This window comes from Mytilus californianus, unplaced genomic scaffold, assembly GCF_021869535.1.
Source record: "Mytilus californianus isolate M0D057914Y unplaced genomic scaffold, xbMytCali1.0.p SCAF_4, whole genome shotgun sequence".
Classification (NCBI taxonomy): domain Eukaryota; kingdom Metazoa; phylum Mollusca; class Bivalvia; order Mytilida; family Mytilidae; genus Mytilus; species Mytilus californianus.
This window is the reverse complement of record NW_026262690.1, coordinates 60,215,559-60,287,647: the sequence shown is the minus strand read 5'-3', so window position 1 is coordinate 60,287,647 and position 72,089 is coordinate 60,215,559. Positions and strand designations below refer to the sequence as shown.

The following is a 72,089-nucleotide window of genomic DNA, read 5'->3' as shown; positions in this document are numbered from 1 at the left end:
ATGAGATTCAATATTTTAGATTAAATCAATAGTCCAAAATTTACCTGTCATACCTCAGGCTATTTTACATTAACAACTAGTATTGTTAAATTTATTGACACTAATGATGGCTATTTGTTCAGCCGAAATATTTGTCAACACGATTTTATAACATCATCTTCATATATTACCATCTTTTATATTAGTATCGTTGCGCAAACCTTTAGACTTTTATATATAACTTAGAACTGGTACCGGTACTGACCAGGAAAATTCTGCTGCCTTGTTAAAACAATGCATTGTGATTGCCTTCACAAAGTTGTATAGCAATGAAATGACGGTCCAATGCTCTGTAGAGTAAAGTGAACAAACTCAATCCAGTGCGAGACAAGTACATCGTAATATAAATTTGCGTATTTGCACTTGCAAAATTCATATCGTTTCCACAAACGGAATTCGGACTCAAGCTGTTTTGACATCAATGGCAACGCCACCTGTATTTATTTACTCATACACATGGCCTTCTTTTCACTCGGGCAATTATGTATATTACTGATGACACAAGCATGAAAGTATGTCACTAGATTTTTGCATGCATATTTAAAAAATAATACGCCATGAAAGTACAAAGACATATCCTGTTTTTATTTGTATGGCCTGTTTAATGTTTGATGTTCATCACTTTTCAGCCATGTACCTTGCTTTCATATTGTTACTTGCTACCATTGCTGTGTGTTTAACTACATTTGTGATAAATCTACACATGCGCACAGACGACGAAAGAATCCCCGACTGGGTGAAGAAATTTACATCAACATACTTAATAAAATTTGCTTGTTGGAAACAAAATTGGGCTTGTAAGAGGAACAAAGTTAATCATAATGGATCGGACTTAAATGTAACCAGGACAGATGACATACCTCTTACAGATAAGGCAAATCACTCTGATATCGAGACAGAAAATGAAGAAGAATCCCGAAACCTTACATGGAAGGAACTATCAGAAATAATGGACAAAGTATTTTACAATATTTATATGATCCTCATCGTGATATCTACACTCGCATTATTTTTGATAATAATAATTGGGTATAATACTGCAGACAGTTAGTAGTGTGAGAATTTTAATTATAATGGAGTGGCAAAAGAACAATTTAAAACCCTCGGTACTTCAATCATGTTAACGTTATGTCTTTAAAACCGACGTCCTGAACTGCTCTGATATCTTTTTCAATGGATTGTTAACAAATATAAATGCTTTTTATTATTTTTTGGTGAAATATTAAATTAAAAATATATTTGACAAACACTTGAATATTGATCTTTGGATAGGACAGCTTATCACAAAGATTTCGGATCGCTCCTTCTTTATGCAAACAAATTAGAAGGTTATTCATTCATTAATTTTTTTTTAATCAGGAAATTTTCAAACGGTTAAAGTATGAATGAAACCTTATACCTTATAAATTTATAAATGATTGAGAAACTAAGGTTTCATCTCACTTAGGCAAAGTTGGCCATAGATGGATTTGGCTTTTATTTTTTGTTTGTTCATATAGCTATTCAACAGTTTGCTGTTCCTGTTCTTATATATCCTTGTCATTCAAATTTTAGTGTTCCCCAAGAAGGTAAATCCAGAAAAGCTGCGGTTTACATGTTGTCATGTACTATTATATTATTTATTTATGTATTTATCTGTCCTGAGTGTTCTTGCGTTTATTTGACCTGTATTCCTGTCACGTAGTGTTGTCATTTTAGCGGTATTTTTAACATTGTCATATAAGCAGGAGGTTTGGCTAGCCATAAAACCAAGTTCAACCCAAGAAAATTTGTTTTCTTAAAATGTCCTGTACTAAGTCCGGAATATGGCAGTTGTTATCAAATAGTCCGTTTCTATGTATGTTGGCGTTTGTTTTTGTTGCAGTTCAGTGATTCTGTTGTTCCGTTGTTTTCCTCTTATAGTTGATGTGTTTCCCTCTGTTTAGTTTGTAACCCGGATTTGTTTTTCGCTTAATCGATTTATGACTATTGAACAGCTACTACTGTTGCCTTTATTAAGGACGTATAACATTTACAAAGTGTTGTTCAAATTTTTTAGAAAATGTCGTATTGCAGTATGTATGTTTTTGCATAAAACTTAAATTTACGTCTTCAAAATATCAAATTAAATGTTTATGCAAAGATGTGTAAATGTCGTTTTGTCGTCTATAACTAATTGAGTGGATACTATCGTACGTGTATGACTGTGTTATAGTATACCTGGGTGTCAGTTAATATGCATTTCTTATTTCTCACCTTAATATGTTGTCAAATTATAAGACCTGTTTGATGATGTCTTATACTTTATTCGGATTCATTGATAGCATAATAATACAATCTTATATATAGACTAGAATAATTGTAAACTAAACGAATGCTGTGTTGAAACGCATTATTAAAAATAAAATAGCACACACGGCGTTGATATGGAAAAAAACACTCCTAGATCTACAACCTGCGACAATTTGAGGTTCACTTATAAGAGCAACACCACGGGTGTCACATGTGGTGTAAGAACTGCTTATCTTTCAGGAACATCTTAGTTCATACCAGCTTTTTGGTGGGTTTTCTTACTCAATTTTTAGTTTTCTGTGTACTTTTTGTTGTTTGAAGGTCTTTTGGTCGATGTTTTTATTTTGCCGAATGTGTTGTCTGTGTTGTTTTTTTTATAACTTGTTCAAGACTAAAAAGATATTAAATATCTGTGACAAAGCTTATAATAATAGCAGTATTATCTTTTTATTGAGTGAATAATACATGAAGTTATGGATAAACTACTTTCCTTTGAATGTCAAATTTTCTTCGCTGACTGTTCTGTTATCGTTACTCTGTAAACTACACTATCATATGATCGCATGAAGCAGAATTTGTTTAATTTCTTTTTAATGTTATTTCGATAAATGTGGATGTAACTTTATCTATTGTGGTCGTTTCAATTCTCTTTTCAATATAAAACATTCAAAAGTACACTAAATTGAAATTTAATGAAATGGTTTGCGCCATTTGCTTTTTTTTAATTAAAGTTTATGGTTCCGTTCAATAATTGCTTAGCAAATACTATTTTGAATCACAGTATCTGGCTGAACTTCAGAAAGAACCAGCGAAACACAATTTGATAGATATTCTAAACAATACATAAAGATCATTAGACGAAACAATATCTGTAAACGAATTAGATCATTGAAAAATTGAAAAAAATAATTTGTCCACCTAAATTTAGTCGTACTGACTCCAACGTTATTAATAACTAATTCCATGTCTATTTTAGACTTTGATATAAGAATTTTCTCATGGCTCAATATACAAAACTGCATGATAAACAGGACCACTTTTCCATTCCTTTGTTTAGTTTTCCTTTCATTAACGTGGATGTTTCGTTGACTCCTTCTAATTTTTCAGAAGGCTCGATATCCATGTGTTTGCAGGGCGGTCTCCGGTTATTATGAACGTAATATTTCGATTACTAGAATCTTTTTACAGCAGATATTGATATCATAATTTGGTCAATTGTGTTAATTTTTTTATTCAAGATATAGATTTCTTGTTGAAGAAAGATTCAACCAGAAGGAACTTGAACAGAAAAAAAACGGAAGATGCCAAGCAGACATTGGAAACTCATAAGATGAACAGAATCTGACAACGCCATGGCACCAACAATAAACGAAAAAAAGACACAAAAAAACAAACAAGTTCACATAATACTATATAGAAAACTGAGACTACAAGAACCCAACAAAATCAAAAGTGATTTCAGGTGCTTCGGAAAGGTAAGTAGATCTTGCTCCACATGTGGGATCGTCATGTTGCTCATTTTTAGTATCATTCGGTGATGTCACAATCGAAAAAGAGAGGACGTGATTGTGGTAAAGACAATTATCTGTAGTAATTTGTGACACAGATATTCCATAACGGTCAACTAACTTTTGTTGGTGTCCGTAAAACGTTCATGACTACAAGTTTCCCACTTGGAATCTTTGGTAAGCAGCAACCCTATATCAAAGTTAACATAACGCAAGCTCTTGGATATCGTAGAAACCTGTAGATATATACTCCATATGAAGGCGATGTTGGAATGTCGCTTAATTGAAATTGAAAGTACATAATTGGAAAGCTAGAATCATCCCTTTTGTCGTTAACTTTTTCTTCTATACTAAATCTTATTGTCAGATGTAAGTCAATATATGATGCAGACGTAATTGTATCTCAGGTATCATTTATTTGAAGTTCCTTTAATTGACTTTTTGATTTAGCCGAAAAAATAAAAAGTGAAAGTCCGAAAATTTTCAAGCTATAACATTTTTCACTATTTTGCATTTCATCATAACATTCCTTGTGTACTTAATAATTTAGTAATTTTTACTTTCAATATTCATTGTTACAATACATTCTAATCACTTAACATTATTGATTTAATCTGGAAATTCAAGGAAACGGATTATTATTAGCTATGTATGCATAGTGTCAAATTGTATTATAAAAAAGGGAAAAAGATGTGGTATGATTGCTAATCAGACAACTCTCCACAAGAGACCAAATGACGCAGAAATTTACAACTCTAGGTCACCGTACGGCCTTCAACAATGAGTTAATCCCATACCGCATAGTCAGCTATAAAAGGCACTGCAATGAGTTAATCCCATACCGCATAGTCAGCTATAAAAGGACCCGAAATGACACATGTAAAACAATTCAAACTAGAAAAATAACTCTGATTTATGTACAAAATAATGAACGAAAAACAAATATGATTTACAGCAACAAACGACAACCAGGCTCCTGAATTGGGACAGGCACATACAGAACGTGGCGGTGTTAAAATCATTAAATCTCCAATTTCTTGTACATAGATTTTTCTTAAAAAAATATTTGTTGTTGATACATAAATGCCCGTTTTATTGATGTAAATTAATGATAGGGTCACCGACTTTGTTTTTACGCTATGCACATTCAAAGTTGTGTTCTATGTGAACTAAATACTACAAAACGTCGAAATACGTGTAACGTCATCGCGTTATAAGCCGTAAAACAATTTTTGACGTTTTTCACTGCCAACTATGTTACAGTTTGGTCAATACACCAAAAACAAAGTCGGTGACCCTATCATTCTTTTATATTATTAAAACGGAAATTTATATATCAACAACATATAGTTTTTTTTATCTATGTACTAGAAAATTTTAAGATAAATTAAAGAACGATTTTCGCCGATTTTAAACGCTTTCTATACAAATGTTCATGTATATGGAGAGAATTTAATCAGCAATATTTCAGAACATACACATCATAAGAAAAGTTAATGTGGTCCATGCATGTAGCCAATGTTGTTTGCAGCAAAAAGTATTAAAATTTACCGAAAATGTTCGTCAAAATTAGTATTTTTGTTGTTGTTAAGAATGCACAATAATCACGTCATAATTACATTTCAAGTGTTCTTATGAGTCAGAACTTGTTGATTTTGTATTTGTCAGATATTATTGATAGGACATCATCTATATAGCGGAACGTGAAATTAAAATCAAAATGCGGATTTCTTTTTATTACTCCTGAGAAACGGAGAAACTCCTTTACGAAACTACCCATATGAATAAGGAACCAGTGGACAAAAACGCACAATTGGTTTCATATGGGAATGCCGATTATTTGTTGAAAAGAGCATCCCCCCCCCAAAAAAAGTACCAATAATTTGCGATTCGTGCTATTGATGAAATGTGAGCCATTGCCTTTATTTGTCAATTAAGATAAAAGTAAATAATATATCCTTTACTATTTATTCAAAACCGAATCTAACTTAATCGAAATTTTCGTCAAATTATTCGTTGAATCAATAATTCATTAACTTATTACGAGCAGATGTGTATCAATTGCATAATTTTTTGTTTAACTGTTAAACTCAAAGGCAAACCTTCACACATTACGCATTACTATTATTGAAATGCTTCTGGTAAATCACAAACAAGTGAACAAGAAAGACTATTTTCACAAAAACATCAGTGACACGTATGTAATTTATTATAATATGTTTACAATCAATATATTTCCCTTATACTATTTTCAAATTGACTTCATATTACGAATATGATTGATAATTGAAATACATACTTTTATAACATTCATAGTTCTTGGTGAGTAAACTTGGATTTTTGTACTATTAAAAAAAATATCATAAATTACTTCTTGGCTCAAAATCAACAGCATTGAATTGATGTTCTTCGTGTTCTAGTCACATTGAGGTTTTGAACACAAACTGACATCTCACAATTTGTTCAAGACGGTACCTATCACAGATTAGGGAGGAATTATTTGCTAGATGTCGCTCACGATACATCTGTGTTATAAGAACATAAATGAAGGTTGGTATCAATAAATTACTCAAAAGTCCATTCTGAGGTCCTCTATATGGTCCAAAGTTAAACAATGACAGTTGTAATTAAAAATCAAAGAAAAACCACGATTGAGAATTATCAGTAGAATTTAAATTGCAGTGGTATTGAATTTCCTCTGTTTTTAAGCTCATACAAATGAATATTGAATTTTCCTCCACTGTACATGTATAAATATTTATTCCGTAATACAGGAAACTATCGGGCAACAGAAATTCAAGAGCATTCTTTACAAATATGCATCTAGTTAAAGAATTATTTGAATGTGTTTCATTGACCAATGTCTGTTCCTCGAACTGATGATTAATTATTGCGCAAACATAGAACGCCTTACTTAACTAGGTTATTTTCTCGTATAAATAATTTAACGGTACCAATTTTACTGTACCAGATCTTACTGACTTTTCGTACTTTGCAATGTAAACTTTAGATAATACATACTCTTTTTAAAATCGTAATAACTGATTTTCTATAATTTCAAACACGAGGACAAATTTACTCTCAAAAGTGACAGGAAGAGCTTTCAACTCTTACTGGCGACTTTTTACCTCGTAGTAATCAATTCGTATGTTGCAATAGCTGTTTCGGTGCTAACTTTCAATTTAATACGATGCCACAATTATTTGACCAGGAACAACTCTTTAGTCATAATAGAAAAAAAGTTTATACTTCCTACAAACAAGAAATTTGATAAAATTACATTAAAACATGTTAGTGTTTTCAAATAAAATTTGCATTAAGCAATGAAGAAAGTTTGTGGTAAAAAGATGACTTAGAAAAACAACAAAAAGATTGCCAGCATAATAAGGCTTTACGTTTGGTCTTTTTTGATTTTATTAGCTCTTCGACATTTGTATTAGGTTTTTGACTTCCAAATATTTTGGAAACGAACATTACTAAAAAGACATTGTTGTCGAACTGCGCATTTGATGTAAAAAAAAATGTTTGATTTGAATTCTAAATCTACTAATGTAGTTTAATGTCTACTTAAAATAAGGCATTTTGTTTCTGATATTATCGTATTTCATTGGCATATAATTTTATTCTTTATCTTTATTCGTGTTAATGAAATATGATCTCACAGATTATAGATGTCATACCGTATTATATATTATTGATATTTTCATTATTTTCTTTATTTACAGGTGTTGTACAGACTACGCCTCCTCCACGACACGATTATAGTATAGAACTAGAAGAGAGTCGGAAGACAGAGTTGTTTACTTACTATACAGTACAACAAAAACCTAGTCAACAAGTTAAAGTTGGTGTTAGATTCAGTCTTTTAACAGTTAACGACTTGGTATACCATTTTAAACTATTTTAGATTATATAACATGTACCTAAATGTCATATTAAACGATTTTTCTAATGAATCGAAAGTTACAAAAGTTAATCCGCCCAGTTAAGTAATACATCATAGAATCTTATTTTCTTAATTTTAATTTTCAACAATAACATGTTGTACAAAACAAAAATATGGACTGAAGATAAATAAAGGCAACAGTAGTATACCGCTGTTCAATAGTCATAAATCGATTAAACTGAAACAAATCCGGGTCACAAACCAAAACCGAGGGAAACACATTAACTATAAGAGGAAAACAACGGAACAACATAAACACTGAACTGCTACAAAAACAAACGCCAACATACATAGAAACGGACTATTTGATAACAACTGCCGTATTCCTGACTTGGTACAGGACATTTTAAGAAAAAATTGGGGGGTTGAACCAACGTATAGAACAGTTAATCACGACTCCATTTATATCGATATGAGTTATGAAGACATATAATAATATTCATGCAAAATTATAACAGAATTCAAGTTATAAAGAAGCAGAGGACAAAAGGTGGAATTTACTATGAATTAACCATTAGAATCATGCGTCATTGATGAGTCTTTTGCAGACGAAATGAGCGTCTGGCGTACATAATTATAAGCCTGGTAACTTTGATGAGTTTTTTTTTACTATCACTGAGTCGATGCCACTGCTTGTGGAGGTTTCGTCCCCGAGTGTATCACCAACCCAGCCGTCAGCCCTTCTGTGTTGGCATGAAGTAATTGTCATATTTATAAATTACAGCATAAAGACTTGAGCATAGACTTGAGTGTGTAAGTAAATGCAGTATCCCTTGTTAGCTTGCTTGCTAGCTGAACCATGAAATCATTATTAGCTAAGGTACTACCTTCCTTTGGGAAGGAGTCATTAATTTGTTGTAATTAGTATGTTTGATTTGTCAATTTCGTTTCATTCAATTACCTCTGTTCATTTATAACTATATTATTTACATGTGTAATTCTTTATTGCAGTGATTTAATCGATTTTAAAAAAAACTTTTTTTTTTCATATCCCTATTATATATGTGCATAGGGAAAATTTTCAAGGCCTGGCAAAACTCAAGTTATATATCTTATGCAAGTTACATGCATTTTGTTTCTGACATACACATTCCCGGATTTTTAAATGCATTTTTTTCATCACCGCAGCAGATTGTAAAATAAAAATCTGAATTTTATTTGATACTGTCCAATAAGATACACTGTTAACATCACATATGTTCGTGCGTTATCTATTATACTATACCGCTATTGGTCATATCGATCAAAACTGTAAAATACCATTGTTACATGAATATGGTGAGAAGAACATCTCAAAGGTTTTACCCGACTAAGTTAATTTTTAAACCTCTGTAGCAACACCCCCCCCCCCCCCCAACACCCCCCCCCCCCGAAAAGTACACATTCAAATTAAAGATAATGATATCCTTAAAGGGAAACTTCGCAAAAAAATGAAAAATTGATATTATGTTGATTATGTATAAAAAACCACAAATTCATAAATATTAAAGTTTAATTCTGCTAGATAAGAGATCACCATCGATTTTAAATTTAGAGTATCACTTCTCCGCGTGCGGCCATTTTGCCATCATCCCTGAATAGAAACCACGATATATCTATAAACCACAAAGGACCAAAACAAGCAGTAACCTAACGTAGCCGTAATTGAGTGTCCATATTTTGTCAAGCGTACGGTTGTTTTACCCGACAAGGAAAGCCTAAACAGTTTCCCGGGTCACAAAAAAAGATTATAATAGACATGGTTGTGCATGCAACCTTTCCTAACTAACTTGATACGGAAAATGTAATTATATATAATTTTTTTTTAATAACTAGTACTATGGTCTGTCGTTTTGAAACTGTTTTTTTTTTACTAAGTTTTTGAAACAAGAAATGTTAATGGAAATTAGTTAAAAAGTTCAAAGTGATAAATTAAGTGTTCCGTGTAAAAATGTTTTCGAAAAACTAGTGTGTTCATAATTCATTTATGTAATAATCTTATTTAAATAAATTCGGACCTTCCCTTATCTGATCACCAGCATTGCTAAAGGAATTGTTCCCAGAGGTATTGTGAGTTGAAACGTCCAGGTATTCAAGCGATTTCTTGTCGGGCTTTAAAACTCTTATTACACAATTACATAAAGCAAGTTCGTGCATCACTTCACCTCTGAGGGTATTGAGAAGTGTACACGGCCGATAACTTGTAACTTTCCATTTTGAAACTATCAGGTGAATATACATCTTTGTCTTGCGTGTCCGATAGTGATATGCTAGTCTTTACTAAACCATAGATATAATAGCCATTATATATATGACTAAACTCATACGCTTGTTTATAAATAACATTTATGGTGTAAAGAACATTTATGAAAATCTAAATAATTCCAAAAAAAGATTTGATAAAATAAAAATATATTTACATATTTTCCAAACGTAAATTTGGGAAAATGTAAGTAATTACTCGTTGTCAATAATTATGGACATTTTGAAACGTACAAATATTGATTTAACAAAATGTACGCACTTGTCGATCATTGGATTATACGCCTAGATAGAAGGTTACGGAACTATAATAGATAGTCGCAATTTAGAATATATACATGTATATTGAATATACGAGAGAAACATCCAAAACCAATCTGATTTAAATACAGGTCGATATCTAAGTGTCTCATAAGTCTATTCTAAGGCTGGATATTTGATCTCTGTTTTTATTATGAATTATTGTATATATATATTGTTTGATCAAATATGTGACACTATAATAAAATAATTACTTATTTATTTTATTTATTTTATTTATTTTATTTATTTTATTTATTTTATTTATTTTATTTATTTATATCTAACTTGCTTTGGTTCATCAAAGTTATGCACATAGTAAAATCACAGATTTTTATTTCCATAAGATTATTTTGAACAGTTTAAGAAAGTCGTCATCATCTCAATGGTTGTGTATTATATATAATAATGTAATAATGTGAACATGGTTCTATTATACCTCATGTCAATTTTCCTGTTCCGACATGCATGTAATATATATGCCACTGGACGTACACTAATGATCCCCAAAAAGCTTATTTGAAGAAATAAAGAAACTTCACTCCGAATTGACTGATAGTAGATGTTATAACGTCTGGTCAGCTAGAAGGTTGATTAATAATTTTGTTAGCTTAAAAGGGAGGGGGGATAAACCATTCCTAATATTGCACTTATGCATAAAATATTAAATGAGAGTAATATAAGAGAAAATATAAATACGAAAAGTCGCATATCTGGTAAAAAAAAGTCTCACAGGCAACTATAGAATTTCACGTACACTTGTCATTCTTAATCGAAAATACACAAACATTGTAATGTTAGATATACTGTTCCCAGGTTGGAGGGGGGGGGGGGGGGGGTATATCGAAAGTTACAAAATAAGAACGTTGTATTTATGAATGTACATGAAGAATTCTGATCTTGGGCGTATGTTTCTTTTTTTTTTAAGTTCAGTGATTTAAATTGAGAGAAAAAAATATAGTCAGAATTTAAATCGTACCGGCAATTTCCACCTAAGACTCCTCTAAAATCATGAATGGTCATGCTTCACAATCATCAGAATTTTCTTTGCATTGGTACATTCTGTATCGGTAGTGATTTACCTTGACATTTCCGGGTATAACAGAGCTACTTGTATATTACCTGTATGTGGTTAGGTGACGTCCCATATGGTCTTACGTATACAGGTTCACATTTATAATGGTTTCTGATATAACAAGACATTCACACTTCTGCATGTTCTGTATACCAAATTCTTATCTTATTTTCAGACCAAACGAGGATATGAATATTTTCCAGGAAAAATATTGAGTATCAAAGTATCAAATTAATTTCGGGATTTTTTTCTTTCTTGGTATTAAATCACAGAAGCTTAAAGAAAATACTGCTTGTCCGCTTTAGGTGTATTCTTGTCAGTTAAGACTGACATATATGTCTCTGGTATAAAGTGGGTTTATGAATGAATGATAAGTCTTGCAAAGGTACAAGATATAAAGCACATTGAAAATTGATTCCTCCGGTCTGTCTCCATTCAAAAAAGGAAAGTTGACGTTAGATTGATTCTGTTATTTTTTTTAAACATCGTTTGTCAAATAGCTAAAGTATGTATACGTTGTGAGATTTTAAATATTTTAATAAGGGCATTCCCGATTAGGTAAATGTAGATCGCTGTGGACGGACCAACCTATATTAATCATGTAACCGCGATAATTTTCTCTAAACATTGAAATATTCACGGTTAATACCCATGATAATTTGAAAAAGTAAGTACAGTGTTTGGTTTATACGCTCGTTTTCGTGGGCCATTTTTATTTGTAAAATTATTTAATTGAAAGTAATTCAGAATTTCGATGTTACAACAAAATACTCACCTATCTATTTTAAAATTAAGCTTACGCAAAATATAAAAGATATGCATGTATATAACGGCGATTCAGGTATTTTGCCACCATATTCCTCCCCAAATAATTAATGTTTTTATCATTCATACGAAATGTTGTTCACACATGTAACGGTGAACCGTGTTGGCTAAAATTCACTGAGTGAAGATCAAAAGAACAGAATTACAGAATGCTAATCTTTTAATTACCTTGAATTTAACCACGCATTCAACAGGTGGTCACTTAGTGTCACAGTACAATACACATTGTATTTACACAGTACTAGACTGAAGTAAAAGCCTTCAGGTGAGAATACAAACATGCATTTGTAAAACAATATCAGTTATATATGTTTGTTCAAAATATCCGTCGGAAAAAAAATTCATGAAAATATATTCTATTGTATGACTTACTTTTATTACTATAATCATATCAGAAATCCTTTAAATATAAATTGTACATTTTAATTTTGAAAGTTGCACGGCGGATCACTTTACTTTCTTAATTATTAGTTGGTTAATAGCTACGCCAAAAGTCGTCGATGCGCTTTAAATCGAGTTATTAGATGATTAACGAACAAGACTTACAACGAGATTTATTCACTCCCGGCATGCAAAAAGACTTAAACTACGTCACATAAGTCAGGAAGTTGGAATAAATTAAATTATTAATTCCCAATTTTCTTCTTTATTAGTGTTCATATCCAGATAAAACTTGGTAAATATGTTTTTTATGGTATTATGAACATAATAAGATGAAAAGTAAAAAATCGCGAATTTTCCCTTTAATGATTGTTTTTGAAAAAAATCGATAAAATCATTGTAAACTACTACTGCGTACAGTATATAATTACACATGTAAATACTCTTGTTATAAATAAATAGAGGTAATTAATTAAAATGAAATTGACAAATCAAACACACCAACAACATGCTTGTGATGTAGCTTAAAAATAAATTTAGATCGAAAACATATCTTTAAACTGACTTGTAAAACTGGTTTCACAATGTTTATATGCTGTCCTTACTTTTGATTGGTTCTCTGCTTAACTATTGACTCCGCCCAAAGGAAGGTTGTACCTGAGCTAATAATGATTTTATTGTTCAGGTGGCAAGTAAGATAACCAAAAATACTACCTTTATCTACACACTCAAGTCCATTTGCTGTAACTGTTTACAAAACTTTGGTTTGTTCGAAATACTAAGGATTTTCATCTCCAGGACTAGATGACCTTAGCTGTATTTGGCAAAACTTTTCGAAATTCTTACTTCATTTGGCCTTTTAACTATTTGATTCGAGCGTCACTGGTGAGTCTTTTGTAGACGAAACGCGTGTCTGGCGTACAAAATTATAAGTCTGATATCTTTGATGAGTTATTTTATAACAGTTTTAAAAATATCTATCTCGATAAAATCTGTACAATTTCAAATAATGCTCGCAGTTGTTTTTCACTTGTTCCGTTGATTGATAGCGTTTGATTTTGTCACTTTTTATGGACTGCCTCTTTTTGGCTATTTCTGAAAGTGGTAGCTTTCTGAAAAGTATAACCATACAACAAATGAGTGTAAGTATCACTTTCTATTGAATTCCTGCATTCGGAATTATACTTTTATAATAAAATTTCTATAACTGCTATACGTTTCCACCAGTTTATGATCAGTGATGAAAATATGAAGTTCATTGAAATCGCTAATGATACGCTTACGTATCTCACCAACGGAGAAATGTACACACCAGAAGAAATAACACAGGAAACATCAAAATTAAGGAGTTGAAAGTTGATTATGAGGAACGAAAGGACTCACAGTTAGACATATATTTTTGGCGTAAGGATCACAGTGACAAAATCAGTAAAATCAAAGTCTAAATAAATAAAAATAATCACAAGAAAAATTAGTTATTAGAAACGAGAGGATTTCTCGTTTAACATAGGTTTTTTGTAAAGATTTTAGTTTTTAGTGAGAATTCTAATATCAAGGTTAACCAAAAAGAGAGAGATTCACTTTTGAAGATAAACAAGTTCGGTTGGTAAATGTCATAGGTAAAATTTGAAGAAAAAAAAATCTAAGAAAGAATATCTGCTGAAAATGTTGAATATCTTTTTTAAATGATGTCCTTTTATTCTTATGAAATTTGGTTATAATCTAATTCATCACAATAAAGGCACAAGTCTACGATAAGAGCGGTACAGAAAATCCGAATCCAGTGTCTTGTTGGTATACTTTCTGTTGACTCCAATATGAACTTAGATAATAATAAGCACACAGCTGATTGCTTCAATTATTTTGACAATTAGTGAAAATATCCAACTCCCTCAGGCAAAGTTGGCCTTAGATGGATTTGGCTATTGTTTTTATGTCCTTTTTGGTTTATAGCTCTTCAATGTTTTCGATCCTTATACATCCTTGGCTTTCAAATATTCGGCTTTGAGCGTTCCTGATGAAGGTAAATCCAGAAAAGCGCTTCGGACGCATAAAATTTATAACGTGTTTTCATTTTTTATTTTTGTATGTCTTATATTAAAAAAAAAGAAATTTTAATGGCTATAATAGATAAACCATACATAGCTAACTTTTTTTGATAATTCATTAGTTGAAATTTACTCTATATGAACATGTGCATGCAAACTTCAACATCAATTCAAAATAACTCAACATACTTTATTTCGATTTGATATTACACCTTAGTAACTGATAATTTATTACATTGGTCATTCTTACTCCCTACTCTGAATCATGTAGCATTTCTACCAAGAGACCCTAAGTGTGAAGGTTGGCTTTCCTAATATTTCCTCTCCGAGTTCAATAATAATATTCTCATGTTTTATTAAACAAGCGTTTTTGTCAACACATGCTTGCTCTGGGATGAAAGAAGGACAAACTTATCTGGGAATGAATAAACACTGTCATTTAGTATTTATATGACGAAGATCACAGTGAAAAGATAACCATGAAAAACTCATTAATTCATATTTCATTAAACAACAAAGATGTTTTAATCGAACCATAATAACAAAACCTTAATGCTAAATCCCATCAAAGATGAGATTATATTCGCCAAAATAATTATAATATATCAAGCTACAATATTTACTAGGTGTATATGATAAGTTTCTTTATAAATCAAACAGACTTGTATAGAAAACAATGAAAAACAAAGACAGGAATGCTGAGAAGCTATCACTGTTCACAGAAGGGATGATTGGTAAAACTTCAGTTCTCAAAAGTCTCTGTAACTTTTATGCTGCAGATGAGGCATCTTCTGTCCTTTTTATCAACAAGGAATATACCTGATGGATTCGCTACTTCATAATCAAAGAGATGTTTGCCACTTTCCAAGCAAAACCATGTTTCCCGAATAGAAATTAACATATAGATGATTGATGTAAGGTTTTCTGAAAGATTTATTTCTTGCAGAGAGACTTAAAAATTTATAAAAAAATAAACATAAAAGCTTGTACCTAGATATAAGAAGATGTGGTATGAGTGCCAATACTTAGTTTTTTTACATTTGTGCAATTGTTTTCAAATCTACTATAGTAGATTTTTGTAGATAATTAGCAGAATAAAGAAAATTTTCTCCAACAAACATTCAAATGCCTTTTAATTTTCAATTTTTGTGCATGCATAAGAATGTTTAACAACAAGACACAACATCAATAAACAACTGATCAATGCCTGTTACTTATACACAACATCAATAAACAACTGATCAATGCCTGTTACTTATACACAACATCGTTTTAAAGAATGCTCGCAGTAACCAAAAGCAAACTGACAGTACTTAACCTTAGAATAAAAATATCATGCCATCCTTCAATCCGAAATCGGTGGCTTTACTTCAGAGTGGTTATCATACTAACATCTTAAACAGAACAGGGAAATAGGATCTTGAGCAATGCTAAAAACATGCTTGGTTAGCAGAAAATGAAAGAAACATGTAAGTGAGTTCCCCATGTTGGGTAGAATTCCTTGTTGATAAATTAAGAAACAACTAATAAACTAAGGTTCAAACTCTATCAGGCAAAGTTGACTTCAGCTTAATGCGGCTATTCTTTTTATGTTCCTTTTGGTTAGATAGCTCATAACGTTTCTTACGTATTTATACAACCCTGGCTTTCAACTGTTAGGGTTTGGGAGCGTTCTCGATGAAGGTTAATTCCAGAAAAGCGTTTCGTACGCAAGAAATTTATAAAGTGTAAATTACATTGCGTGTTTATTCGAACTAAAAATTTTAGAATTAATTTAAATCCCTCAAAAATACCAGACGATTTTATTGAACAAAAACAGTATGCTGATAACTTTCATTAGTTAGTGTATTGAGCCAAAAAGAAAAAAAAATAAAGGAAAATTTCTAAACTTGTTAGCTTTATAATTAACGCTATCTAAAAAGGCTGGTTGTGAAATGCTTATTATTTAATTTCTTCAGTTAGAAGCATACTTCCAAATTTAAAACTATATTTGCGATAACATTTGCAAACGTTTTGACCAATTTATCATATCTACTTAACTGTTGTAAAAGTGTGTAGTAATGGAACTGTGACGTCCATTTAGATCTGGACGTAAGCGTAAACACCCACATACTAACCCAACTGAGAAATGTGCTCTCCATAAGAAGAATACAGCGGAACCTCAACATCAAGGATAGGAAAATAAACAATGAGAAAGGAAAAGTCGTCTCTATTTTTATGTGTAAAAAATTCTATGACAAATTTTAATAACAAGATCTGAGAAAGGACACCCTATTTACAGTAGATTTAGAAAAAGTGTGTTGAGTTGAATTAATTTCATTTGTATGTTTAAAGAAACTAGACTGTTAACACAAAATATATATTCCGATGTTCTGCAATGATTGTTGAAATATATACCAGATGGTACATTGTTGCAATTTTTTTAGTTTAGCCAAAAACTGTGATTTATATTTTGACCTCAAGAATCACTGAAAAGGCATTTATCTATTGCCGAAATGCGCATCTGGTGTAGAAAAATTGGTACCGTTAGTATTATTAAGGAATACATATGCAACAAGAGGGGCGTAAATAATCATAGCTCGACAATACAAGCAAAGACAGACATCTGTGTATTATGTAGGTACGAATTACAATTTTATGGAACATCTTGGAAAGCCATATATTATATAGACTTTGGCCAAAGTAGTCACCTATGGAATACGGAAGGACACAATATGGTTATATTGGGTAATTTGAAAAGATACACTTAAAGAAGCAATGCATTATGTCCGTAATTTTCGTTTAGGATCTCCCTTATGTTACAGAAAACAATATACACACATACACATAAAAAATTGATATCCATATAATAATTTACTAAGTTCAACCTTTTCCACTTTATCATGCCATTTATCGGAATCTCATTATTGTAAAAATATCTCTTTTGTTGTTGTTTAGGATTGGCTGGATACCAGATTATCATGGTACGACACAAACAAGACGTCACAAGATTTTACAAACATAATTTTTCTTTTTTCCTCAGAAGAGTACATTTGGAGACCAGCAATTATTATAGAGAATGCGTAAATCGTTTTATATGCAATCAATCATGTAGCAACCATTTTTTATAAACTCGTCTTGCTGGATAAAACAACAAATACCCCAGAAACATTGCTTAATTCTGATTGGCCAAATTTAAATTTCTTCTTATGTACGAAAATAAAAAAAAAATTAAGCTTTTTAGGAACGTTACTTTGATACTTTAAGATCCTCCTTTGCAAACATTCTAATTTATGTTCTAATCGGTATTTTAAATGAAGGAATTAGTGCCATTATCTCCCTCGTCTGCATTTAACTCTATGGTAAACTACATTTTCAACTGTCCAACTCTCTAATAGAAATGCATGCTTTTTAAAATGTATGGATTTTTTAATCTTTTTGACAGAAAAATGTATGGTTTGTCCCATAAACATTACTTATTCTTTATACTTTAAAACTAAAATGAGAAATTTCTGGGAATTTCGCATTCCTATGAGCGATTGACATTATTAAAAGAAAGAAAGTGTGATAAAATAAAATAAAAAACAAGGGGATATTTAAAACCCATACGTCGAATTAAAACTGACAACACCATCGATTCGATATCGTGAAGACATTGTCGATATGAACGAGTCGATATCGACATCTGGATTAGTCTTTGACATATATGGAATTGTTTGGGGAATTTTCTATTTGTCAGACTAAGAAACTTAGCAGAATTTTAAGAAACAAAATACTTTATCAATTTTGTATTATCAACTCCTCCAACAGTTTTCAATCCAGATCCATGGAAGTCTCAGAAATATTTCACTTATATTGAAGTATGTCCAGCTGCACCATGGATGAATTGTAAAAATATTAAGTTGTAAACCTACTATTACAGAATTATTTTAGGAATTTTGTCTCATTTTTCCCGACGTGGGAACTTGGTCATAACATAAGCAAAATATTCCAAATACGGAATTAATTTTGTGTAATGAACTCCTGCTGGTTAAATACAGATCATTGAATTTTAACAAAATGTGTGCATACCTATTGAAGATGTGCGCCACCCATTATGAAGTTCATTACATATCATTCTCAATTTTTTAATCATTTTGTCTAACCTTGCATTATGGGTCTTTGGTTGATTTTTGATATATCACTCCCAGTGTATTTCCATATCGTTGTCTCAACCCCTTTTCCCCTTGAACTTATTTTTTTCACATCAAATAAAAATGACTAAAATAATTTGTTTTGCCTTCCATTATTTTGAATATCATAAAAAGTGAAATCACAAATATACTGAACTCCGATGAAAATTCAAAAAGGAAAGTCCCTAATCGAATGACAAAATCAAAAGCTCAATAACATCAAACGAATGGATAACAACTGTCATATTCCTGACTTGGTACAGGCATTTTCTTATGTAGAAAATGGTGGATTGAACCTGGTTTTATAGCTAGCTAAACATCTCACTTGTATGACAGTCGCATCGAATTCCATTATATTGACAACGATGCGTGAACAAAACAAACAGACACAATAGGTAAAAAATGTCAAAAATAGGGGTACATCAGTCAACATTATGATATCATCTTAATCACTATAAAACAAACAAATGTAACAAAGAAGCACAAAAAGGCATACATAAAATTTAGCATCCTCATTTTGCTTTTTTTATTAAAGATCCTAAATATTTGATTTTTACGTTTTTCCTCCGTTTATCACAATAGAACATTCCAAATTTATACCTCATCCAAATTTCAATACATTGGGGTTTCCAAGCATATTCCTGTTGCACAGATTTATTAAAACATTTTAATAAAACGTTCACATTTTTTTCATGAATCTGTAACTATCTCTACCTCATTATCCATTCTTCTTCTTTGTAATCAGTTTCAAATGGTCATCATTCATAAATTTATTTTCAGGTACGTGTTTATTGAGGTATAAATATTTTATTGTGTCTATATAGTTTTTATACCAAATATCTATATAGGGTTGACATGATATCTGTTATCAGCGATAATTCGGTGCCAATGAGAATAGCACCAGATGGTAGAGTTATATGGAATCCAGCTGGAGTATAAAAAATCAGCTGTGAGTCTGATACTAAATATTATCCGATGGACACACAAGAATGTTATTTGAAGTTCAGTGCTTGGGTATATGCTCAAGCTGAAATAGAACTTCATTTAAAAAAAATGCCTGTGGATAAAAACTTTTACACCGAAAATGGAGAATGGAATTTATTGTCTGCAGAAAGTTTTAAATCGAAAGCACAAACTCGAAATGAGAATTCTTTCTCTTCAGTTTCATTCTTGTTTAAACTTCAGCGACGTTTCTTGTTTCATGTTGTTAACACCTTGTTTCCAGAAACTCTGATGGCTATTCTCATAGCCTTCGTTTTCAAGCTACCGGTGGATTCTGGTGAAAAGATTGGATTTTCGTTAACAGTTCTCTTATCATATGCAGTTTATCTTACATTGATTTCGGATCACATACCTAGTACATCGGTCACTGTCTGCTTTTTATGTAAGTAAATATATTATTCCTGAGAAAATAGGTTAATACTGAAATTGATGTGAATTGGATAGTCTCCCTTTGATAGTTACAAATTAGTATTTTCTTTATTAAATGTTTATTATATGTTTGATTTGATCTAGACATTTATTTAACTATAAAAGAATTCAAATTTCCTGTTACTCTATATATTTGATGAATGTTCATCTATTCAATATTTCTTCAATTCTAAGTTGTGAGACGCAGATCGACGTCCGGTCTCTAATCGACGTACATTTCTCAAATCGACGCCCAATTCTGACGTCATAATAAAATAAGATTCTAAATCGACGTCTATTTTGTTGTTCTCAAATCAACGTCCAATATATGGCTTCGCTTATCGACGTTATTTTTACGAAATTGCTACAATAACGTCACAATTTTATTTGATGAAAACAACTGTCATATTTTTGATTTGAAAAAGGCATTTCCCAAAAACAAACGGTTGGTTGAACCTTAAAATAAAAATTTGTTAAAAATAAAAGATTTAAAATCTTACAGGGTACAAATAATAATACTTTTGAACAATTGACTGTACTTCTTTATTATGTCTATTGTTTGAGAATGTATATTGTTCCCTAGATGACTTTCAGACATCTTTGTCGTTGGGTTGTTGTCTCATTGTCGTATGTTCAAATGTCATTTATTTATGTGAATATGAAAAGAATAAGACAATGTAGATCGAGTGTATTAATTTCTTTCATCAAAATATTAATATGCATGTCGGTTTTTGTCTTTTTGTCATTTACTGATGTTTGTTCTTTTATTTTTATTTAGTTGATTATTTGGGACGGATTGTTGTTCTATATTTTTGTTCGCTGAAAGGAGACTCCGATCGATCGATGAATTCTTTTAAACTGAGTTTTACTGTGTGTATTGCTGTGTGTTTTTTTATTCCACATTGGCTAGAGGTATAGGGGGAGGGTTGAGATCTCACAAAACATGTTTAACCCCGCCGCATTTTTGCGCGTCCCAAGTCAGGAACCTCTGGCCTTTGTTAGTCTTCTATGATTTTTTAAATTTTGGTTCATTTATATGTTACGGAGTTTAGTGTGATGTCCATTGTTGGTTAAACTAGTATATATTTTTTAAGGGGCCAGCTGACGCCCGCATCCTGGTGCGGGATTTGTTGAAGACACATTGGTGGCCTTCGGCTGTTTTCTGCTCTTTGGTCGGATTGTTATCTCTTTGACTCATTCCCCGTTTCCATTCTCAATTTATTGGTAGTACACGGCGTCACATTAGACGTCAATTAGAGGATAAAAATGGTGGACACTGATTTGAGAATTTAACTTAACATTGGAAATCGATTTGAGGAACGGACGTCGATTAGAGACCGGACGTCGACCTGAGTCTAACATATATATTAATAGATTTTATAAAGTGATATGTTTTTCCTGAAAACTTGATCAGGAGTTGCTCCGGTGGGAAGAACGCACACTCTCCACGTGATAATGAGCCAGCAGTGTAAATCTTGCCACACTTCTCTAATACGTTTTAAATTCAGTCTAAATTAGACTACAGCTCGTAGGAATTAAAAGAGCTAATTTCCTAATGCTTGTAGAGTAAGACTTTAGTTGGCTAGCTTGCTTTGTTTGTATAAACGTTTGCACAAGCATTGTAATTAAGATTGATATCTACAAACAATATAAATTGGCAGTGTTAAACCTGTATACGTCCTACCTAATCTTAATTGAATATTATCCTGGAGGTAAGGGACACCCAATTGTGCATGTAAACATTACAGGAAAAATATTATTCACACATATTTAATAAGCTGGATTGTGTACGATTACATAAATCATCATTCTAAATATTTGTAATAAATACACCATCAAGTTCTAAACGTTGTTTCAAGTTAAAAAAATGTCAAAACTGAATATTTGCTTGCCTTTATATTCTTACAAAAATAAGAATGCACCAAATATAATGTTTTAGATAAATAATCATTTATGAACTAATTTTGAGATGGATATATTTTTGATCTTTTGAATAAAAAATCCTACACATATTTGTAATTAGTATTGTATTGCAGTCTCGTACAATAATACCATTCTCAGGCGTATTGATGCCGAAATTTGCATAGTTATTTTGCATTATTTATCAAAAATCATTGAAATCATCTATACGTTTTTGGTAATGTATAGATATCTCATGAAACCACCTGTATTCTTCAATTTTAGACCATTTTTCTCGATTCTTTATTTTTTTGCCCATTATTCTCTATTTTTTATTATTTTTGCCTATTTTTTTTTTCTTTATTTTATTTGTCCTGTGTTCTGCACCTTTTGCCCATTATTCTCTATTCTGTAAACCCCATCCAGACCCTCATACAAGTGGGTTTGAATTGCACCACTTACTCATGCTCTGGAATTGGTCAAATACCTAGTCACATTTATCAATGGAGGGGCAACAAAGGAGTGCCTGTCTAAAACCTATCAAATAAGTATACAAACAAACTGTATCAGTTTATCATTTAATTGATTATTTATGTAATGTTATAAAATCCAGATTATTAAATAGGTATAGATGTGTGAATAATATTTGTCCTGTGATGTTTACATGTACAATTAGGTGTTCCTAACCTCTTGGATAACGTTCAATCAAGCTTAGTATAATGTATACAGGTTTAACTCCGCCTATTTATATTATTTGCAGATGTCAATCTTAATCACAATGCTTGAGCAAACGTTTATACAAACAAAGCAAGTAAGCCAACCAAAATCTTACTCTACAAGCTTTTTTATTTATGTCTCTGTTCAGCCAAAATCTGGTATCAGGTATCCCGATGATCGAGTTCGGATGAATTACTTGCCACTACACGTCACCGACCCCTTCCTTTTTTTTACAATACGAACGGCTTTCCATAAACGTCGACAGATTTTGTTGTCAAACACTATTTTTACCTTGATCTTTTCATATAAATGATTTCATTTGCGAACTTTTACTAATTAGTTATATTTCATTTTTAACTCAAATTTTGAATTACTTTTCTTTTTCATTCCATTTGACTATGTTTTATTTGAATTTTGTACATTTGTAAATAAATTATTAAGTTCTATTTGATTTGTGTCTTTGTTCAGCAAAATTTGATATCAGATATCCCGATGATCGAGTAGGGACGAAATACTGGCTACTACACGTCCCGGGAGGTGTTGGCACCGACCCCTTCCTGTTACAATACAAACGGCTTTCCATAAACGTCGATCGATGGTGTTGTCAAACACTATTTCTACCTTGATCTTTTCCGGTAATAATATCAAATATTTCCACTATATACCAAATTTAATTTAACTTCAATCAACAAACGTATCTGGTGTGTAATTTTCACAAACATAATATCTTATAAAAAGAGTTACATCTTTATATTTCTTGCTTTGAAGCGAACATACTCATACGCTTTACTTTTCATGTGTATGATATGTTTCATGTTTCATCCTTATTGCCAAGCTTTTGAAATTTGCTACTTATATCTATGCATGAATGTATTTAAAAAAAAACAAAAACATGTTGAGACTTTTTACTTGCCTTTCACAAATTCTTATTCCTTATCAGCGTTATACCTTGCTTTCATTTTGTTTCTCGCTACCATCGCTGTCTGTTTAACTACATTTGTAATAAATCTGCACATGCGTAGAGACGATGACATAATGGCAGACTGGATAAAGAAATTCACAACAAAACACTTAATAAAATTTGCTTGTTGGAAAAACAGTTGCTGTAGGAAAGATGGATCGGGTGTATATGTACAAAACACAAATGACGTATCCACTACAGAGAAAACAAATCCACTTAATATCGAGACGGACCAAAGAGAAAAATGTCGAAATATTACATGGAAAGAATTATCAGAAATAATGGACAAAGTTTTTTACAATATGTATATGATCCTCATCGTAATATCTACATCCACTTTATTTTTCATTATCATAATAGGATATACTACTGCAGACAATTCATTATATGAGAACGGTAGCATTCAACATGATCAGTGCAATAATTTTTTGTAAATGTTATTGATGTCAATCAAATGACAGTTATGCATTTAAAGTGAATTGATGAAAAGTTTGCGTCCTCAAAATTGTCTTGAAATGTTTATATACCTTTCTTAGTGGATTTACAGTATGCATGTCTTTATATCTTATGATGAATACTACATATTTTTGACAAATGATTATACATTGATCATTTGGATTGGACAGTTGGTCTCTTTAGATCTCATAAGAGCTCTGAATGCTTTCCCAATTTAAACGTTTATTTGCTTTTATTATAATAGGGCTCAGTCCTAAATCTGAGTATATGTTTGATAATCATTTTCTTTTTTCTCTACATTTAAAACACAAAAATCGAAATCATGAGAAAATATTATTAATTGGTCAAATGAAACTTTTTTGTTGGCATCTTTGTTAGTTTTAAATGTATGCTTGTCTGGATTTTTTTATTAGTTAGTTGTATATCTATGATGTATTTTTACTCAATGCTGGCTCCTTGATCCCAATTATTGTCTTACTAACCAATTATGCCAGGTTTAACCCACCATTTTCTTTGGAAAAAGCCTGTTCCTAGTGAGGAATATGACAGTTGTTTTCTAGTCGTTCTGTTGATTGATACAGTCTTCATTGCTTAGGCACCCCGATGACGTTCAACAAAGAATAATTGGCAGCCGCAAGCTCCTGAATACTGTGGATTCATTATTATTCGTTGGATACCAATATTCGTGGATTTCGTGGGTACAGAGAAACCACGAATTCAAATGTTCAACGAATTACAAATTTGCTGTATGATTATATGCAGACTTTTGGAAAAACACGAAATAAAATATCTACCAAAATGCAAGTTTTCCTCAATCCACAAAAATTGGCACACCCGAAAATAAATGAATCCACAGTATCATTTGAGTTAAGAAATGTATGCTCCATACACCTGAATTTGGAATATTGCTGCTATGGTAAAAAATTTATAATTTTGAAATAGTCTTTGTCTGAATCTGATACAGAGATGACCTCTGAAGTTAAATTCGAGATATTTGTCTAGAAATAAGGCGTAGGAAGCTGTTTCTTCAGTCCTGTAGTTCAACAGGATATATTAATGGGACCTAATCAGAAAAGTGTGGATTGTTAATGGAAAGGACATCATTAATATAACTGTATGGAAATTTAATGATCTCGCTTCTTTGGTCTTCTTGTTTTCTACAAGTGTCTGACGGAACTCCGATTTTTTAACATTACCTTTTTTTAGTAAAAAGTACTTTGCTGGAATACTCAAAGCTGCGACTACAAGTTTGAATATAACTCATTTTCAATCATGTGAAAAAGCCTGTGATAGTACCAGAATGAACTATTAATTCACACTAAATAAGCAGATGATAGAAATAAGAAGATGTGGTATGAGTGCCAATGAGACAACTCTCCATCCAAGTCATAATGTGTAAAAAGTAAACAATTATAGGTCAAAGTACGGCCTTCAACACGGAGCCTTGGCTCACACCAAACAGCAAGCTATAAAGGGTCCCAATGTGACTAGTGTAAAACAATTCAAACAGGAAAACCAACGGTCTAATCTATATAAAAAACAAGAAACGAGAAACACTTAAGAACCACATCAACAAAGGACAACCACTGAAACAGGTTCCTGACTTAGGACAGGTGCAAACAAATGCAGCGGGTTTAAACGTTTTAACAGGCGCCAATTTTCACCCTAACCTGAAATAGTAGTGTAACATTACAACATAGAAAGACACACTATAAAATATCAATTGAAATGGCTTAACTCAATCAAAAAGACATATTAACAAAAACAAGTAAACATACACTGAACGAATAAATTTGATCTATGACACAATGTCAAAAAGACAACTATAACCTTGGACAAAAATTGCGTTAAATAAAATAACGTACACAGGTAAATTTAAATATAATAATTTTGTTGTTAGGAGTACGGAGATATTTTTACAAAATAAATAAATTTGTTGTTCATAATACGAGAACAGCAGTGAAAATTTATCATCATACTAAATACTTATCAAAGGTGGTACATATTAAAAATAGTGAGACGAGATATAACACAAAACAAGTAAACGTTGAATAACAAAAATGCATTACAAATTGTGTAACAGGTCAAATTAAAACGAAAGTACGATTTGAGAGTACTTGCAATTACTGAAAGCTAGTTAAAAGCCAAAAACAACTAATAATAAAAATCATGCATCAGAGACTAAAATCAACTAAAACACAGTATTTTAACGCCATGGACAGTCAAAGAAGACATGACTTGTGCAATGCCAAAATAAAAGTATCGACAGGCAGTAGGATAGTTTGGATTTAACCTTATAATAAAGATGTATAATGTTATATATAGATAAACCAATCTCTATATAGAAAATGAACGTGGATGTGTATTTATACATCCATTCGAAAAGAAAAAAAATTTAGCTATGTTTTAATTTGTTGATGACAAAATCGATATTTGTGCCAATGTAAACAATATTCAAAGATCTAGAGTATTTCAACAATCAATGTCTACGTTCTTTTGAATGCTATTGTCTCTTTTTTGACAGTAAAATTTCTTTTCTCTCTACCATTACATTTTATCAAATGTATATACATTATTACGAGCTATATATTTTTCATTATATTCACAAATTTGTATTTACTCTTGACATTCCTAATGTATTGTATTGTATATTTCTTGATATTTATTTGTAAACTGAATACCGTGTTCATAATATCATGAATTGTATCTGATAAGTTAAGGAAACAGATTAACATAAGCTTGTTCCCGAGTCCTAATCTGTTTACTTTTATTAATCTATGAAGTAATATTTTTAAGTCTCATGAATAAAAAATGTTATAACTAAATGGTGACAATGAAACTGTCGTCAAATCATAGAGTCTGGTATTCTTGGGGTAAAAATAATTCGCTGAATTATAGTTTTTTTTCTGAATTAAAATTCAATTCAAGTTTGCTTTAGTCATTGCAAAAGTACGTCTGCTTCTGTCTGGTTTATTGCGTTACTGAGTGAAATCTACTCTGAATTACAACCACCGATACTGACATTCTGTAGTGTAGGACGGCATGATTTGCAAATTTAGTACTTTCAGCTTGCAGTAATAGAGGTCATTATATATAGACATATTTATTGTTTATCATTGCTATACCCAGGCTTTCTAAAGCGCGAGATGTGTATTTATTAGGGGTTCATTTCTCCGTCTGTTCATTGATTTGACCGTTTGTTCTTCCTTTCTTCCCACTTTATAATTCGCAACTACCTCTAAACTGTTCTGTGAAGTTTTCATAGAATGTACTTTACACCTCATATTTCATTTTACGTCGGAATGGGTATTTTATTTACTTTGTCATGACATGGTAATATTCGTAGACTACATTCCACTTTTCATCTAAAACCCATAATCATAATTTAAAGAAATTTTCTCAGAATCTTATCATGTCTTAATTGATAAGTAAGACATGGTAATTAATAATCATGTCATTGGGCACCTCCTTTTTTTTTATTATTACAAAGTATTTCTTGGGTTTCTCTTAGAAAATCATGGCCATATACACTGTTTTATCCCAAGATTTTTGACAATTGTTATACGTAGCTCCTCCTATGCCTTAAGAATTTATCGAAACTATTTTAGAATCTTAACCATATAATGTCATGATGCACCTTCTGTTTTGTTTTTAATCACAACTGTTTCTGTTTCTTTTCCAAAGCAAAATATAAACCTTACCATTGCTTTATGCGTCAGTGGGGTGTCATTTGTAAGCTTTGCATGCAATACCATTAGTTTTGTTGGTACTTGTGTTTTTGTTTTCTCTTGTACCTTATAAATGAAGGAAACAGTAGTATATCGCTGTTCAAAAGTCATAAATCAATTAAGAGAAAACAAATCCGGGTTACAAACTAAAACCGAGGGAAACACATCAACTATTAGAGGAAAACAATGGAAAAACAGAAACACTGAACTGCAACAAAAACAAACGCCAAAATATATAGAAACGGACTATATTCCTGACTTGGTACAGGTCATTTAAAGAAAAAATGGTGGGTTGAACCTGGTTTCATGGCTAGCCAAACCTCCCGCTTATAAGGTACTTGTGTTTTTGTTATCTCTTGCACCATATAAGGTACTTGTGTTTTTGTTATCTTTTGTACCATATAAGGTACTTTTGTTTTTGTTATATCTTGTACCATATAAGGTACTTGTGTTTTTGTTATCTCTTGTACCATATAAAGTACTTTTGTTTTTGTTATCTCTTGTTCCTTATAAAAGAGTCGATGTTTTTTTTTCAGTGTAGTGTACATTTTGTTAGTCCAACACTCAAGATTAAAAGTGGAATGTCGAGATCTCAAAAGTTTAACACTACTACGTGTTCATTCGCCTGTCTGTGATGTAATTTTAAATGATAATTAAAACAGATTTTGTTTTTTGTTTTGTTATTTTCTCATTGTGCGTTTGTGTTTCCGTGCAGATTTATTTCGTGTCTAAGATATAAACAGAAATACTAGTAGGTTGCTATCATATACATCCATACTTGTATATTTGAGTTATGATATGCACGCATCGTAAAGTATCAAATTAGTGATAGTGTAATACAGTACTGTTTAAGTCAAGTAAAAATCAGAAACAGATACAAAGGGACAATCGAAATGAGAACCTTCACGCATCGTAAAGTATCAAATTAGTGATAGTGTAATACAATACTGTTTAAGTCAAGTAAACAGAAGAAACAAATACCATGGGGCAATCGAAATGATAACTGGAAAAGTATAGACAATACCATGTTCAAAAACTAATAGACAAAAAATAAGACAGAAAACAGCAGTGCACAATTCATCACAAAAGAACATCAGATTGAACACCACAATCCCCACGAGAACTGGAGGTGAGTATTTCTCCACTCATTTGATCTACCTACTACTTCAGGGGAACTTCGAGGGAGAAAGAAGCGGAGAATCCCCAAGAAACATTTCAAACTCATAAGTCGAAGAGAGACTGATAACGCCATGCCAAAAAAAAAAAGAAAAAATGACGAAAAGATAAACAAGTCGCCAAAGCACTAGACAGAAAACTAAAGAGTGATCAACACGAACCCAACCAAAAGCCCGAGGTAATCTCAGGTAATCTTTTTTGGTAAACAGATGCTGTTTCACATGTTGTACCTGTCGGTTTTCTCGTGCAAAATACAAATACGGTGATAAGTCGGAAAAGAGAACGAAAGTATGGTTACGACAATCAGCACATATCCGTGATTTTTGACAAAAGATATTCCATAACGGACTTGAACTTTACCACTGGGAACTCTTGGTTCAATCAGCATTTCTCTATCAAGGATTATAGTATCAACTGGAAGACTCCTTATGCAATTGATGCTGGAATGTTGCTTCATAGAAGTGGAAAGTTCTTCTCTTTTTTCCGACTTGATCCTTTGTTTATATGAAGCACATTGCATAAAGGAAGACGCTAGCATTAACCTTTTACTTTCCGTTCCGCTATAAAGATGATATCCTTTCACTAAATATTTTAAAGTTTAGTGACTTTGTTAAACGCATCTATCCTATTGGACGTAGTATAATACGGTACCACATTTACAGTAAAGTCTGCCTCATATAATTGACCTATATGTTGCAATTGACAATAATTGTCAGTTGCAACTAAATTATACGACAATACAGATAATTTCAGCTTTCCAATTGCGAACTTTCCATTTCTATACAGACAAAATTCCGGCAGCGCCTGCATATGGAGTATATATTTCCCAGCTGATACGATAATCTAAAACTTGCGTTTACTATCACGATTTCCTTCATAAAGAGATGCTGCTAACAGGAAATATATTTAACCAAGAGTTCGATTGGTAAAGACAGAACAACGTTTAACAAGAAATACAAAAAGTTCTACCAAAGACATGTCAGATTGGGGTGAAAAAAAGAGTACCATTATCTCACATTTGATGCAGATGATGCAACACAAAAAAAATCAGGGAGGAAACAGAAAAAAACATATTGATATCATATTGCAAAATAATATTATTAAGCCATCAAACTCTCCATGGTCATCGAAAATTCTATCAGTCCGTAAAAAGAAAGCAGTCAGGATGTAACACAAGAATTTAGATATGCGGTTGACTATCGAAGGCTTTATAAATGCTCATTTAGAGCAAAATTTGACATTCTAAGGGTTTATGATGTCTTTGAGACTTTGGCTAATTCGTAGGTTACACAGAATGTTATTTACCGATTCATGAAAATGAGCTTCAGGTAATAAGGAATTGAACAGTAAAGTAGCCTTAGTTTATATTGATGTCATTTTAATATTAGATGAGAAAATAAATGAACATTTAAAACATTTACAATTAGTTTTTAACAAATTACAATAAGCAAATCTTACCCGCAACCCATAAAAATACCATTTTGCTGAAGTAGAAATACATTATTAAGGTCATCTTTTCTCCAAAAAATGCTATTAGGGCAGATCATGAAAAATCATTTGCTGAACAAGCACATCTTTTACATAGGATTATGTATGTGTATTTGTACAGAAAAATTGTTCCCAATTACTCAAAAAAAGTTACCCCACTTACAAAATTGACACAGAACAACATTAAAATTATATGGACACAGTATTGTCGAACGCCTTTTGAAACACTAAAACAAAACCTTTGATAGGCCATTTGTTTTGTCAGTTGGTTCATCTGTATATGCAGTAAGCTATGTCCTTGGACAGTTTAATACAACAACAAACAAGAACATGTAATAGCTTATGGGGTAGATCACAATCCAACAACGTCAACGAAAAACATTTGTACATAGATGAAAAAAGATTGGATAGCACTTAAAGAGGCAATACAACACTTCAAATCATATTTGACAACGCACACTGTTCACGGTTTATACGGTAAACATAAGAGTAAGCTGGTTACAGACAATAAAGGATATACAAGGACGATAAAATGAGCAGTGAAGTAAACAGTGCCCCAGACTGTTAAGCTTAGAATAGACATGGATAACATATGGATTTTTTTTAATTTGGTGAACGCAAGTCATCCTAAACTGTTCAACATTTAAACAGATCACCCCGACTACTTTTAGCTGACAGATGTCACCCAATTACGAAAGATTAAGAACATGCAGATGATAATCAGCAATTCGGAAATCAGGACATGGGAAAGCAAACACAAAGCACAATGTCTAATTCTCGAAACAAGAATACTCAAAACATAAAATTTCATACAAATCTTTTCAAGGAAAACTACTCATAGTCTCCTGACAACTCAACCAGTACACAAAATACAAATATAACTGCAACACAATTTCACATTACACCTGAAGATGTTGAAAAGAGTTTATCATCTCCATGGGTAAACAAGAAACTTTGTTACAAATTAAACATCAAAAACATGTCAGAACTGAATGGTTGCACCAAGATTAAGTGTCAGAAAATATGAAAACAGGTATAATTATAACAGAACATAGACTGCTAAAAGAGAATACGATCATTACAAGAAAACGTACCTAAATCATTTAATGCTCTGATAAAGCACAACATTAATCTTAAAATTACTACCATTTATGTTATATATAAACTATGAAATGGGATAAAATTCCAATACAAGATGATAAACCGGAAAACAGATTTCATGCTAAAACTTTATGAAGGACCAATCGAATACCAGCTTATCGACCTTCAAATACAGTAAATGGCGAAGAACAGCCTGATTTTCAAATATGCTTTCTTATTTATGGTGTGACCAGTCAATGACTGTATGTTGGCTCTGACAGGAGTCTCACAATCAAATAACACTGGACCCTTATGTTTTATTGCAGGCTTTCACATAACACACTTTAAAATAGAAAATAATGTCCAAAATGTTTCATATACTATACACAAAGACATATTTATGATCCAAAATGGTTTTTTTTTTAAATCCTGTTCCCCCTGTCTACCAAAACATGTCAAAGAACAAAATGACAACGTTTGGTTTAATTATTGTAACTTGATATTTACACATTAGTACAATTGCTTTTATATGGAATGTGAAAGTGCTTATACTTCTGTATCACCTTCAAGTGTTCTGATTAACCGTTTAAAGTACGCCAATATCGGTAGTTAGAGCGTCTTCGCATTTGATCAAGCTGAAAAATAGGTAGACGGTGCAAATGGGTGTACGTTTAAGAACCAATTTTTCTTGAAATGTACCTTTTTATTGATACAAATAGAAATATAAAGTGATCTTCATATCAAATATAACAGTCATCACTTTATTGGCCGTATAGTTTTTTAAAAAATTAAAGATTGCTAGGGGCAAAATTACAAATAATAAGATGTTAGTAGTTTTTTTTTAATTCAATCGCCACTGATGAGTCTTATGTAGACGAAACGCGTGTCTGGCGTACACAAAATTATAAGTCTGCTATGTCTGGCGATTTTTGTACAACCACTTGGTAGATGCCACTGCTGGTGGACATTTTGTCCTCAAGGTGTAATACCACCATTGATTTCCCCCTATTAGTCTTTGTTAAATTTGCACTTTTCAAAAAATTGTGCAGAATTTATCTTTGTTTCATATAAAGAAATACTTGGCATGAGTAAAGATTTATCCTGTCCAGTACTATAGAAAAAATTTCACATAACATTTCATTGCATATAAGAAAATAACCATCACTGGAAGTTAACCAATCAAATTTTCCCCCTTTTTTAACCTGTGTACAAGCTTTAGTAACCATGTAACCTCAAGTTTCCAAAATATTCTATAGAAACCCCAAATAAAGAAATAATGGTGCTTTGAAATACCCAAGATATATGTGTATGACTCAGAAATGTTTTACTGCACTGAAATGTAGGATCAATTACCTACAACTGTCAAATTCAAGGGAATATTTTTTTTCGACCTATTTTCGTATGCAACCGGATGTGACGTACTATGATTTGGTGGTATCACACCTCAAGGGTTTCGCCATTCCAGTAGTTATACTTCTCTGCTGCCATGAAATATCATTTATATGTTCATTTTCTGTCAATTTACTAGATTTAAAATGTTGGAATATTCTTATCACTTAGATTTTTCTGCCTTAGCCGAATTTGTCGGAACTTTTCAAACTTTTTGATTTTTAACGTTCTACAAATTCGTATTTGATCTGGCCTTCTCAAACTGTTTTAATTCGAATCAACTGATGAGTCTTTTGTACATGTAGACGAAACGCGCGTCTAGTTTACAAAATTATGCGCTTATGAGTCTTTACAACTATGGATAGAAGCCAATGCTGGTGGACGTTTCGCCCACAAGGGTATCAAAAGCCCAGTGGTCAGCACTTTTGTATCATTGATATGTTCGTTTTCTGTAAATTTGATGTATATATAAAATGTTGAATTATTCAAAACAGTGAGGTTTTTCTACCGCCAGGTATAATTATCTTTGCCATATTTGGCACAACTTTTCGGAATTTTCGGGTTTTAAAGAACAACAACTTTGTATTTGATTTAGCCTTCCAACTGTTCTAAATTTCTAAATCGAACGTCACTAATGAGTCCCATGTACACGAAACACGTGTTTGGTGTACACAATTATAAGCATGGTATCTTGGATGAGTTAACCACTACAGTACACTGGTTGCATAGGTTTGCACCTTTATATACATATAAACGACATTTGTGGAATATAAGTTGGTAGTGCAAAGTTTAGATAAATGAGAGTAGGTAAAAATTTGGCGATTTTAGTTCGATTCCGAGTATTTCTTTTTTATCTCGTCATGATTTTGTTTTTCCATTTGTCTTAATTTGTGTGTTATTGGTATTTTTGCAACTTGCAACTAGTATGCATTTTCGGTTTATTTTATTTTTTTAAATTATTATTGACTATTTCACGTCACTGATTTCAAAAGAAAATTATTACATTCAATTTATCGATTACATTTTTATTTTTAATTTAGGGTGATTCCTTAGTTTAGGGTGATTCCATCTTTATTTACCTCATACATATCTTTACGAATGCATATTCGCAAATTGTTTTTAGTGTAAATCGTGATGGGGCTCGAATTATGTTTCTTCGTAGAAATTTTCTAACATACATTGTTTATATACTTAGAAATATGTTCGAGTTGTTTTAATTTGTAAATTACGGATAATATTCAGATTCCTTATAATTCAATGCAAATTTCAGTCCTGTATACTTCCCTAATTCGATATTGAAATTTTATACCCAGAAATTACATCATATACTACTTTACACATAACAAAAACCGTTAAAGTTTATCTTAATTATCTATCAAGTAAATTATTTCTTAAGCCATTGTTGTTTATTATTATTAATACTGAAATATTACAATGTATCGGATGCGATCTTGTTTTTATTTGTTCATGATTTAAATAAATTACCTAATGGCTGTTTCTTGTAAATCCTTCAAGATAATTAGGTGGTTATTTAAACTGTCCAAGGGCTTAATTAATGAAAGAACTGAAATTTTTAAAAGACGTCTCAACAATAGTTTAGATAGAAGACACAATGGATAAGCGTTAGATCGAAATAACAAACCAACGCTCATTCATTGGATTTTCTTTATTTATTCGTTGGATATTTTGTTAATTTATATTAATATTGCATATACATTGTTGCAGCTGATGGCCAATATATATAATTTATTATTATCAATTTCATTTATATTGCTATTTTCAATTCACTTTATGCACCTAGAAATACTGTATGACGTTTATCAAAGAATTCATAGATTAGACAGTTGGACTTGTCAATACAAGTTAACTTCGTAGAACTTCCGTGGTGGGAACAATCCAAACTTGACCTTCACTTTCATCACTAATATATAATAAAACCTTGCTTTACGGGAACCAATGATTGTATTTGTTTTCACAATAATTATTTATATAGATAAATAGTTTTATGATGAATATTTTAAATTGTGAGTGAGCGCATGTTATGAATATTGAGTCATGAAGACTTGGCGACGAGAAGAAAATGTGAAATCCTATAAATTGTAATATTTCTGTATTAGTTAAAATATACAACACTAGCTTAATACAAATTAACTGGATAAATAATTTAATTAAATCTTATCCATTTTAGATAGATATAAAGAATTTTATAATGTAATTCCCTGAGGATGAAATGTCAATATAGAATTAAGGATTTGGAAAGTGTAAATTAAAAGGGGATTTATCATTCTGTATTATAGATACAATGAAGAAGCGTTGATTCTTGAAAAAGAAACCATGAGCCCTGATGGCGAATGGTTTGTTTTCATGAATCAACGCTTATCCATTGTATCTCTAACTTAAACTATTGTGTTCATGTCTTTTCAAAATTAAATATAAAAAAGAAGATGTGGTATGATTGCCAATGAGACAACTCTCCACAAGAGACCAAATGACACAGAAATTAACAACTATAGGTCACCGTACGGCCTTCAACAATGAGCAAAGCCCATACCGCACAGTCAGCTATTAAAGGCTCCAAAATGACAATGTAAAACAATTCAAACGAGAAAACTAACGGCCTAATTTATGTACAAAAAATGAACGAAAAATAAATATGTAACACATAAACAAACGACAACCACTGAATTACAGGCTTTAAAGCTTATGAAGCCTTTTCTTAATAAGAAGGTATTGTAAGTGAGTTTAAATAACCATGTTATCATGTTCAACGATGCATTAATGAATCTAAGTTCACAATTAATTGGGTAGAGAAATACAAATATTACATACAACGTCTGTCTTTAAATAACCAGGCATCTGAATATTATCCATAATTTACAAAATAAGAAATATTTGAAATAATTTCTAAGTATATATATATATAATATACAAGTGTGGACACAGATCAGTGTGGATAGTATGATTGGATGTTTGACAGTGTTTTATATGACAAAAGGAGTTCTATGTTTTATGTTTTCTATGTATTAACTGTGTTGCACAATGACAACCAACATGAGCATTGGGGGTGTTGTTTATGTAATATTTAGTTTTTTATGTTCAACACGGGCATGGAAGAGATACTATAAATTGCATTAATTACCAAATGATTATGATAGAATATATATGTTCCACATCTTTGATTTTGGATACATTTTGTAGCTAGGAGAGGAACACATAAAAGGTTCATTTTTTTCTTAATGTGATTTTTTTATATGGGAGATGGTATCTGAGAACATGTATTTGCTTACTATTTGTATGGTTCTATTTATTTTACTTTGTGGGGGATTGTCAGTATCATAAGTAAAAGATTTCGGTTAAATGTGGAAATTGTTTCTCAGTTTAGAAGACATTTAATGTTTTTTAGTAATGACAATGCCTGACATGATGATTGGGGCTAGATGAGCTAGAAAGTGAATTTCTGTGTTATTTTTTATTAATTCTTTGAAAATATCTCCTCCAAAGCTGGTCAAAGCAAAAAAAAAGTTTTGACCAGTATGAAAATGATATCAACAAAAGAACCTTTGTGAGCATGCTTCAAAGACTCATAACTAACTACAGAAGTCATATGATAAAATGTCAAGTGGATATTATGAACATCTACTTAATATGTCTAAATATCTAAAAAGTTTTAGTATTCAATATGAAAACGCTATTGCAAAAGTATTCTCTTTTCAGTTTTTTTTGTTGTAAGGATACAAATATAAGTGATACCAATACAGTAAGGCAGTTTTGTTATGGTATGAAAGTGTAGTAATTAGCATTTACTGTTAATTCACACAAATTAAGAAATAAACAAATGAATGATAAATGTTGAACATGTACAATGAAATATATTTTAGAAATCAATTAGGCCAGATAGGCCTTATAAATTTTGGTATTTTTCTTAACATACTGAATGACCATTTACACTCGGGACTGAGTCGCCAGTAGGCAGTACAGATGTAAACAAATGTGGATAGTGTCCACATGTGGACACAGATGATGCCCCCGCTTGCATATTATATAGTTATAAAGGGACATAACTGAAGAACGGTAAAAGTGACGCTACCCAAATTTGAACTTGATCTGAGTTTTGTGGTAATAAGCATTGTGTGTAAGTCTCATAACATTTGGTTGAGGCTAACTTAAGTAGAGAAAAGAAACTCAAAATTCAGCTTTTTTTCTATTTGTAAACACGCATAACTCTAGAACGGTTGTGTATAAGTTTTATAACATTTGGTTGAAACAAACTAAAGTTAGAGAACGGAAACGAAAAATTCAGCAATTTTTATGTTTATAAAGGAACATAACTCAAGAATGGTAAAAGTGTCGCCACCAAATTTCGTACTTAATCTGTATTATGTAGTAATAAGCATTGTGTATAAGTTTCATAACATTTGGTTGTGGCAAACTAAAGTTAGAAAACAGAAACAAAAAATTTGTACTTGATCTTAGTTTTGTGGTAATGAATATTGTGTATAGGTTTCATAATGTTTGGTTGGGGCAAACTTAAGTTACAGAATGGAAACTAAAAATTTGGCAATCTTTCGATTTATAAAGGGGCATAACTCAATAATGGTTAAAGTGACCCTACCCAAATTCAACTTGATCTGTATTTTATCAGTGGAAGTCAAAATTAAACATTGCATTGTATAAAGCAATAAATTCAACTATAATCATGGACAAAGGAAGATAACTCCAATTTTAAAATTAAAATTACTTGATATTTAGAAGAAAATAAAAATTTAGTAATTTTTCCATTTATAAAGGGGCATAACTCAAGAACGGTTAAAGTGACGCCACCAAAATTCAAACTTGATCTGTGTTTTGTGGTAATAAGCATTGTGTATAAGTTTCATAACATTTGGTTGAGGCATACTAAAATTAGAGAACGGAAAATTTGTAAAGGGGCATAACTCTAGAACGGTAAAAGTGACGCTACTAAAATTCAAACTTGATCTGTGTTTTGTGGTAATAAGCATTGTGTATAAGTTTCATAACATTTGGTTGAGGCAAACTAAAGTTAGAAAACAGAAACAAAAAATTTGTACTTGATCTTAGTTTTGTGGTAATGAATATTGTGTATAGGTTTCATAATGTTTGGTTGGGGCAAACTTAAGTTACAGAATGGAAACTAAAAATTTGGCAATCTTTCGATTTATAAAGGGGCATAACTCAATAATGGTTAAAGTGACCCTACCCAAATTCAACTTGATCTGTATTTTATCAGTGGAAGTCAAAATTAAACATTGCATTGTATAAAGCAATAAATTCAACTATAATCATGGACAAAGGAAGATAACTCCAATTTTAAAATTAAAATTACTTGATATTTAGAAGAAAATAAAAATTTAGTAATTTTTCCATTTATAAAGGGGCATAACTCAAGAACGGTTAAAGTGACGCCACCAAAATTCAAACTTGATCTGTGTTTTGTGGTAATAAGCATTGTGTATAAGTTTCATAACATTTGGTTGAGGCATACTAAAATTAGAGAACGGAAAATTTGTAAAGGGGCATAACTCTAGAACGGTAAAAGTGACGCTACTAAAATTCAAACTTGATCTGTGTTTTGTGGTAATAAGCATTGTGTATAAGTTTCATAACATTTGGTTGAGGCAAACTAAAGTTAGAGAACGGAAACCAATTTTGGGACGTACGTACGTAATACCCCCTCCGCTACGGCAGGGGCATAAACATAAAGTGTAACAAAAGAACCTAGCATCATATTGCTAGTAGCGCCAGTAGCATTGTTTGGTGAATTTGTGATTTTTTTTTTTAGTTTGGCTAATGGACAAAAAATGTTTGGTTCAAATCTAAATAAAATGCTTTTATCTCCCTATTACTTACATTGTACATAGAATGGATACTACTTTGACAATTCCTTGTACACGAGAGTTGTCTGTCAAATCTTTATTCACAAAGAATGAATTGCATAACAATGTACTGAGCTCAAAGCAAAGCACTTTATTAATACACTTGGACAATGAGCTCAATCCAGTGATATACTTTGTACTACAGGTCCTTCATGAACATCCTACTGGTCAAAACCATATCTCACAAACATGCCATACTACATGGTTGGATCAGAAGTCCTGAAAAAGACATGAACTTTATTAACATATTTTAAGTATATACACTGGTTAAAACTTTCACAAATTTGTGGTAAAATTATTCAGTATCTAGCAACTATCAATCGCTTCATGCACAAATTGATATAGGTTGAGTACCCCCGTGTCAGAAATAAGAACATACCTCCACCTAATTTTAGTCAGAAACGTTAAATCTAAAATTTATAAAAAACGAAAGGGAGCTCATGTGAATAGATATAAATAATTCACCAAAGTTTTATGCAAATTAGTTAAAGCGGTTTTGAGTTAATGTCCGACATGTTGACGACGGACGGACAACGATATACCATAGTACATCCCACAAACTTTTGAATTTGATCTGCAAACTGGGAAAGCCATCCTTTTATATGAATAAAATTCCACAATTTATTAAATTGAAAGGGAGCTTGCATCAATAGATATATATAAACAATTAACCAAAGTTTCATGACAAATGACAACTGCTTAAAGCATTTTCGAGTTAATGTCCGAAAACATGGAAATCCCCCTTTTTGAATGAATAAAACCCCTTACATTGTAACTGGATAATGTAAATTCTAAAATTCCAAAACAATCTAAAGGGAGCTCACATTAATACATGTCAGAATATAATCCCATATAACTCTGAAACGGGAAAATAATCAATTCACAACAGTTTCATGCAAATTGGTGAAAGCGTTGAAGAGTTAGTGAACAAAGCATTTTTAGAGTTAATGGGCGTTAACATGAAAATCCCCCTTTTTTAATGAATAAAACCTCACATTTTGAAAATGTATATTATAAAATTCTTAAAAATCTAAAAGGGAGCTCACGTCAGTAGATATAATCAATTCACCAGAGTTTCATGCAAATTGGTAAAAAATATTACTGAGTTAGTGAACAACATGCTAGAAACAGACAGATCAGGGCAGACAGACGGACAAAAGCATACCATAATATTTCTCATGAACAGCGTATGAAAACTGCAGGGTACCATTCCAGGCCAACACCCTCTGAAGGAAACACTATAAGGGAGCTTCCTTTCCATTTTTATGGGGGAAAAAGGGGGGGGGGGGACTAGGATAAAAAATTTTGTCCTGCATTTTTTTTTAGTTCGAGATGTAATCTGTCCTGCCTTTTTATTTTTCACTCTTTTTTGTCCTGCCTTTTTTTCTATTAGTTTATCCCGACTTGTTTTTACATAAATTGTCATCCTGCCTTTTTTTCATATTGTCTCATCCTGCCTTTTTTTCAAATTTCATCCTAGACCCCCCCCCTAAAAATCAAATGGTAGCTCCCTAAGTTAGCAAACAAATTATTGTATATTTACATTGACAAACCTGTATAACCTTGAAGCAGTATTAAGTTCATGTATTATCCCGCATATTATTACATGTACATTGAACTAAAACAAATTGTGGTCATTGTCAAAATTATAATTTACAGTTTACTTTTCCAATGCTTTCAATTTAAGATTAGGGCATTTTTGTCATTGGAATTGAGTTTTGTAGTCGGAGATTACTCTAACCTCCAACGACTGTTTTGCGACATCAGCTAGGGCAGTGGGACTTCAGCTGGTCCCATATCAGATAGTTGATATTTGCCCGTCCAAAGTGGATGTGCTGCTTCGTTGCTTCTGGAGGCGACTAGATCCATATAAATCAAGCCTCAATTTATTCATTTTTCTCTTCATTTAAGTAAGTTTTATCAACCTGCCACCCGTTATCTTCTCATATTTGGACAGTTTTCACATTGACCCATCCAGTGGCGGATCCAGAAATTTTCATACGAGGGGGCCCGCTCCAGTCATGCTTCAGTGATTCCCTATATAATCAACCAAATTGTTCCCACAAAAGTGGCCCCCCCCCTAAATCCGCCTCTGCCATCAATACGGACATTTTAGAGGGTATGAATGCCATTTACCGTCAGGCGTCTAACGGTCATTTTCGGCTACCGTTTGCGTCAAATATGTTAACATTTTACCGTGATTCGTCAACATATCCTTATAGTGATTCGTCAGAGGTCTCAACTAATTATCGTTACAGTTATTTTTGGCAAAAAATTAACGTGATTCGTCAAAATCTGTCGATTTTTTTATCGTCTTGAAGAAAGTCTTCATTTTATCGTCATGCACAAAAAATTACCGTTAACGTCATTTGGCAAGATTTTTTACCGTTATTCGTCATGAAGGTACCCCCATTACCACCCTCATTTTAACTTTCACTTTATAAGAATGTCACATGACCAACATTATGGGAACTGATTTATGCAAATGACCCTTATTCAATAGGAAAACATAATCTTTATAAATCGAGCCTCAATTAGTTCATTTTTCTCTTCATTTAAGTAAGTTTAATCGACCTGCCACCCGCTTAATTTTCTCATATTTGGACAGTTTTCACATTGACACATCAATACTGGCATTTTTACTTTAACTTTAAAAGATTGTGACATGACCAACAGAAAAAGTTATTGACAATGCATTATGAGAGCTGATTTATGAAAATGACCCTTATTCAATAGGAAAACATAATCTAACACCTCGTTCATTTATGATGCAAATAAGCTGAATGGCTGAGTGTGTTCAATTTGAAAATAAAGAGTTAAAATGCCGGAATCGCAAAAACAGATGTTAGACATCAGAGTAATCTCGGACTATGAGTATGAGTTTTAGGCAATTTGTAGGGGAGAGGGTTCAAGGGAAGCAAATGCTCTTTAAATTATGCATGTTTCAAAAATTGGGGAAAAATTACACAGAGAGTTGAGTCATTTTTTTCAGACTTAATTTAAATAATGACTAATGTAGACTTACCTTCTAATTCTATAAAAAAAATTCACAACTACTGAACAGGAACAATCATGGTACTTTTTTGTCTATGAAACTACACTATGACATCTGATCTGCAAAACCTACAAACAGACACAGAAATATCATAAAATAGTGAAATATAAGATTGATTGCACCTTGTATGGATAGTTCCGACACGTGTTACATGGGCAGCCCGTTTGTTTACAAATAATAATGTCACGTGATCACGCACTGACCATCACAAATTTTTATCCTCCGCCATTATTCTTATCAGCTTATTACACAATATTAATTCACAAATGCATAACCCATTTATCTTGCGGACATGCAATGGGAATGTGCACGGTTATCAAAAACTTCAAAAATATTGCAAGTACAGTTCATGAAGAAGTTATTTCATCAAATAGATAAGATTTTCACTCATGACACAAATTGACTGGGTGTCATTGCCATCGGGGATAATTGATAAATGGGATTAAATTGACCACCAAGAAGGTGAAGAGAACCACCTCTGGAGAACCTTAACATTAATAAGTAATACTCACCAAAATTTCTCTATAATTAACGCTATTTTCTGTTGGATATAATTTTACTTTACCAGTATACTTTACTTAGAATTACATTTGAGCGCAAGAAAATCTCTATGTGAACCGGCTGAATCCCGGGGTCGAAGTTCATTCAACATATCAACGGAAATTTTTGCGTGTGCTTGCGTTGCTTTAGATCAAGGCCACAGCTTTTCAACCAATCGGGGAATGTTTACTTGGGGCAGACATCTATTTTTACTGCAGGTTTCGACATGTTTAAATCGGGATTATAGAAAAATGGAATGTTGTTGGTAGATACAAAACAGAAAATGATGAACACTTTTAGCAAAAGATAAATTGGATCGGGGGTCTGTGAATTCACATTATTTGTACAACTCTCCTTACTCTTGGGAAGCGTGTGCTTTACATCGAGGCTTGCGTTGCTTTACATCGAGGCTTGCGTTGCTTTACATTGACGCCATAGTAGTTCAACCAATCGGGGAATGTTTATTTGGGGCATACATCTATTTTTACTGCAGGTTTTGGCATATTTTAATCGAAATTAGAGAAAAATGGAATGATGTTAGGAGATATAAAACAGAAAATGATAAATATTTTAAGCAAAAGATGAATTGGATCGGGGTTCTGTGTATTCACATTATTTGTACAACTCTCCTTACTGATGGCAAAAAATGGAATTTCCGTGACCTAAATGGTTCGCGAAAATTAATATTTTTATATATATATAGTAATAATAAGTATGTTACCGAAATTTCTAGCAAGAAGCACATCACGATTTACTCGCATAGGGATTTGCGAATAAACATTTCTAAAGATATGTAGTAAAACAGATGAAATCATATTATATTTATATAACAAAAATGGACAAATTCAATATATCATTTTCTTTTCAAATATGTGAAATAGCCAATAATAATCCAAAAAATAAACGGGAAAACCCGCTATTATTACAAAATATCCACAATAACATACAAAATAAGAAAACCGGAAAAACTAAATAATAGGGACAACAAAGAGAATACAGGGATTCGAACCTAAACCGACAAGTCTTTTCCTTTAACTTGACTCTTTAACTCATTGAAGTTAACCATGTTAACCTCACGGCTACCAACTTATACTATATGATTGCCTATTATGTATATATAAAGGTACAAGCCCTGTGTGTTCGTTGTGCCGATGTGTATCATATGTTCATTTTTATGTATAAAATAGATATCTAAACTGCAACCCATTGGTAGCCAAGAGGTTTCGTCAATGTGTTGATGTCAGTCCCACATAACAGATTGCAAAGAGTGGTTCGATTCCCAGTGAAGGCGTATAAAAATTATAAAAATTAAAGGCAAGATCTTAATTAATTCCATTAGTGAACAGAAATCAGTTAATTAGCCAACTCAAACCCAATGAAACTAATTAGGCACACAAAGGAAACAATTGAATATAATTTGGTGAGCTCATTTCAGCGACAGATTTAGGAAGCGTTGATTTTAGAAAATTACATCCCAGCTCCTTTGTTTTACCAGGGGTGATCTGAGCCGGATCACCCCTGCCAGATCACCCTAGCTTTAGTTTCTTTGTTCTGCATGCTTTCCTTTGTTCTGTAATATTTTGGCGGGAATGTCAAATCCACAATAAAACTTAGAAATATTTATACGGAAAAGACTAACTATCAAAATTTGTGTAGAAAAAATCCAGTATCTATGCCGGGAATCGAACTCCAGACCTTTAGCATATAGACCCACGAGTCATACCCTTACACTAGGACGACTGGATACAAACTCTCTGTTAATTTAACATATTTAAGCATTGTGTTCAGGGCTAATAAAGGGAATATACTATATAGTAATATATAAAGTATATTATAATGATTGTGTGGCGTTCTAAACTAGATTTTATGAAGCGTAAATGGGTTTTTATCTAATCTAGAACAACTGGGATGTAAAATAGTTATCCCATTCGGACTTGGTGTGTCAGTGTAAGATCACCCTCTAGCCTCCGGCCATCGGGGTGTTCTTACACTGACACACCGCGTCCTCATGGGAAAACTATTACAGAATCCACGATAAGTGAGGTGGCCTGTTGCAAGGCAAAATCTCTGTCCCTATCCAATATACCCTAATTTTCCATTGGAAGTCCCCGACCTTCATCCCAGACCCCTATTGCAGGACCTACCTATTGTTTTTATTGTTAATTTGTTCTTGTCCTGAACATTGAACACTGAGCATGAAATAATTGCCACTGGACGTTTAGCAACCAATAATCAATTAATCAATCATAAGATAAGAGGGGGAAATTCTTTCTTTTAAAACTGCAAAAACCTCAAATTGAATACAACATTAGACATTCAGCAACCATACTAGTAACACAGCGATAACGTTGTTCAAATAATTTGGAAACGCAATCAACGCGAGTACGTTACTTTTAACGCATTTTTATCATCAAGACAAACAACACTCTTCCGCAACCAGGAGTAGCTTGGTACGAATCTAGAAGTCTTCAACCCGTTATGCAGACGTTTAACCCTTTCGCTGCCAAACAAATTGTAAACAAAACCCCTGCAATGCCAAGGCTTTTTTTGATTGTCTTTACGATTACGCAAATAACGTCGACGTCATAGTACAGGTTTGATAGCGCCAAAAGATTTTAACTGAAAATTAGCGGGAATTCAACCTTTTAATAGTTTATTTTTATATAATCGACTTTTGACTCTTGAGTTAATAATATTTAGACAGGTTGCCTACTCTGTTGTAAGATATTCTGGTCCCCTTTCGAGTAAGAGCAACTAGATAAAGTAAAATCAAGCTTACAATTGGTAAAACTTTTTTTTTGGAAGGGGGGGATAAACTGATTTATGTTTTCTATACATGACAAAGTAATTTCACTGATTGTACTGTCTAAAAATCATATATTTCAGAGTCAAAAGTCGGTAATATGAAAAAAGAACTATTGCAAATTAAGTTATCACTACTTATAAAAGAAAGTTTGTGATTATTCTTTATGAATAATTTCATTACATGAGCTTGGGATACAAAAGTCAAGATTCATATCATATAATCATTTATCAAGAAAGATTTTTTATTCATCAGTGGTACATCGTCTGCTGTGTTTCTTATAACATGTTTTATGAACAACTTTACGACAGAGAACACATATAATTATATATGTTTCGACCTTTTCCTGCCACCAGGGACATATCGTACAGAACATACAGAACAATCTCTTTCTTTTCGACCCGGCAATTTTCTCAAATGTTGGTTATATTTTTCATCATTCAAGACCCCAAGAGAGGCACGATTTTTTGTCATATGATCTTCGGAAAATGTCATCAACTAATAATTGTATAAAATGGAGGCGAGATCTAACATTGTGAGAGTTCTCTTAATATAAAACTTCTATCGTACCTTAATATGAAAAACAATGTGTTCTTAATTCTGGACAGGCGTACAATAATCATTCGCTGTAATTGTAATTTAAAATTTTATAATTGTTCACAAAGTTCTGAGGATTGTATGCGCTTTTTTTTTTCTTTCTTTCTTTTTTTTAATAAAGACTAGTATGGAGGGATAATACGTTGAGAGAAGGGACAAAATAATAAATGAGTAAACACATGAACCGATCGAAGTTAGATTATTTGTATCTCTTGTATCCAACCCCTTGATTTATTATTTCTGTTTAACTGTTTGGACTTTCCTATCGTATGCCGTAGGGCCTCGGTGGCCGAGTGGTCTAAGTAGTTACTACTGTAATCACTAGCCAGTCAACACTGAGGTTGTGAGTTCGAACCCCGCTCGTGCGGGTGCACTCGACTCCAATCTTAATTGACTAGGATTGTCAGTTTTCCTATCGAAGGTCGGTGGTTTTCTCCGGGCACTCCGGCTTCCTCCACCAATAAAAACTGGCCGCCACGAAATAGCCCAAAAGCGGTGCTCAAAAGTGGCGTTAAAAGACCAAAAATCAAAAATCAAATCGTATGCCGTATATATAAATATAGTCTTTAAAATTTGAACGCAGTAAAGTTTTTTCATTTAAATTTATTCCATGCATAAAAATTCACTGGTGTTTTTTTAAAGGAACATGGACTTAAAACTACCTGTTTGTTTTCAAGACAAACTTCTTCATTGAATGAATTGTTGAAAATCAGCATGAAATAGGCAATGGGTCTGGCATTTCTCGGCAGTATTCTTTTATGTCCTACATTTCTAAAATTGTGTGTGATCCCTAACTTCGGCCGGAGGATAAACTCGAAACCAAGGGTTAGGATAAGCCATAATCCGATGAATGCATTAATGGATGACGTCATTAGCTCAATTACGTCATTAATGTGTACTGCACTTTTTGGCGTACTTTTCATCTTTTCACGTTTTTGCTCGAAGTGTTTTTTCTTATTTTTTTACTTGCGTTTTGTCTCACCCGTTCTTTGTAAAGGTATTTTGTTCTTATTTTAATAATTACTATCATCTATATTTTATGTATTTACATTTTTACTTATATTCTTTTTACTATGATACATTTTTAAAATAAACCCTTGAAAATTCCAGGAAAGTAAGCCTAAAATGCATATATAAAATATACTGCAAAAGCGCCGAAAAAAAGAGAGTAAATTTGAGATTCTATACTATAAAATTATTATATCTATTATTCTATAATTTTTATAAAAGGATCCTTACATAATTTTATTTTCATAAATTTCATAATCCATATTTTTTAATATTGGTAAAAAAACGCGCGAAAATTACAAGATGGAGGAATATTAAATTTAGCGCAAAAACGGCGACGTCATAGTACATTACGTAGTTCATAACATTATTTGAATTGGCCGATGAATCGGCCCTTTGGCACTGACAGGAGTATGACTTTGGGCCGATAATCGGCCCTGTGGCACAGAACTCGTTAAATCTTCATGAAATAATAATCAGTGTATATAAAGTGCGAATCCAGTTAGTTCATTTTCACTGTTGTATGCGAGTATGTCTATTGTAGAATAAAGGATGATGGGAAAAACTGCGTTTGTTTACTTTTTGAAAATACAAAATAATAGATTTGAATGTATGTTTTAACAGAATTTCATTTAAATATAACTTTTTAATGTATGATAATAGGATTAAAGTCCAAAAAAGGGTTATTTAAGCAGCAGAATCCATAATATTGATTACTGAATGCGATTCATTTTAACTATAGATGCAATGAATTATCACTGTAAGTGCAATCATTTCTGATGTGGAATTTTTGGAAGTGCGATGAATTTTTATTGTCGTTTTATATGATTAGTCGACATACAACAACTGAAAATAGTTTTTAAATGACTTTAATATGATGATATTTACAATTTGAAATGCAAACTAGTCGTAGATGTTTACTTGAATATACACACGTTCATATCATGAATATTCAAACATTGTTGGTGAGTTTGCTATTAGCTTGTCATGGATCCGAAAATTTACTGGAGCAGAACATCCATGAATATAACGTTTTTCTACGACAAATTTTCTTTGAAAGGATTTACAACTCGCTTAAAAAAGCTTTGAACATTTGTCACGCCGTGTCATACATATTTCTACCGTATTGATAGGTTTTTGCACAACGAACAGTACAAGAATGTACAACAACGGTACTAAAGAAAGAAAACAATCTACAAAGAGAATGAACCGTACAGTATATCTACCAACATTGCTTCGCGATGTAGCGATTAACGTCCGGAATCAACTGTACGGCGGTTATACCTCGTGGTATAGAACCATTTAAACATGTGACAATAAACTGTTTTCAATATTTCTTTGTATTCTCACAATTGCGTATTGGCTTATTTGTAACACCGACTTATAAGAAATTCAAGCATACAGTCGGAAAGCAAGCCCTTAGAAACGACCGTTGTTGCTACTTTCTTAAGACAACAATGGGACTGATATTAAAACCCGCCATTCCGAAATTGCGTTAATTTCGCGGAAAAAATAATTTGGCGCCAATTTGGAATTTTTTCTTTTTTCTGTTTCTTACTTGCCATTAGGGTCAGAAATAGATTTCTTTCGATTTTTCAAGCATGGTTCTTATTTTCAAAGAAAATAATACTTAAACATGTTATAAATTGTCCGTCTTTTAAAAATAACGTAATGCCTTTGATCGTCGTTTAAGAATTATGCGAAATTGTCTGTTATTTTTCTCTTCTTTTTTTTCCAGATAAACAAAGAATATACAAACTATATAAAAAATTAATAATAAGTATCTCAAAGTTAAAACAAAAATCAAATCTAACGTTCTATCATCCCTTAGGAAACCCCGTTCGAACTAAATTTCAAACGAAAGACATTTTTTGACATTGTAGTTTTTTTATCTTACACATCGATGTCAACTTGCATCTTTACACAATGTACACACATTTAGTGTGTTTGTTTGAAAAAGCAATGGCGAGTTCAGCTGTGAATATTTGACTGGATTAATTATTCTCTTTAAGTCAGTGATTTGTTTGACTTAACTAAAACAAGGTAAGGAAATCGTATACTGTCTTTACACAACCTTAACCAAAACTCATTCATCGTTTATAATATTATAAAAAAATTTGTGATGAAGTAATCCTGCAAAACTGCCAAAGGTAAATGAAAAAGTCTTGTCCTAAATATGAACTTAAAACAATCTCTTTCAGACTAGCATTTTAATCACTCTTATTCAAAGCATGTTCATACTGACATGAAGTGTGACTTACTTATGACTTGTGATCTAAAACATAATATTGTTGACTTAGCACTCAGAATCTGCTCTGAAATACTTTTATATAAATATAAAAATGCATAATTGTTAAAAAAAATTAAATAGAAGAAGAAAAATATTAGACCCAGTCTTTTTTGTTCTTATCTATTTTCAAGTTCATGATTAGAACCATTTATTTATTGGTTTAGTGTTTTTTTTTTTTATAATTTGAGTCCATTCATTACGACATTAGAATCTGCATGGAATCAGTGAGACAAAATTTATTGTTATATTTAGTTTGTTCATACAAGAATTGCAAACTAATTTCCTTTTATTTCAAATAATGAAGAATTTACATTCGGAATACTTTCATTATGGTCTCGTTTAAGTTTAAATGAAAAAGGTAGGATCAGGTATCAGTAATGAAAAGGAGTTCCTGTATTTGATCATTTTAATCCTGTCTTGATCCATTATTCATGAATATTTTGGCTACCCCTTGTATGATTAAAATAGAAATTTATTTCTGTGTTGAAATAATTTGGTTACAGCAGTATAAATACTTACCAAAATATAAATATTAAATTAACTCTTGGAATAATACTGATATTATGGCACATACTGACAGAGGGCCTATTTGAGTATTTCACTGAGACTGAGTTCTGAAAAGTGATAAAATGTGTTTCGCTAATTTTTTTGCACATGTCTTTAGTATCAAAATATATTCAATAAAATTATTTTAACAATATCCTCATGTAAATAACAGCATATGGTGCTTAATAGATCTTAATATAATAATAGTTTGATCATGAGAGTGTCAAACAAAGGGACGTAACTCGTAAATTACTATCGGCCCCGCTTCGTCAGAAATATCGACACATCGAAGTGGCACATTTGCGTATTACAGCGTATTAAGTGGCACAAATTTGACATATCATAGTCAAAGTTATGTTACATAACATAATTTAAATTCAGCATAGCTTCCCGAGAAGTTAAGAAAGAAAATTAAGATTTTAATTTCCAGTGACCGATTTTTTTGGTCAACACCTAGACTTTGAAGACACATTTTGAGAGAAAAAATTAGTTTAATCCATAATTGAGTAGATCAATATATTCCTTATATACTCAAGAATGTTCACTTAAAAGCAAATTAGTTTTAATTCATGCAAAAAACTACAAATTCCAAAAAACGGGCTTCACTTTTTTTGGTAAAAAAATGCCCATATATGGTAATCACATGACTTCCATTGAACTTGAAAATAGATAAGAACAAAAAAGACTGGGTCTAATATTTTTCTTAATCAGGTCATTAAAGATTGCATATTTTGGCGTTGATATTGATTCACTTATAGGGTCTTTGCATCTGCACTAAACACATTTATTTAAAAACCAGTTGTTGGCATGACACGGGTTATGTTCTTCTCATATATGTTATGATGGTATGATACTAAACCCCTAACGGGAAGGATTGTGCCTGATATTCATATGATGAAGACATAATCTTTCAATCAGTTTAATTGAAGTCTGGAGCTGGCATGTCAGTTAACTGCTAGTAGTCTGTTGTTATTTATGTATTATTGTCATTTTGTTTATTTTCTTTGGTTACATCTTCTGACATCAGACTCGGACTTCTCTTGAACTGAATTTTAATGTGCGTATTGTTATGCGTTTACTTTTCTACATTGGCTAGAGGTATAGGGGGAGGGTTGAGATCTCATAAACATGTTTAACCCCGCCGCATTTTTGCGCCTGTCCCAAGTCAGGAGCCTCTGGCCTTTGTTAGTCTTGTATTATTTTTAATTTTAGTTTCTTGTGTACAATTTGGAGTTTAGTATGGCGTTCATTATCACTGAACTAGTATATATATTTGTTTAGGGGCCAGCTGAAGGACGCCTCCGGGTGCGGGAATTTCTCGCTGCATTGAAGACCTGTTGGTGGCCTTCTGCTGTTGTCTGTTCTGTGGTCGGGTTGTTGTCTCTTTGACACATTCCCCATTTCCATTCTCAAATTTATTGCTTTAAGAAATGGGGTCAAACCGGGGTCAGCTTTCCGACTGATATTTAAGGTGACTCGACTGTTGCTCGAACTTTCTTTACTGTATAAGATTTATACACAATGGCATGATAAATATCAATTATCCAGTCATCCAAGCGTCAATTGTTTGTGCAAGATGAAAACGTTTCCAATATTCAATCGTGAAATGAAGATCGTTTTGTAAATGCTTATAGAATAACTAATCGAAGAATTCAAATAGAGAAAAATATTCAACGAGTGACCGAACAACACATAATTCACGAATGCGCGTAGCGCATGAGTTAATTATCAGTGTTGTTCGGTCACGAGTTGAATATTTCTCGATATTTGAATTCTTTGATTAGTTATTCTTTTTATTACAGTGGCAAATGGCTTTTTTTAATGAAATTAATGTAGAAAATGTAAGGAACTATGTCTTTTTTCTACGCATTCATATTTGTTTTGATCCGACGTTATCGACGTCTTGACAACGCCTATTGTTGTATGACGTCAGAGAGTGAAATAACCACGTTTATTTCACATGTTAAATTATCGGTTTTTATTTGACTGGGAAATCAATGTAATTCAATGCTACCAATGTAATAATCTTTGTTATCTCAAATGCATCCATTAGAGCTATTTTCCTAACGCTTATAGTTTAAAGGTTTGGTTGGCTTGCTTGCTTTGTTTGTATAAACGTTTGCTCAATCTTAATTACAATGCTTAGGCAACATTTACACTATCACGGCCAACCACACCTTTTAACTACAAACATTAGGAAATTAGCTCTGATGACGTTTAATTTATTAGTATGCGATGTAGATTTAGACCGAAACAGAAACAGAAACTTTGCTTTTCCGGTGACGTGAATTGGCTTAACTTTCCAAGATATATGTATTTAATGATGACGTGTCATAGGAAAGAATAAATTTTATCCTACATATAGATCAGGACAAGTTTTTTGAGAAAATAGAATTGACTATATTAGCAATAGATACCATGTTTAAGGAATTTATTGATCATATATTACGTCAGACTTTCACTCACTAAGTATGCATATATAATCAATCCTTCTGACTTCATAAATTTTGTTAGAGAGTCGGCTGAATTAAGACTTTATATAATGAAAATTAATTAATTTCCTTCTGTGAAAATGCATCGCATATACAATAGAAATGAATCGCCCTACAGTGAAAATGAAAGTCTAGTATCATTATTCGACAGTAAACATGAATCGCATAACGAAAATAGCATAGTGGAAATTGATTCAATATCAACAAGCTGAATAACAAAACCTGTCTTAAGTTAAACAACATTAATAATTATGTTAAAAGGTATATTTTTCTGCAAATAAAACTTAACTGCTACTTTTAAATCTCTTGCACGCTCTGTTCGTGAACTATTCTTAATATTTATCTATTTCAGTTGTGTAAAAATTTTGCACCTGAATGGCTGTAGGCGCGATGAAAACACGTCCGCATCTCGTACCTATATCATGAATTTATAAAAACAGTACATATTATATATTATTTCTTATTTTATTCAAAAATCGTGAATTTGTCGTCTGTTTATTTATCATCTACATCAGAAATTCATCACGGATACAGTAAAAATGACATATAAGGAATCGCACATTACATACACTGATAATTGCATGCTGCCAAAACGATTTAATATACTGTGACACAACTATAGATTTGATATTCTAATTATTTCAATAAAAATGTTAAATGTAGACGTTACTCAGATACAAAAAAAGTTACGAATGAAAATATTTTTATTTATTGATTCCCAAAAAGGGGCCTCCAAAATTTTATCAATATGCTGTAATCAGTATCAAGACATTTTTGAAAGTTCGAACAGGTGTGTGAGGTGTGATTCAAACTGATTTTTTGTTTACCTGTCAACTCAAAATGTATACAAATTGTTGTTTTAATTGTAATGAAATCCTTCTATCAAATAGAAAACAAATGAACTAGAAAGTTTATCTTTGCATAAAAATCAGTGAAACGTAGACTTATATATCTACAGTAAATTTTTCAATAATATTTTTTTAAATTGACTTCATAAGACGGAATTAAACTGATACTAGTAATGGATATACATACTTTTATCACATTTATACTTCTTGGTGAGTACAATTGTATTTTTTATTTATAGTTTGGGGGGAAATGATACCACTTAGATCTAGTGAAAATAATGCATCCAGTTAAAATGTTTATCTTCTTTCTTTCATTTATAGTTGTATATACCGTTCTGTCATTACCTCTTTTTTTCCCATATGATGATATTTTATTATTTTTTTCATCTTTTTATTCTGAGTTTTCAATTTGATTCTAGGAAGATAAAAAAGGGAGTCAGTCGTATTCGATTTTTATAGCTGACTATACGGTATGGATTTATCTCATTGTTGAAGGCCGTACGATTGTCTATAATTGCTTACATCCACTCCATGTGAACACTGGTAGATAGTTATCTCATTGGCAAGCATAACACATCTCCTTATTTTTATATTTATTGCTCCATGATTGTTAGAATTGTGAACTTTCGTCATAACTTTAATTTCACATACATGTATTTATTACGATGTTTCTCATAAAAAAATAGAATATCTAGTTTTCACCCTAGCATTTATATAATGTAATGTCGTTAATCCAACTAATACACAGAACCATGATATATTTTAACTCGGGATATTTTTTCTTCTTGCGTCTTTCGACAGCATGTGATATATACGTGATATACTCAGTTAATCTAATGTATGATGACTTCTTGATACCTCTTATGAATATTGTTTCTGGTTATTTTTTTTCTTGATTGATAGTATCCAACCAACAAATGTTGCTTCTTTAGCTAGCTTCCTGTAGAAGCGAGACTTTCCAAATTATATGCCTTGCTCCTTCAAATTAATCCTCCTTCATTTAATCTCGATCAGTGGAATAACAAAATTACAAAAACTACAAAAAAGATATACAATTAAATTCTGCACATACTCTGTACATAGCTCTACAATAACGATAGAAAAGATAAAAAAAAGACTCAAAAACAAGCAAAACAATAATAAACCGTACAGTATCAAAGAATGATCAAAGCTAATTAAAGTAAGTTATTGTAACTTATTGATAATAAATTATTGTGCCCCACACTCAAATGTTGGTGATATTTGTGGTTCACTGAAAAATAAAAATCCAACGTAATCCAATGTCTTCAATAGTTTTGCTACCTTCGACAATTAATCACCCAAATGAAAAAGAAGCTGCACAGTTAATGGAACAAAAACAGTAGACAAAGACAGCGTTGTTTTCGTAATTGACAAATGTGCATTATATTCAAGAGGCAGGATTCTAACCTTTCTGACGAAAGATTGACGAGGAATTGTCTCTGAACTCATTCTTGAATTGAACCAGAAGAGCCACGTTTGAATATTTCAATAAGGAAAACTCGATGTCTGTGTTTCTATCTTTTGTTCAAAATTCTCGAAGTTAATTATCCCGATGGATTATAGTCTCTTAAAAAAGATCATATAATAGAGAAACTGTATAATTCAGTTAAAGAATTTCATATTGATTGATTGGTTGATGGTTGCTTAACGTCCAGTGGCAAATATTTCATGCATGTTCAGGACGAGAACAAATTAACAATAAATACAATAGGTAGGTCCTGTAATAGAGGACATCCGGGATTAAGGTCGGGGAAATTTGGTCTGCCACTAGAAAATGAAGGGATATAGCCGGATAAGATGGCGTTCCACCTATATGGAATCAAGAAAGAATATTTCGCTTCTTAGACTTTTACTTAGCTGTCCGACAAGACCGAACAACAGCCTCAAAACTAAATGTTATGTAACATAAAAACAAAACTGTTGATTTGCTAAATGTGAGAGATCTTATGTATAACTTATCTGTATCTACAAAAACTGTTATGCGTACAATTAACGATCAATTAACTGTATTAGATAACACGGAATGGCACGGGGAAGTTTTTAATGATCGACGTAACTCACAGAACAGAAACAAATTAAGAACTTATAGGCAATACAAACAATGTGTCAAAACCGAACACTACGTCCGTCTGAACATTTTCAAAAGTGAGCGACGTACAATGGCTCTGTTTCGCTCCGGTTCACTTCCTCTTGCGTGTTAGACGGGAAGATACTCCAGGCCGCCTACACCCATTGCACACAGAATATGTGTGTTGTGTGAGACTAACAGCGTTCAAACAGAAAAACACTTTCTAATGGAATGCGCATTATATGACGATCTTCGATACAATCTTTTTAATGAATGCTCAAAACTTATTGAAGACTTTCAAGATTTTAATACAAACAGAAAATTTATTGAAATTATGAATTGTACCAATATCCAGTATTATTTTTGCAAATGTTTATATAAATTTTATTTGCGTAGAAAATTATTTTTACAGTAATATTTTCCTATAATCAATTTTTAATGCTTTTATTTATAAGATTTTTACCCAAATGTGATCATTTTATACTATATCATATTTCATAGTTAATATATATCTTTTTTAATCCAAAAATTTTTATATTTTAAGTGACCTGTCCCATTTTGAGTATAACTTTTATGAGATTATATATAAGTTCAAATAGTATATTTTTGTATATATTTTGGTTTTTAGGATCAGTGTCTCATAAGTCATTTTTTGGCTGGATATTGATTGTTGTTTGTGTGTATTTCAATATTATGTGAATACCTTGTCTCAATCAATATGTGACACTATAATAAACAATTTTATTCTTTATTCTTATTCTGTAAGCACAAGCAATTAAAGGATTATGAAAATTCATAGATGTTATATTGAAATAATAATAGATTCAAAACATAATTAGTGTTTACTGCAGGTTATAACAGATACTTGTAAATTATGTCTAGGTTAGTCTATGGAAAGGTATATACTATGAAATTTAGAGCGAGGGGCTTGCCCCGAGCTCTTAATTTCATAGTATCTATCTTTCCATAGACTATCCAATTTAGCACATATTAACAACTCGAGTAATCTTTTAATTGGTCTATTGATAGTTTATTTTGGCTGACTACTTGTATCACAGGTGTTTGTAAAAAGGAGCTCATTAACGAAGTTTTGTAAATCTACTCACTAGTATTATTGTAAAATATGTGATTTCAAAAGGCCCTTCACTCCAGAATGAAAAGATGGTAGCTGCTGGTGTAAGTATGTATACTGATATAAAGCGGTGTTTTACTATACATGTTCTTCTTACATGGTAAGATGACAAAATAAATTGATCAAAAGCAGGCAATAATTAAATTGCAGTGGAAGCTTTACATGTTTTGAAAACATTTTTTAATTTCACAGTAAAACTAAAGCTATAATAAATTTGAAACATAGCGATAGTTTGTCCCCATAGATATAGTCTAGCAGACAGGCATTAAAAAGCAACTACCAATAGATCAGAGATTATAGGTTTTGTGTTTTGTGTTGTTTTTTTTTTTTATTATTTCAAAGTAAAAACTAAAAGATTTATCAGAATATGTTTATATATATATATATATAGGTGGCACATCATCTTCGGACATAATCACAGTTTTTCAATTCATGACATCGTCCTGAACATGCATGAAATATTTGCCACTGGACATTAAGCAACCAATAATCAATAAATCAATCAATTCATGACGAAATAGATCACCTTCCTTAAGAAAGTTTATCACCAAGTTGCTTTAATTTTCCTGCACAAGGTTTCATAGTACACACTTTTCTGTGTACAAAGTAATTGCATGGATGATATATTATCATAATTTTAAGATATCGTTGTACTGTAATCAAGGTATAAAGAACCATATGTATTACCCTTTATTTAAATGATAAAATTTGCAATTGTCAAAAACAATTTTTAGATCCAAAGATTTTAATAGTAGGATATTTAAAAATCAACGTGAAAACTATTTAATTTAATTTGGAACACAGCATTTTATTTCAAAATAGCCAGTGGCAATTTTTGTTTTAAATATCTTGATTACGATACAATGAAATCTTACCCTTGTGGTCATTCATGCGTAGTTACTTAGTACACAGGAAAAGTATGTACTATGAAAATTAGAAGGCAAATATAAGCAATTTGATTGGACGAGAAGTTGTAAGTATGTGCTAATGTTCAATATGTCATTAAGGATAAGTAATTAAATGAATAGAGTTAATGAAATCCAGTCCTTTGTCCATAACAAATTGTTGTTTTAATAGTAATGAAATCCTTCTATCAAATAGAAAACAAATGAACAAGTTTATCTTGGCATTAAAATCAGTGATACGTATACTTATATCAACATATCTACAGTAACTTTTTCAATAATATTTTTCAAATTGACTTCATAAGACGGAATTAAACTGATACTGGAAATGGATATACATACTTTTATCACATTTATACTTCTTGGTGAGTTCAATTATATTTTTTATTTATAGTTTGGGGGAAAATGATACCACTTAGATCTAGTGAAAATAATGCATCCAGTTAAAATGTTTATCTTCTTTCTTTCATCTATAGTTGTATATACCGTTCTGTCATACATGCTTTACCTCATTTTTTTCCATATGATGATATTTTATTATATTTTTTTATCTTTTTATTCTGAGTTTTCAATTTGATTCTAGGAAGATAAAAAAAAAGGGAGTCAGTCGTATTCGATTTTTATAGCTGACTATACGGTATGGGTTTTTCTCATTGTTGAAGGCCGTACGATTGTCTACAATTGCTTACATCCACTCCATTTGAACACTGGTAGATAGTTATCTCATTGGCAAGCATAATACATCTCCTTATTTTTATATTTATTTCACCATGATTGTTAGAATTGTAAACTTTCGTCATAACTTTAATTTCACATACATGTATTTATTACGATGTTTCTCATAAAAAAATAGAATATCTAGTTTTCACCCTAGCATTTATATAATGTAATGTCGTTAATCGGACTAATACACAGAACCATGATATATTTTAACTCGGGATATTTTTTTCTTTCTTGCGTCTTTCGACAGCATGTGATATATACGTGATATACTCAGTTAATCTAATGTATGATGACTTCTTGATACCTCTTATGAATATTGTTTCTGATTATTATTTTTTTTCTTGATTGATAGTATCCAACCAACAAATGTTGCTTCTTTAGCTAGCTTCCTGTAGAAGCGAGACTTTCCAAATTATATGCCTTGCTCCTTCAAATTAATCCTGCCTCATTTAATCTCGATCAGTGGAATAACAAAATTACAAAAATTACAAAAAAGATATACAATTAAATTCTGCACAGACTCTGTACATAGCTCTACAATAACGATAGAAAAGATAAAAAAAGACTCAAAAACAAGCAAAACAATAATAAACCGTACAGTATCAAAGAATGATCAAAGCTAATTAAAGTAAGTTATTGTAACTTATTGATAATAAATTATGGTGCCCCACACTCAAATGTTGGTGATATTTGTGGTTCACTGAAAAATAAAAATCCAACGTAATCCAATGTCTTCAATAGTTTTGCTACCTTCGACAATTAATCACCCAATGAAAAAGAAGCTGCACAGTTAATGGAAAAAAAACAGTAGACAAAGATAGCGCTGTTTTCGTAATTGACAAATGTGCATTATATTCAAGAGGCAGGATTCCAACCTTTCTGACGAAAGATTGACAAGGAATTGTCTCTGAAACCATTCTTGAATTGAACAAGAAGAGCCACGTTTGAATATTTTAATAAGGAAAACTCGATGTCTGTGTGTTTCTATCTTTTGTTCAAAATTCTCGAAGTTGATTATCCCGATGGATTATAGTGTCTTAAAAAATATCATCTAATAGAGAAACTGTATAATTTAAAGAATTTCGTATTGATTAATTGGTTGATGGTTGCTTAACGTCCAGTGGCAAATATTTCATGCATGTTCAGGACGAGAAAAAATTAACAATAAATACATTAGGTAGGTCAAGTAATAGAGGACATCCGGGATGAAGGTCGGGGAAATTGCGTCTGCCACTGGAATATGAAGGGATATAGCCGGATAAGATGGCGTTCCACCTATATGGAATCAAGAAGGAATATTTCGCTTCTTAAACTTTTATTTAGTTGTCCGACAAGACCGAACAACAGCCTCAAAACTAAATGGCATGGAACATGATAACAATAACAAGAATTGTAAGCACAAGCAAAGGATTATGAAAATTTATAGATGCCATATTGAAATAATAATAGATTCAAAACATAATTAGTGTCTACTGCAGATTATAACATATACTTGTAAATTATTGTTCAATATGTCATTAATGATGATAAGTTATTAAATGAATAGAGTTAATGAAATCCAGTCCTTTGTCCATAAGGATGACAATCCTTGTACAACACGTATGTTTTAATTTACGACAAAGTCCAGAGTACATGTAAAAATGAAAATAAAATTAAACAATTGAAAAAATAAAATGTTGATAAAACACTAATTGCCTTGTAACAGGCCACGTATGGACCCCTCAAAGTGTTGTTGCAAGGGTTCTTAACGTGCAGAGAGCGTGACACTCCCTCTACCTAAGGCATTGGATTTAACGTCCCCATTCTGACCGGATGTGGCTGCGTACTTGTACATCCTGCATAGCCAAACGGGCGTCCCAATATGGCAAGGGTTTTACGGCTGGTCGGAAGAAGACGAAGAGTGACCATAATTCATTTCCCCAGTCACCCTAGGGAGTTCTTTCATATTGAATCACGCGTTGAAAATTTACCATTCAACATAAAAGTTACCACCCATTATCTGAAAAAACGAAACCCATAATAGATATAATTAATTTAATTACAGGTGTTGTGCAGACTACGAATGCTTCGCCACCGAGTTATAGTATAGAACTGGAAGAGAGTCTGAGGACCGAGTTGTTTACGAGCTACACAGCGCAACAAAGACCAACCCAAAAAGTTCGAGTTGGCATAAGATTCCACCTTTTAACTGTTAACGACTTGGTATGTCATTTTTAACTGTATAGGTAGTGTTTAAGTAACAGGTCGTCGTGTGAATCTTATAGTGTTATGTGTCCCCGTTTGATAAAAATGGAGATAGTTATATATTTGAGATCCAAGTGCAATGGTCTATCTCCCTTTACAACTATAATACGAGATATCTACACTCTTAGAGTTTCTGTCAGATCTACACTGTTCTATATCCACACTCCCATTGGATTATAATGGCGTATTCATCTAGTTAGTTCAGAGAAAAATATTTTTATAGTGTTGTATCTCCACTATTTCTTGTGTATTTTTTATGTTAAATAATCATCAAAATTATCTTAGTAGTACTATTATCAAATGGTTTGCATGGTTTGAACTCAATCTATGAGCAATTCTTAGCAAATACAGCAGTACAGAATAAGGGATATTAAAAAGTTAAAAAATCTATGGTATATCTCCAATGGAAATGTCGGGATAAATTTATAAAACATCATTGTTTGTAGTGAAATCTCCCCAAAAAGGGGATGTTTTATTTATCTTAGTTGCTTGTCTATTAAAAAACAATCGAACAAAGAGTTACTATTTATGTGAGTAAATTCGATTCCTTTGTAACTTTTTATGTCTTAGTCAAACATTTATGATATCGTCAATGAGCTTCCAAACTTTAATTAAAATTTATACCACTATTACCAATTGGGAAATACATCATTATAAGATTCACACGACGATTGTTTAGTAAATGTATGGTCTCAAGGTCTTTTTATGAAACTTTGCATGCAACTAGAGCACGAAGATCGACTCTGCATTTGAATATCGAAAACATTACATTTGCAATGCTTATACTATCTGAGATATGGCCACACAATATAGGAAATTAGAAGTACAAATGTACAGAATACACATAACTTTCGCCAAAAACTTCAGCTATTTTAACTTAACATTTTAGGTCTGGAAATCCTGGACGAATTTTCTTTAAATTATGAGATGTTATTGCTACTGAAATTTCAGTTTTATTGAAAAGAGAACATTGAATTCATTTGTTGAGTATACATAGTTGAATCTTCCACATAGCATAAACAAAAACGCAGAAGAGACAAATAAAAGCGTGACGTCGTGACTTCATTGTGCATCGATATCTTATTATTCGATGTGTTTGTCTCCCACGCGACGCGTGGTGGGGGACAAAGAAATTCTGGACGTCCGTCCGTCCGTCCGTCTTTCCGTCCGGTCTTGTTAGCTCTTACGTGTTTAATTTTTGCCAGATTTTAATAAAACTATTAACATAGGTTCATTTCAGCAATGGCACGGACAAGTTCGAAAATCAGTGCTGATCAACTATTTTCAAAAGAGTTATGCCCCTTGGAAATATTAATTATATGGACAATTGCATTGTTAGCGCTCTAATGTGTACAATTCTTGTCAGGTTTTTATCAAATTTATATCAAAGGTTTATATCAGCAATGTCTCGGACAAGTCAAATATTTTTAAAAGACATGTACAAGAATTGTGGACACTTTTGAGGGAGATAACTCAAATTAAGAAATAATTCTTTTGAACTGGGTTTCTAATCTCCTTGACTCATCTGGTGTCCAGTTCGCAAGATAAGACAACTCTCGATATGTGTCGCGATGGTCTATATATGATCATATATGTGCTAATTGATTGTAATCAGTGGGAATCCTTTAACATGTTAACTATCAGCAAGGATTTGTATAGTTTTAAATCCTTGCTATCAGCAAGACACTTGGTTTTAAAGAGAAAGAAAAATTATATTTAAATATGCAATTACTTGGGCTGTAGTAGAAAGAATTCACGACTAACTATGTCAAAAAAGTTCATAGTTTAATTTTCATTTGGCATAATTACAAATCTTTCTTTCAAAAGAATCTTCTTTGTCCTTCTTGATTATGTAAAAAAAAAATCTGAAAAAAAGGTATTTACTACATGTATCTGTTTTATATGCCTCTGAAACCGTAAACGATTGACTTTACAATGGTAATTATGAGGTCATAAGTAAAGGTAATTTTTCAGTCCTGAGTTGCAAGTAAATGGCACAAAGTCCCACGCCTGACCGTCACATAATTGATAGGACAAAAATTCACAATTAAATAGTAAAACTGTTTACTATCGTTTGAATGTATTAGAGAAACTTAAATTATTGAAGTACTTTCTTTTTATCACATAAATTCATTATACAGCTTGAGATATTGTTCGTTAGAATTGATAAATGAAGACTTATTAAATTTTATTCATGCAAAGGATATATTTCTTGGTACCATAAAGCCAGTCAAGTAATAACAAATTTTCGCAGCCTATTTTCTAAATAATCACTAGATCATTATGAATTCTTTTACCGTGAATTAATTTTGTTTACAAAGTTGTATATACTTATAATTATTAATGTCCAAGAAAACACAAACTATTACTATGAGATAAGTTTTTCACATTGCAAATCAGAGACAAACTATCTCTAACCTGACTTTTTTCTGGTACCATCTTCGTGTCCGGGGCTTTTGTGTCCTACATTTGAAATGTATCATCTTAATTCAACAAATGGATATATTGGCTTATAAATAAAAAGTTGTGGTATGATGAAAACTTTCCGTCAATTGAAAGAACAAAATATGAGGATGTTATCAACAGTTAGATAATGATGTTTATTCTTAACATAAACCCATATTGAAAAAAAAAGATGGGAGTAATATTCAAAAACCAGACACAATACAATTTCATATGAAACTCAGTCATAAATTTCGAAAACATGTGCGGTGTGAATCTAAATTTTTCAATAAACTATATAGAGCTTCATCTTCACATGTGTATCCGGGATCGTTTTCCGTCTTCCTCAGGCAACTTTAAAAAGCAATTCATATTGATGAAGATAACAAATGTTTTCATATTTATTAACCTGCAAAATCGCTAAATAAGTTCATGAAAAAGCATTATAGGTCTGCCATATACAACTTCTTATACAGCCATTGTATTTTAGACGGCCCTTTATAGCTTACTGTTCGGTGTGAGCCAAGGCTCCGTGTTGAAGACCGTACTGTAACCTATAATGGTTTACTTTTATAAATTTTGACTTGGATGGAAATTTGTCTCATTGGCACTCATACCACATCTTCTTATATCTATAAACAAAACATGTCTATCCAAAATAATTTTGTAATCACATAACCCGGTAAGCAGAAAGGCAAAATAGATTTTCAAAAATATTTAATATGCACTCATGTGGGACGATCATTTTTATATAGACACCAATAGGAGGCGAATTGGAACTTAGACGATTAACTGTGAAAAAAAGGCATAGGATAGCAAATTTACGTACCAAAAATAAGATGTGTGGCATAAACTTAAACAAACCAGAGTTAAGTTCTTTTCTAGAACTTGTCTGTTTTGTATTTTCTTTTATGCACGTTCTGTTAATCTATACTGAGATTCAAAAGATGGAGGGTTGAGACCTACAAAAGTAAGTTTAACTCGAACACATTTCCATATACATGTACTAGGACCTGTCAAAATTTGGGGACCTCGTAAGTAGTTGTCGTATGTCATATCTTATTTGTTTTCTTTATTTGGAGAGTGTTTGTGTGTATAACAGACCTTAAGAAAAATAAGAAGATGTGGTATTATTGTCAATATCAGAAAACAATCCACCAGAGACTGAAAAACGAGGATGTAAGCAAACACCACATAGTTTTTTTTTTAAATTCACATTGAACGTATAGACTCTGGGCGATTTAGATCCTGACATTTTTATAAAGGCATGTCTATTGTTGAGTATTTAAGTTGCCCTGTAAGAGCCTGTCTTTTGGAGAAGGCTATATTTTGCTCTCTAGATGTCTAAGTTATTTATGTGCATGGTTGGGTTGCTATCTCATTTACCAGAAGTTCATGACTTCTGCATTTACTTATACCCCACATCTACCTTCATTCATAGAAAAAGTATGGTCTGATAGAAATGATTACACTGATATTGAAAGGCAAGGTAATATTATTTTTGAAATATCAGAAAACCTGTTGCACATATCAAATGATATGTCAAAGAGAGTGCCCAACTGTTTTTGGATTTATTATTACAATTTAACTGTTGAATAAGTATTTTTTTTATATCATCGGACATTTGAATGTTCTAGATGCACAATTAACATATTGGATAGAAAATAAAAGGATATGGAGTAAATGTACATGAGACAAAATCGCACACAATACATAGAAAACATAGAAAAGTATCAATGAACAGGGCTTTTATTCCTGTTCTACATCTTGACAGTTGATGTAGGGTCTTCAACAATGAACGAATCATTCCAATATTTCAACATTCAAAATTTTAGTTAAATCTCTCGTGCACACTTGACATGCTAGACGGGGCTATATATGTTCATGTATAAACATCCCCGAGTACAGAAGTTGACGGAGTTATATACGTTAAGTGTACATTAAACTTTTAGAACTGTCAAATGATATTCAAAATCAGCATGAATGTCGGTCTACATCTTTCATTAATTGAATAGCTGGCAGATGATAAAACAGCGGGTGGTTATTGTTTAAATTCATACCTTAATATGGTTAGATAAGAACACAATAAACGATACTTGTACATAGCTTTTTCCTTCCAATAAATAAAATATGTATTATACATAATAAGTGTTTACGAGAAAGAAAAACAATTAAATCATTTATGTAACTTTTCACGAACCCTACAAAACTTGAATAGCAATACACAAATGCTTTGCATTTCAAGTTAATTAATTCATCATCCAACTTTTAGTACAGCATTTCAAATTCACAGTGTTTCCTTTGTCATTAGGTGTGTACTGCAAATAAGCTCTTTGTAATTCATTAGCAATTTTCTAATCATAAAAAATGTGTTTAAGTTCTACCTATATATCTAAATTATCCGGATAATGTTTAAAATTTCAACAATTTTTAATCGGGACTAAAATTCAATTTAACATTTTCGTCATCATGAATTTATTTTAAACAATAATTGAAAAATGATTAATATTATTATTATTTTTTTTTTAAGTTTCGACGCTATCTTATATCAAACATTTTCCGTCTTTCCCAACGTATAGATATCGGTTTCAGTTCTTTACAATATACGTATATAATACATGAACTGACGTTTGATAACGAAATAATCACCATATTCAAACTACCAGGGACACCATCAAATGCAAACTTAAAATATTTTTTTTTGCACCTTCAGAAAGAAGAATTATACAAAAATAACATGGGACATGGCGAAATAATGTCACTGCAATAATGAATTTTATAGGAATTTTTTACTACCACTCGTCATCATTGAATTTGGTTAAGTTATGTAGGAAAAACGTATCTTTTCATGGGAAATTTTCAAATCATTAGGGACACCACTTTTAAATAAAATAAAATATTTTTTTTTACATCAAAATAAAGATAAATCTAATAACTTTTTCACCTGCCATGGCAATAGTTTATGATTGTAGAAATAAAATGTTGACAAATCATTTTAAAGCAACTGTCATGTTTTTTCCATATACAACAATGTTAAATTTTATCAGTCCAGAAGTGCTCCCTTGTTATTCACTGATAACGTTACCCCGCTGAGCTGACCCTGATTCTTGTGTATGGTTATGCCCTTTGGAATATTAATTACATTGGAAATTGCATTGCATTTGCTCTCAAACCTTCATTTCTCTAAGATATTTGTAAAAAAATTTAAAGAACGAAATAACAAATATTTTTTTAGGTATTGCCTTTGGGTAGATATGATATGTTTAACGCGGGACATTAGAACTCTGTTCTTTTATCAAATTTTACATATACACTTGAATGTTATATATATATATAAGAACATTTGTTGTTCGACCTGTTAGTCAAATGCGTTTGGTTAAAATATATTGTTTCACTTTTTTGGTCTTTTGGAAAATGTTGTTTGTGCTGTATTTAGACCCCTCTAACAAGACATTTGTTTTACATGCACACGTATAAAAATTGCGGTTTTTATCCAACGCAATCATAGGTTTGAACGTTGTTTTCAATTTAGACTTGACTGTTTATATTTTTTCGTTTGGGCTTGAATTATATTTGCCTTCGGGTTTATATGATCCGTTCATCCTATTTTGACTCCTCAAAATTCAAGAGTCTACATGTATCCTAAATTGAGGTAAATTGTATGGCTTTCCAAATACCGTTTCGATTCTTAACATCACTGAAGAAACATTAATTGTCGAAATCCGGATATGGTGTACAAAAACCTTTGCACCTTTTGTTTGCGGTAAACCATCTTTTCCGCAAGTTTATTGTTTTCTGTTTAGTATTAAATTTATAATTAAGATCCATCTTATTACATCAGTGATCCGTTTATTTGGCAATCGTCAATGGCAGTCAGCAGGGTTTAAGAACATTTGTTGTTCGACCTGTTAGTCAAATGCGTTTTGTTAAAATATACTGTTTCACTTTTTTGGTCTTTTGGAAAATGTTGTTTGTGCTGTATTTAGACCCCTCTAACAAGACATTTGTTTTTCATGCACACGTATAAACAATGTGGTTTTAATCCAACGCAATCATAGGTTTGAACGTTGTTTTCAATTTAGACTTGTTTATTTTTTTTTCGTTTGGGCTTGTATTATATTTGCCTTCGGGTTTATATGATCCGTTCATCCTATTTTGACTCCTCAAAATTCAAGAGTCTATCCTAAATTGAGGTAAATTGTATCGCTTTCCAAATACCGTTTCGATTCCTAACATCACTGAAGAAACATTAATTGTCGAAATCCGGATATGGTGTACAAAAACCTTTGCACCTTTTGTTTGCAGTATACCATCTTTTCCGCAAGTTTATTGTTTTCTGTTTAGTATTAGATTTTTAATTAAGATCCATTTATTACATCGGTGATCCGTTTATTTGGCAATCGCCAATGGCAGTCCGCAGGGTTTAAGAACATTTGTTGTTCGACCTGTTAGTCAAATGCGTTTTGTTAAAATATACTGTTTCACTTTTTTGGTCTTTTGGAAAATGTTGTTTGTGCTGTATTTAGACCCCTCTAACAAGACATTTGTTTTGCATGCACACGTATAAAAATTGCGGTTTTTATCCAACGCAATCATAGGTTTGAACGTTGTTTTCAATTTAGACTTGTTTATATATCATTCAAGTATATATATGTTTGTACTTTTATGAGCAACACGACGGGTGCCACATGTGGAGCAGGATCTGCTTACCCTTCCGGACCATCTGATATCACCCCCAGTTTTTGGTGGGGTTCGTGTTGCTCAGCCTGCTTTAGTTTTCTATGTTGTGTTTTGTATACTGTTGTTTCTCTTTTTGTCCTTCTCGTTTGCCATGGCGTTGTCAGTTTATTTTCGACTTATGAGTTTGAATTCCCTTTGGTATCTTTCGCCTCTCTTTTACATTCATCCGATACAACTGTACTTCCTTCTACAGAATATTCAATTTCTTTTATCTCCAAAAGGGAAAAAAAGTTACTTCTTGGCCCGCCCCCCCCTTTTGTGGGAAACATTTGGTTGATTATATAGGGAATCACCGAAGCATGACTGTAGCGGGGCCCCTCTTATTGCAGTCAGTGGGCCCCCTTATAAAAAGTTCTTGATCCGCCACTGGTATCTATGACATAATGTATAGTCAGTGCAATAACGTTGTCCTGGATCTTTTTTTTTTTTTATTAATTGCCCCAATAAATGGAATCAAATTGCGCCACATTTACCTGCATATTTTTTTAACCTATACTATACATGTAACATGTACTATAACTATATTAGCGGGATGATTTTATTTTGATGCTAGGTCAATCTGAGATTTCTGTATACCGTTTCAGAGGAATTTTTTTTGCTGCTGGTACTTATAAAAGTTGTCCAAAATAATTCAAACAACTCTATACTATACATGGCTTTAAGAATGGAAATTATATTCCATCAGTATTTTGTTAGTTACCGTCAAAATCAGAGGTTTGTTACAAGAAAATGTTTTCCTTACTTGATGAAATTGCAAGAAGTTTAACCTGACCTTGAACATAACACCATTCATCTAGATTTTGAAGAACGAATGCATAAAACAGTAAGAGACATGTTTCCAAATGTCGTCATTAAGTCTTGTAGATTCCATCTTGGTAAGGCTTGGTGGAGGAAATTACAGAATTTGGGTCTGGCAAAAGAATACAAGAACAATGGAACTGACATTAGTAAATGGTTAGATATATAAAGGAGGGTGGAAGTCAATAATTTAGTAGATATATATACAAGTACAAATGAATAAATTGATAAAATTGGCGCAATTGTATGATTGTTTTATTGACGCAAATGAAACCTATAGTTTTCAAAATGAAGTTGCACAGAAGCAGCATTGGCGCAATTAAGTTTTGGCGCAAATGATTTCATTGTTGTACAGGGGCCTAAGCAAATGTCTGTACCAAGTCAGGAATTTGGCAGTAGTTTTCCATTCGTTCCTTTGGTTGATATAGTCTAGGGTTTGATTTTGTCAGGTTTAATGGACTTTCCCTTTTTGAAGTTATCTGTTTCACATTTTTCATGTCGGGGCCTTTTATAGCCGACTATATGGTATGGGGTTTTCTCTGGTATAAGGTTGCCTAAAATTGCTTACATCCACTTCATTTGAACTTTGGTAGAGAGTTGTCTCATTGGCAATCTACCACATCTCCTTATTTTTATATTTAAGTTCAAATTCGGTATTTTGTTTATATTTTTTATCCTTGATTTCAGAATATAAAAGACCAGACTTTATCATTATCTGGATACTTGACAATGGTAAGTCTATACTTTTACTATAACATTAATGCTAGTCCTGATATTTCATTGGCTTCCAACATACATTTTTTTATTTGAATTATTATACGAAATACTGAGAATGCTAGCCATTCTACAGATTAATGAAATGTGCATTGAGATATGCATTATTGGGCAGGATGCAGAACACAGCCATTGAATATTGAGTATGAATAAAAGTATATGATGGCAAACGTCAATGAGACAGTAACCCAACGATGCGTACGACCAAAGACGTCTGGAGGTCATTACTAGTATGCTGTATTCAACAATAGAGAAGAGGCACGAAATACAGTGTCATTGTGTATCTGAGAGAGAGAGAATGGTTTCCCGGCATAAGCATTTAATAATTTCCCCATTTCTCTTTTATGGAAACCTTTGAATGGATTCTCATAACAAAAAAATATGAGCTATGTCCTAGTTCGCAGACACTGTTTTAACACATTACAAACAATTTGTTTACTTAGGATTGGTGGGATACCAGATTAACATGGGAGAACACAAACGACACGTCACAAGATTATACAAGCATCAATTTTCTATTTGCCACAGAAGATTATGTTTGGAGACCAGCAATTATTATAGAGAACGCGTAAGTGATTTCATTTACTACCACTTATAATTATAGTTATCACGAAATGTTATTTTCTTGCATTTTGTAAATTTATTTCTTAATGTCCATCCATCTTCAGGGGCAGTTTCTAATTGTCAGCTTTACTTGAAACAAAAATACATGTACAAGTTTATTTAAATGTCAATATTTTATTTTAACTGCATGACTTTTTATCATTTATCGTAGGGTTGATGGAATGTCTGTTATCAGCGATACTTCAGTGCCAATGAGGATAGCACAAGATGGTCGAGTTATATGGAACCCAGCTGGTGTTTACAAAATTAATTGCGAGTCTGATACCAAATATTATCCTATGGACACACAAGGATGCTATTTGAAAGTCAGTGCTTGGGCATATACGCAAGCTGAAATAGAACTGTATTTCAAAGTACAGCCTGTCGATACAACCTTTTATACTGAAAATGGAGAATGGAATTTACTCTCTGCAGAAAGTTTTAAAGCTGAAGCGCAAACTCGAGGTGGGAATTCTTTCTCTTCTGTGTTTTTCTTGATCAGACTTCAACGACGTCTTCTGTTTCATGTTGTTAACACTTTGTTTCCAGTAGCTCTGATGGCTATTCTGATAGCATATGTGTTCAAACTGCCAGTTGATTCCGGTGAAAAAGTTGGATTTTCGTTAACCGTTCTGTTATCATATGCAGTTTATCTTACGCTTATCTCGGACAATATACCCAGTACATCTGTCACTGTCTGCTTTTTATGTAAGTAAACTGATATTGTATGTAATAATAGCTTTCCATAACAGTTGTCAGATTATTGCTGAAAGGAAATACTTTGATCAGGATTATTTTCCATTGAAAAAAGAAATCCAATGTCTACTACGTATTACGCTACTGGTACATCATCAAAATGATCTGCTGAAAATTTTTCTGAAACCTTATAAATCATGAATAAGGTTACAGCAATGTGTATTTATAAATATATGTGTGCTCGAGACTCAGATCGAAGTCCAGACTGTAATCGACATCCGTTCCTCAAATCGGAGTCCAATCTGACGTCATAATAAAGTAAGATTCCAAGTCGATGGCAATCCTGAGCGCCTCTAATTAAAACGTCCTTTTTCGATTTCTCAAATCGAAGTTCAATTTCTGGATTCTCTAATCGACGACCTTTATTTTGGCGTCTTGGTTACAAATAAACTTATTTAGGTAGACGGAGGGTGTGGGGGTCGTAATTAAAACTAATACAAATTTCTAAATACTTTGTAAAATATAGTTTTATCATGATATTTAAAAAAGAAAGATTATACGTGGAAAAACCACTTTTGTGTGAATAGAAAGAAAACTAAATAATAAAATTTTGAATTAAAATATGAGAAGATAGCTCATGGTGTGCTTTCAGAAAATGAAATGAATTGATTTCCTGTCCCAAAATTTGCTGATTTTATTAGTCTAGATCCGATTCTTTTCTGCTATTTTACATTCCAAGATGACAGACTACCCCGATATAACTTAAATGTTATTAAAGATACGAACACCAAGTAGAAGTTTGAACTCGACTGATATCTCACGACATAAAAATACAGACATGTGTGACAAGACAAGTGAAGTAAAATTTTATTAACACATTTTTTTACATTTAAACAGCCAAGTATATGTAATGATATCAGTTATGCAGTTTTGCTTACTTTTGGAGATTAAGCAAAAGAAAAATAATTGAGTTTTTATGATTGTTGCTACGATATTACCTGTTCATATGCTCTGAAATCTTTGATGAGTTTTAGCTATTTACTAGACCGAGATGCTAAGTCGGGTTTTAACGTGCTACCTGAAGAGGCAACACCTTAGGAAGACATACTCAGTCTCGACCTACTGAGAGACACGATTCTGGCTCAAAGCTGACCAGTCTACGCCTTTACTCCTAAATGCTGTGTTTGACGGAGAAGCAAAACAAATGTCAAATTTAAATTCTTTCGTTTGACTAAGCCGGGGATCGACCCCAATACTTTCTGTACTCGAGACTTTGACAAAGAAAATCTGTCTCTTTTGTTTAGTAAGATAACAGTCGTTACAAAATTAAATTGACAAAATTCTTAAACACAAGTGAAGTGCGTTGATGTGAATACAGTTACCAAAAACCCCCGAAAAAATGACAAAACGAAACAAAGTATTTGAACATATACGGAATGATTCTGACAATATAGATCAGCAAGACGAGATCTACACAAATTAGAAGCACTATGGCTGCCTAAGCCGAGTTCCGAAATTTATGGTTTTCTAGTAGAATAAACAGGTCAGTGTGTTTAACACTTAGCATTTCAAAAGCTGCTGTTTGATCCATTGACCCCATAATCAATAGGAATCATAAATAAGCATTACCATAAATATTAAACAGACAGACAAGCACGTACAATTGTAAAATGACGATTTTTCTAGGTCTCTTTGATTTTATGTCATAGATTAAAAAAAATATGTAATCATCGTTTTACCTGCATAAAATCTTTTTTTTTTTTGTGCCGAATCAGACAACG

The 72,089-nt window shown here is 32.1% G+C and overlaps 2 protein-coding genes across 2 annotated transcripts in view; both read left to right on the top strand.

Moving 5' to 3' along the window:
- LOC127736997 (neuronal acetylcholine receptor subunit alpha-6-like) overlaps nucleotides 1-1,201 on the top strand; it is an 18,613-nt gene extending 17,412 nt beyond the window's left edge. Inside the window, exon 6 of the mRNA XM_052247554.1 lies at nucleotides 669-1,201. Within this exon, the coding sequence (XP_052103514.1) occupies nucleotides 669-1,090 (422 nt within the window). The 3' untranslated portion in view covers nucleotides 1,091-1,201. The remainder of the gene's footprint in view (nucleotides 1-668) is intronic.
- A 56,398-nt stretch (nucleotides 1,202-57,599) lies between these two features.
- Nucleotides 57,600-71,406, top strand: LOC127736996 (acetylcholine receptor subunit beta-like). Its single transcript, XM_052247553.1, has 5 exons — nucleotides 57,600-57,653; nucleotides 60,056-60,213; nucleotides 68,923-68,967; nucleotides 69,453-69,577; nucleotides 71,343-71,406. Exons 1-5 carry the CDS (start codon nucleotides 57,617-57,619, stop codon nucleotides 71,404-71,406), a joined length of 429 nt encoding a protein of 142 aa, XP_052103513.1. The 5' UTR covers nucleotides 57,600-57,616.
- The last annotated feature ends 683 nt before the right edge of the window (nucleotides 71,407-72,089 follow it).

Coding starts and splice junctions, on each gene's coding strand:
- LOC127736996 (XM_052247553.1), top strand. CDS start 57,617: ATGGATATACATACTTTTATCACATTTATACTTCTTG. Junction 60,214..68,922: donor TTTTAACTGTTAACGACTTG/GTATGTCATTTT, acceptor CCTTGATTTCAG/AATATAAAAGACCAGACTTT. Junction 68,968..69,452: donor TATCTGGATACTTGACAATG/GTAAGTCTATAC, acceptor TTGTTTACTTAG/GATTGGTGGGATACCAGATT.